This window comes from Phaethon lepturus, unplaced genomic scaffold (genome assembly GCF_000687285.1).
Source record: "Phaethon lepturus isolate BGI_N335 unplaced genomic scaffold, ASM68728v1 scaffold47006, whole genome shotgun sequence".
Classification (NCBI taxonomy): domain Eukaryota; kingdom Metazoa; phylum Chordata; class Aves; order Phaethontiformes; family Phaethontidae; genus Phaethon; species Phaethon lepturus.
In genome coordinates, this window is record NW_010546444.1 from 1 (window position 1) to 71,364 (window position 71,364).

The 71,364-nt window shown below is 43.4% G+C and overlaps 2 protein-coding genes across 2 annotated transcripts; one reads left to right on the forward strand and one right to left on the reverse strand.

Moving 5' to 3' along the window:
• The first annotated feature begins 864 nt into the window (after positions 1 to 864).
• Positions 865 to 32,786, forward strand: CLUH (clustered mitochondria (cluA/CLU1) homolog). The gene is made up of 26 exons (XM_010289297.1): positions 865 to 1,753; positions 7,519 to 7,715; positions 9,325 to 9,496; positions 9,657 to 9,800; positions 10,013 to 10,140; positions 10,778 to 10,932; positions 12,396 to 12,521; positions 14,235 to 14,382; positions 15,134 to 15,226; positions 15,764 to 16,458; positions 17,631 to 17,848; positions 18,523 to 18,627; positions 19,766 to 19,866; positions 21,930 to 22,082; positions 22,414 to 22,476; positions 23,175 to 23,419; positions 24,205 to 24,289; positions 24,984 to 25,137; positions 25,493 to 25,632; positions 25,746 to 25,826; positions 26,466 to 26,591; positions 27,109 to 27,230; positions 28,656 to 28,749; positions 29,515 to 29,649; positions 30,974 to 31,047; positions 32,201 to 32,786. The coding sequence occupies exons 1-26, from the start codon at positions 865 to 867 to the stop codon at positions 32,367 to 32,369; spliced, it is 4,812 nt and encodes a 1,603-aa protein (XP_010287599.1). The 3' UTR covers positions 32,370 to 32,786.
• Positions 32,787 to 40,074: 7,288 nt separating this feature from the next.
• PAFAH1B1 (platelet-activating factor acetylhydrolase 1b, regulatory subunit 1 (45kDa)) lies at positions 40,075 to 59,129 on the reverse strand. Its single transcript, XM_010289298.1, has 11 exons — positions 59,081 to 59,129; positions 56,924 to 57,135; positions 54,273 to 54,357; positions 51,046 to 51,120; positions 49,804 to 50,010; positions 47,745 to 47,913; positions 45,378 to 45,480; positions 44,334 to 44,562; positions 42,727 to 42,828; positions 41,932 to 42,088; positions 40,075 to 40,608 (listed from the first exon to the last, which is right to left on the reverse strand). The coding sequence occupies exons 2-11, from the start codon at positions 56,953 to 56,955 to the stop codon at positions 40,535 to 40,537; spliced, it is 1,233 nt and encodes a 410-aa protein (XP_010287600.1). The 5' UTR covers positions 56,956 to 57,135; positions 59,081 to 59,129; the 3' UTR covers positions 40,075 to 40,534.
• Between the last annotated feature and the right edge of the window lie 12,235 nt (positions 59,130 to 71,364).

Below are 71,364 nucleotides of genomic sequence, written 5' to 3' on the forward strand. Positions count from 1 at the left end.
TGTAATCCCTGCTTCAGTTGCTGGGATTTCTTAAATTAGTATGGAGAGAGGAGTGGTGTTAGGGGGCTGTGCGTGTGGTTTTGTGGTTTGTGTTTGATATAGCAGAGCAGGGTGAGAGGACAGAAAATTTGTCTGGAAACTGCTTACTGGTTCACTGCCTGGCTGTTTTGTGCCTGCCTGCTTAGTATGGATGGCTGTGCCCGGGCCCAGGCGTGCCATAGTAACTGCCGTCGCCTTGTCATTCAATGCATCTCGCTTGCTTACAGGTTTGGCAGTGCTGAAGTGCTCTAGCACTCGTCCCATGCTGCACTGGTGCAGCGCTCGCGGTCGGGCTATTTATAACCACCTCTGGGCCGGGGCGATCGGGCCGGCATCCCCCTGCGAGCACGCCTGAGGGACCCGTGGGATACACGTCTGGTTTTGTTCAGGCGTGGTGGAGAGAGGAGAACTTCAGCTGCTGGGAGCTACTTTTGGGCTTCGTGGATGTTGTGACGGTGCGAACGTGGTGGTTGGGGAGAGGGGTGAAGGTGTGCAGTGGGTGAAGGTCACTGGGTGGCACTTTGGGAGAACTGCTGCGAGCCCAGTGTCCGATTCCGGCGAGCACATGAGATGTGAGCTCGGGGCAAACTGTGCGGAATCAGCTGCCGGTCCTCTGCCTCCCGCCATCTGGGGCCAAGTAGGAGTTTTCTTTGGAGAAGGTGGCTGACTGCGTGACAAGGCGAGCGGGTCCGGGCTGCAGAGGCAGAGGGCTGCCACGTGGGAGTTTGCCTTGTGGGGACTTCAATATATGTGTGCAAACAAGAGATTTGCAAACAAAACTAACTTTTCTAATCCGGTGCTGTATGAGCCAGGCTGCTTGTGATCATGGGGAACAGCCTTTTTGCAAACTGCTGCAGGCATGTCACTGATCTAATCTTCCAGACGCGCAGCTTTAACTCGCCCGATGAGAGGTCACCCCTCTTACCAAAGCCTCCCACGAGCTGCACTCTCTGCCCGGAGGTGCCAGAAGCTGCCCAGTGTGCTGGGCCGTATCCAGACATCATCCCCAGCAAGGCGGTGACTGGAAGCCTGCAGAAATGCACCGGACACATCCAAGACCTATCTGAGGCCAAAGGTGAAGAAGGAACAGTGACGGTCTGTGATAAGAACTGTCTGAGACCTGGTGTTGGTGCTGCTGGCCCGCTCTGGAAGGCAGAGGCATCCCGTGTGGTGGCTGTCCTTCCAGCTGACCTTGGAGAAGGGCCGGCAGGGCTGGTCGATCATGCTCAGTCGCTTGAGGCCTGCCAGAGCTGCGTGAAACTTGAGGACAGCGGCTTAGCCCATAGATCCTGCCGCCGGGAGGAGCACGTGGCAGCAGCTGATGTGGGGGATGTGGCCCCTGGAGCACGTCCCGCCAGCCGGGGCCACGGTGAGGAACAAGCAGCCTTGCATTTAGACACAGCCTTAGTGGGTCTGGACAGCGTGCCAAAACACAGAGGTACGGCTCCCTCTCTGGGGAGCCCTGAGACACCTTCCCCTGCTCTGCCAGCAAGCGTGGGGAAAACCCCACCAGCCCAAAGGACAGTCGTGCTGCCTTTCCCCCTTGGTGAGATGTCATCTAAGGCTCCGGACGCAAGTACTGGTTTTGTAGTGACAGACCCCGCTGCCTGCCCTGGCGGCAGGTCAAGCTGTGATCCTGACTCTCGGGCACAGGCACTGCCCTCAAAGCATCAGCAGAAGAAGAGGAGGAAGAAGAAGAAGCTCACACTTCTAGGTGCTCAGCAGCATGGTGTTCTGTCGTGCTTCGTGTAGGCGAAACACTGTATGCCTGTAGTGGGAGTGGCTGGCTGTGTGTGCCCGTGGGATGGGGCAGGACAAAGGAGAGGGGAGGCGAGGTGACGTTTTAACTTCATGGCAGAAGGAAAAGGAGGAAGGTGGTGAGATACCCCGCCTGGGCTCTGTACCACAGAGGGACCTGTCTGTGCCTTGTCCGTGTTAGCAAAACAAACGTAAGGGGGTTTTGCTTATTTTTTCTTAATTCATAAGGCAAATCCTTCTCTTGTGACTGCAAACATGGACCTTGTAAAGGATGAGAGCAGATCTGCCAGGCCTGGCCTGCGGCAGTGCAGACAGGAGCGTGGGGCAGCGAGGGACCAGAGCAGCGTGTGCTTGGAGCATTTGGGTTTGGCTCCCTTCATCCGTGCATGGGTGAGAGGAGATGCCTAACCTGCAGGGATGGAGCAGCTCCATGGCTGCCCTGAGCGCAGGGATGGCATGTTTCTTCTCTTTTGCCCCATCCACCTTTCCAGCGCTGTGGGGACAGTGGGGCCCCAGCCAGTTGCTGCAGCATGAGAGGGGAGCAGCCGCTCGGCCGCATCCTGCTTTACTCCTCTCCTACTTCTCCACAAACTGGCATAGCACAGCTCTGATGTGGCACTAAATGGTAACTCGGCTGGAGTGGCTTTTGTCCTTGCCAGGACTTCTAGGATGTGAGAAACTGGGATTATTATTTTTTTTAAGCCTCAAGGTCAAATTTTGCCTCTCTGTCACTGTGGGGTTTTTTTTTTGTTCAGTCCCTGTGCAGTGGCTGAATTTCAGTCTCAAACGCTGTCTTTTGGTGCACCTGATGGCATGAGGGGATGTGTAGTGTGACTGACCCGAGCTGGTGGCTTGGTTTCTGGTTTAGTGCCTTGCTTGCTTTCTGCGTGCCCATCGGTGTGCCAGCGGCGGGTGTGGAGGCTGCAGGCACAGCTGGTTGGGTGACTGCAGAAACTGTCTTACGCTGCTCAGAATTCGAAATACCTTTGAGGAGGGAAGGGCAGAATTTGGGCCCTCAGACTAACACTGGAGCCAATAATAAGAAATGCACTCCTAAATTCAGTGACAGAAGAGGTAGGGTTTTAATTTTCAGTTTTGTGCCTCTAATAATCATCACTGTTACTAAATGTAGGGAAGGAAACTCCTCATCTACAGAGCAGTCCCTCCAGACCAGGCTAACTCACAGCAACATGATGTTGCCATCTTTTTGACCTGATGATCTAAGAAAAGGGTTAGTGACTGACTTTAGAAGGTTTGTTTGAATGTTAATTAGTTGTTAACTAACACTTCCCATGATCTATGCTGTCTATCGCTGTATGCAGCCAGCAATATTCAGGTTCAGGTATGCACCCTCTTTCACGCTGGGATCCTGACCGGTAGGTTCGCAAGGTGCTCAACTTCCTCTGCAGGCTCACTGTAAATAGGAAACAGGATTAAAACAGGGCCTGCTGCCTTGGCATGTGTACTCGTGCAGGTGTAAAGATGACACTTAACCCTTATACCGATCCTCTCTACCAGGTGTGAGCCGCAGCCAGGCGAGCGTGGGTCGATTCCCCCCGGTGAGGTGCTGCCTGTGCCGCCTTCTCTCCTCTTTGGTGTTTTGCTTTGCCCCTTCTTCTGACGCTTTAGTCTTGCGTGCGCTCGAGGTTTGTTCACACTGTGCTCCGAGGAGCAATGAGAACATCGTGTTACAGCTTGGCTGCCAGCCAGCCAGCACAAATCGGAGCTTAGCAGCCTCAGACGCGCCTGTGGGTACAAGCCAGAGGCCGAAAGGAGGAGGGTCCTTGCTGGGACGCTGCCATATCCATTGGAACAATAGGGGAGACTGGAGGTCACAGCCTTTGTTCGAGACCGCAAAACCGCGTCTTGAGGCCGACGTGTACTGGGAGGGATCTCCTGCTCCGTCTCCAGCAGCGTGAGGGGGGCGGTGAGCGGGAGGAGCAGCCGGGTAGTGCTCCCGGAGCAGGTGGGACCGCTTCCCTGTGACTCAGCCACCTTCCGCGAAACCGTCCGGGGTGCATCGCGCAGTGCTTTCTCCTGCGGGCGAGAGCTTGCAGCTAAATGCAGCTGCTGGCCCATTTGAGGCTTGAACTGAGAGTGAGTAACAAGAGAGAGGTCTCTGCAGGTGTCTTTCAGGTGTCCTTGTTCTTATGCCGTCTTGAATATGCTGAAATCAAGTGCCCCATGCTTTTGCCTCGCTCTCCCTGCTGGTGCTGCTGAGGCCACGGCACAGCCAGTCTGTGGCAGGTGGTAAGAACCGGTGGCCCACTTTAGGGCAGGCGGGTGAAGCTCTGCTTCCCCATGGGGAGAGCACACGTGGCGAGCCAGCACCCAGCAGGCAACATGTCCTCCAGGCAAGCTTGCCTGCCCTGCCATCGACTGGGGTTGAAACAAAGCGCACTGTTTTTGTCAAAACATACCCATTCTGTAAAAACCCCACTGGAGAGCCTTTGCTGGCCTTACATCAGAGGGTTAATCTGCTGAACAGCTGGTCTTTCTCAGTCCAGGCTTAACTTTTGTTTTTAAACTTAAGACAGTGCTGGCTGGAGCTGGATCATCTGGCATAAGGAGACATGAAGGTGTTGCCTCTACATGTCTCTTCTGTCGCAAAGTGCAGAACTGTACCAGCCCTGCCTTCACTCAAGTAGGGAAGGAGGGATGGAAAGTGCAAATATGCTGTATTTCTGCAGAGAAGAAGCAGTATTCTGATTTCTGGAACAATTGGTAGTTTGGGGATCTGATACCACTGAGTAGTGAAAAGCAGAAGCGTGGTCCTGGTTGGTAACTTTTCCTTGCTGCATGCAAGCTTTTCCTGTCTTGCTTTGCTTTGCAGCTGAAGGCGTTGACTGTACTCAAGACCAGTGTGTGCATGGGTTGCTCAGCTCTTGTGTGAAGCTTGTCTCCTCCTGGTTTGGTTAGTCCCTATGCACTGCTTTCCTCCTCCCCACTTCCAGCTCTGAGCCAGCCAGTTAATTTCTGCTTGCTATGGAAGCACTTTCTCTGCTGGGTCCTGCTTAGAAAAAAGACAAAATCACATTTAATCAGAGATGACAGTGTCCCTTTCAGGAATATCCTGCCAACTGTTGTGGCACAGAAGTACCTCCAGTGCCCACCTCACTACTGCTGATAAGTCGGTTCGTTGGAAAGCATCCTTGGTCAAGCCTTTAGCATGACTACCAGGCACAAGAGTGTGCCTGGAGCGTGGCATGGGGCAGACGGCAGGAGCATCAGGACAGGCAATGTGGCTGGGAATGAGAGCAGAGGCAGGAACTAGCATGTCCCATGGGCTGCTCCTTCCACGCCTCAGCTGCCAGCGAAAGTCAGCTGTTTGTAAGCAGCTCCTTGAGCTTGTCATCTGTGACACTGTCGGAAAAGATCCTTGGTCATGTATGGGTGGAGACTGGGGGTCTTGGGGCAGTGGGCAGCACCGCTGCGGCTGTGCCTGGATTTTGCCCTTGGCTGCTGCCACAGCGGTTGAAGATGGGCTGTTGGGTCTTCGGTCAGTGCTACTGCCTTCCTTTTAGCAAATTTTGCCTCCCCTGTCTGGCTGCTACAGCAGGAGCAAAAGTTCACTGATCCTGCCCTGCTTGGGTAGGCAGGGGCTGGACCAAGTCTGGCTTGGGAGCCTGGCAGGTCGACCTGTCTATGACACTAGTTAGCCCAAGGTATAGCATTTCTGCGGTACCTTTTCTGCTCTCCCTCCTCGTCCCCACGTGTACACAGACTGTCTGGGAGCGCGGCTGTGCTGGCTCCAGAGTGTGACGAGGGGCTTTTCCCAGCCCTCTGGGCATGGTGTGGTTTTTCTGAAACCACATCTCTTGGGGCACTCTTGTGTGGAGCTTTTCTTGCTCCTTTCTAGCATGACTGCAGCTTGCCAGAGCCAGGCCTCTTGTCTGGCTTGCCCATGGCTTCATCTGTCAAAGAAATGAACAGCTCGTGTTAGGGACATACACAAAGTGACAGGAAACATGAGCAGCAGCTGCCGAGATGCTGAAGGCAGCAGAGACTGCTTAAGGCAGCTCTGTTACCTGCTGCCTTTTGGAACGGCTGTGCTTTCCTTGTGTTTCTTGCTCTTTCACCATGTCCTAATTCAGCCTTGAGAGTCATCTCTGAGGCAGGTTTGCTGTTGGCAGTTGTAGTCTTGAGCAGGAGTGTGACCCCCCCAGGGACTGTTCAGCAAGGCTTGTCGCTGCAGCCTCTTGTGCTCCAGAGGTGCAAGGGGTTATAGTGTTTCCATCCCTGTTCTTATACCTGGTTGTCGTGGTTGAGTGACTTTCTGGGCTGCTGGAGCAGTTGAGGCCCATAGGTGAGAACTAGCCTTGACAGCTTTAGGTCTTCAAGCCACAGTGCCAGTCTGCATTTCAGAAATTATGGGGGTTGAGCTGCCATCTCCCCTGGAGCGCAGCTGGGCTGGGACTGATGCCTTGCTAGGAGATGAGGAGGAGGAGGAAGGAGATCTGCCAGGTGGAGCTGGCTGGAGGACTGCAGCTTGGTGCTCAGCAGCCTCAGGGCATTAACCTGGCTTTGAGCTGCCCTGACCCCGTGCAGCCTTTTGGAAAGGCTATTCCCACTGTCCAGGAAAGCCCCCAGCTCATTCTGTGCCACCTCAAGCGACTGCTGGGAGTGCCGAGCTAGAACTGCCGCATGTGACTTTGGGGGTCCAGTAGCTGGGTGTGCTGGCCGTGCGTGGCCGGGACAGCCATGCTGCGAATGTACCTTGCGGGGCGCGACGCCCGCTCCCTTCCAGCGCTCGCTGCACGGGGCAGGTGGGTCGGAGCGGTGCCCTGCTCCCAGGCTGGGGACAAGGGGGTCTCTTCCCTGCCTCAAAGGCTGTCATCAGCGGCGCTTTCCACTGTTCCAACTTACCCTGGCAGCACCTCGGTCCTCTTTAGTGTGGTCCCCAGCCTGGTTTGATGGGTGTTGGCTGCTCAAGGAGACTGGCAGCTTCCTAGATCTTGTCAGCTCTCTGACACTATCTGCCTTATTGGTAGAGAAAACAAACCATTGCTGGAGCAGTGAAGTAGGCGCAGAGAGCTCCCCGTCCCTGTGACGCATCTGTCTAAATGAGCACTTAAAATGTCGTCACCTTTTTCTCGAATAAAATTGCTTAGGCAAAGCCTCGCCCTGGCACCATGGGATCTCTGCAAAGTATTCTGGAAATGCAGAGGGTGGCCAGATGCAGGCAGGGGTGTGGGAGCTGTTTGTGTGCCTGTGGAGTAACCTGGCTGCCACGTGACGGGCAGCTTAGCAATGCGACTGCTTTCTTTTCCCCTCCCTTCTCTCCTGGCTGAACAGTAGCGTACCAGGAGGTATGTTAGGAGCTGTGTAACATGTTGGTGCAGAGGTTACAGCTGCCTCTGGGCCACAAAGCACCACACACCCATTTCTTTTAATTAAGAGGTTTCTTTAAGACTAAGCCGAATGTGTTGTACACTGACCCATCCTTCCTGCTTTCCTTCCCTCCCCTCTCTGCACACGTTTGTGGAAGATGCAAACCCCGCAGGCGAGTGAGAGCATGCTAATTATGCTGTGAGGGGAAGGGAGGGAAGGGCCTGGCACACCTATGTCTAGTAAACACCAAGTGCAGAATAAAACGCTTGCTGCCTTTTAACCCCTGGTTCACTTGGGTTGGCCAGAGGATGGTGGTGTCTGAACCAGCCTCCCCAGCCACTTGGAGAGGACCATCTATTTGCTTGTCTAAATCCCTCTCTTCTTGCCCAGAGCACCCGTCTGGCATGGCACTGATGAATGGCAGCGGCCCGCACGAGAGCCTCAAGGGTGAGAAGGATGCCAGGCAGAACGGCCACGAGGAGGCTGACCTGGGAGAAGATGGGAACGACCAGGAGGTCATTGTCATACAGGACACGGGATTTACCGTCAAGATCTGTGCACCAGGGATAGAGCCCTTTTCCCTGCAGGTAGCTCCCTTTGCCGGCTGGGGAGGGGAACGGAGGCGGCGCTGGAGGAGGAGGCGGGAAGCATTTGAGCCAGGGCGCACACAAGGCTGTCCCTTCAGCCAGCCAGAGAATGGGACAGGGGACTGTGCCCAGGAACGGCCCTGTTAGCCCCCTCGGTCTGGACGGTACCTTCAGGTTGCTCGCAGCTCACTGACTTGTGCATCCTCTGATGGGATTACATGGGGAAGGAGGCAGCAAAGCATGGAGGGTGCAGGAGAGAAGCTGCCTAACCAGTGGCTTATAGAGAAAAAGGAAGAGATGTGAGCAACAGGCTCTCTGGCACAGGCCTGCCTAGGCTTTGCAAGGATGGGGAGGGTGTTTTGCTCTGGATCCCAGGTGTGGAGCAAGGGGAAGGGGAATTAGCTGAGGTGTAGTTGCTCCTTGTCCATTCCTCCATTCGGACATGGAGCTGAGCAGGGGGGAAATGGCTTTCCCACTTTGGGCTGTTTTAAAGGAGACATGTAAATATGGTTTCTGGGTCTGACGCTCAGGAAAGGGAAATCTCTTGCTTGCCCAGTGGTTTTGGCATGGTGCTCCGTCAGGTTAACCTGGGTTTGGTACAGTGACAGGCACTAGCACAGCCCTGGGAGCTCAAGCACCAGCTTGAAGATCAAGGGAACGATGCAGTCTCCACTTCCCCTCTGCACAGAGAGCTCTGCATGTGTCATGTGGACAATAACATGTGCTGCCAGATCAGGACGGGCTTTGACATGCCTAGCTGATATTCCAATTTATCTTGATACTTCACTGAAAACCATTTGTATGAAGTATCTCTTAATTTTGGGGAGAAACATCTGGAGTCTAAACCCAGTGGGAAGTCTTATCTGCCAAAGACCAGCAGAGAGTGCAGTGAAATTACATCCCCTGTGGAACTAGCTGTATCTCAGTCTAGCTTTTTTCTCCTTTAAATCCCCTTAGCTGTTAGTTTTAATAGGCTAATAATAGCAGGCCATGTTGTTTACAACAGCTTGTGTAAACTACCCTGAGTTTTCCTAGCTTGAGAGCAGTGTCGGTGGTGCTGGAGCCAGCCAGAGCAGGGAGGTAACAGAGCAGCCCTGGTGCACAAGCCGAGGCAGCTTCTTGTGTCATGGGAGCCGTGCGCTTGCAGGCTTGCCCTGGAGGTGTGGCACTGGTGTGGACACGCCACACTGCACTGCAGGTACTGCGGCAGATCAAGTAGAGGAAATGGTCTGTTTTCCATGTGCTTCATTCAAAGCCTCACCACAAAGGTGTGCTGCAGATGGGTAAGGGAAGAGCCCCTGGTTTCCCCCTCCACCTTCTATTCCTTCACTGTGCTCTCTGCCACCTCTGTCTCATGCCAGGTGCTCGGCACAGCAACACGTCTGGGTGCCAGGGCCTGTGGGATGGAGCTGGGGTGGCCAACCCTGCCAGAGGTGGCAGTGCCCTCCCAGCAGGGAGAGAAGTGCCCTTCTCTGGAGGGAGAGCTAGAGTCTGCCTTTCCAAGCCTGGAGAGGCACAAGAGGTGTTTGATTTTGCAGCAGGGGGACAAAGTTTGTCAAGAACACGTGTGAGGATTGAGAATAACTGTCTGGGTTTTTCCCTTCTTAAGGTCTCTCCTCAAGAGATGGTGCAAGAGATCCACCAAGTTTTGATGGACCGCGAGGATACCTGCCATCGGACTTGCTTCTCTCTGCAGCTGGATGGCAATGTCCTTGATAACTTTGCTGAGCTGAAAACTATTGAAGGGCTGCAGGAGGGCTCGCTGCTGAAAGTGGTGGAAGGCAAGTTTCTTCAGACTTTGGGAGGGAATGAGTGAGGGTTTTTATAGGAAGTGGTTTTGGCCACCTGGCAGCCCTTTCCTGTGGTTCCTTTGAGACCTGTATGCCAAAGGAGTAAGCAACTGCGTGATTCCAGTTTCTTTCCTCCCTTTTTGCTCATCAGAGCCTTACACAGTGCGAGAAGCCAGGATACATGTGCGTCACATCCGGGACCTTCTGAAGAGTCTTGACCCATCAGATGCTTTCAATGGTGTGGACTGTAATTCGCTGTCTTTCCTGAGTGTCTTCACTGAAGGAGACCTGGGAGGTATGGGGCAAAAAGGCTTCTCTGGTGTGGTCAGTGTTTTTATTCCCCTGACCTCTTGTTTTGTTAAAACACATCATAAGGATCAGCTGTCCCACATCATTCAGGAGTGCAGAGAAACACTCGGAGCACTTTCTGCATTCTTCCTTGAATAATTATCGGAGGAGGGAATGCTACGTTTTTCAGCACTGACTTTCTTTCTCTGTCCATTCTAGACAGTGGAAAACGGAAGAAGAAAGGTACTGAAATGGAACAAATTGACTGCACCCCTCCTGAACATATCCTGCCAGGTAGCAAAGAGAGACCCCTGTGTGCCCTTCAGCCCCAGAACAGAGACTGGAAGGTAGAGTTCTCCCGTGTCATTAAAACGGCTATCGGCACGTTCCTTGCAGCAAACTGGTGTTCAGGGGTTGAAAGATGCACTGAAGCGGACTTTGGGATTTGCTCTGCCTGATGCTTAATGAGTGCCGGAATAGCACTGCTTAGTCAAAAGAATAAAGTCCAAGAGCTTGTGTGTCAAACACTGGACGCCGAGTCTGGACATCTGCAGAGTGTAAAATGGCCAGTCTTGGGGGGAGGAGTGATAGGGAAAGGAGAAATGCATTTCTCTGTAAGGTCCTGGAGACAGGATCTGCAGATCACTACAAATTACCCTTAGCTTTCCCATACCCTCCCACTTGGATTCAGGTTTAGAAGCTGCCATTTGAAAACCAGTACAGCAAGAAATCCATGCCTTGTGCAGCCCAAAGGCCCAGGGTGTCTGTTTTTACCTGTGTCTTACGGTGTGAAAGGCAGCAAACTGAGGCAAATTAGTGGACTGCAAACAGCTTGAGGAAGGCTATGCTCTTGAGACCAGTATTTTTGTAAGCTCTGTTTCTGGAACCAAGTGAGGGTGGCCGGTAAAAGGAATCTGGCGTGTACATTGGATGGCTCTGTAACTCAAGGGAGTTAATTCCTGCCGACAGGAGTTGCTTCAGTAGCCTTTGCAGTGCCTAAAGGTATTGACGATGAGTGGCTGGAACCCTCCACCTGGTAACCGGAAAATGCATGGAGACCTCATGTATTTATATGTCATCACAGTGGAGGATCGGCACGTCAGTATCACTGCATCCACTCGAGGATTTTACTTGAATCAGTGAGTAGCTAAGATTCCTCCTGTCCTGCCCTACAGCAGGGAGCTTGTGATAGCCAACTGGACAAGAACCCACAAAGAAACAATTGCTGTGGGTTTGGTTTTTTTGGTGGAAAATAGCCTATTTTAATTTGTTGCTCACATGGGTTTGTAGGAGTTGCTATACTGGATAGGGCTGTTGAGTTATGCCTGGTACCATTTCTCCACAGTGGATAAATGCCTGATGCTTTAGGGAAAGTTTAAACATTCCATAATGTCATCAGCTAATTAGAGCATTTTGGGTTGGGAGGGAATTCCTTCCTGACCATTGCAACTATCTCATTTTGCCCTAAAGCAAAAGCACAGCCTGTCAGAACTTCCTAAGCTGGGCCCAGATTTGACTAGATTTTTTTTTAAATTTTTTTTTTTAGATAGTGAGTAGGAGGGACTGTTAAAGTGGCTCTGCTGTGCCTGTCAGAGAGGTTGTATTGAGGGAGTTGCAGGGTCCATCCAGCCCAGTAGCTGTAACAGAGACCTGTTGAGTTGAGGGTGGACAGGAGAGAGCTTCAGAGCAACAAACCCTGCTGTACCTGAGCAACCATCAGCTCCAAAACATCTCTGGGTGGCCTTGATCCTGCAATCCAGCTAATTGCCTGGGCAACCATAACTGCATGTTTGCAATACAAGGTTATAATTCGCAGGAGAATTAAGCTGCCTGAAGAGAAGGAGAGCTTAGAAGATAAAATTCAAGCATGTTTTCACCTTCTGTCCTGTTATGAAGTGGAAGCGCTCTGTGTTAAACTGGCTCATGGAAGAAATAATAGTAGTCAATTGTAGTCCATTGTCTCCCCCCCAGATCTCTAAAAATAAGTGTTAACAGTAGTGAGTCTAAGAGTAGCCATCTGAGTGCAGGTCCCAGGAGACCAAGTGGCACAATGAACATCAAACAAGTGGCCTTTTTGAGTTTGGCAAAACGTGGTCTGGAGAGGGGAACCTGTCAGTGTAGTGCAGAGACTGCTCCTGGCAGGTCTGGTGCTCAGCCTTCCAGCCAGGAGACATGGTATCTTGAGAGGGCAGCAACTACTTGGTATAGTTGGTGTCATTATCACTGGGTTCTCTATTAAGCAAAGGCCCTTTTGTTGCATTTGGGAAGCTCTGTGAAATCAGTCCTTCCCAGCTATAAAAATATAATCCTCTCTTGAACCTGGTGGTGGCTGAAGAAGGTCTAAATTAAATTTGCTGTGCAATCCATCAGGGCCCAGGTACAGGGTTACTAACTGGATCTCATGTGGAGAGACTGGAGAGGGCCTTTGCAGCCCATCTGCCCGTGCACCACATGGTTTCTATTTTGCAAGCAAGGGCACGTTGTGCAGGCCTTTCATGCAGTGCATATATGGAAAGCTCTCGTTCATGTGCCATGTTCCTAGGGCATGGGAAGTCTCGGGTATGACAATGACTTGTGTCTTTGTTTCTTTTTTCTCTTGCAGGTCTACTGCATACAACTTCAATCCCAAACCTGCAAACCCCAGTTTTCTCAGTCATTCCTTGGTGGAACTACTTAACCAGATCAGCCCTACCTTCAAAAAAAACTTTTCTGCTCTGCAGAAGAAACGGTAGCAGCACTTTTTCCTCTCTAGTTGCGTTGGGTAGTCTGTTTAAGTTGCTTGGTGAGGCTCAGCTATGTGGCTGGTTCTGTGGGAACTGGATGCCACTACGACATAGGGAGGATTGCAATGCCTGCTTTCTCCGAGCTCACATAGTGATGGGGTGGTTGAGATGTGCGAGTCTGCAGCAAGGACCACCAAACACCTGACTAAATGTCATGGTGCCATCCTGATGTAACTGGCTTTCCATCGCTCAAAATGTGGAGCTGTCAGAGCTGGTGTGACCTTTCTGCTTTCAGCACAGTAGTTACAGAGGCTGATGGAAGCCCAAAGTCCTGATCCTTATCCACTGGATGGTTTCTCTTGGCTGTAGCTCCAAGATGACTCTTGCTCACAGCATATAGATTTACAGATTTCAGTTCTGCCTAAAGCAAAGGGTGGGGGGGATGACAACTTTCCATTGCCATGGGAGTATCGGGTACGGGGGCTTACCTGGAATTTGACATGCTCTGTCCCTGCTGAGAAACTGAACACATAGGGCTCTCTGTGCAGTGGGAGAGAAAGCCCAGAGATGGACTGCAGTGTTCATACAAGGGCAACCGTTGGTCCATTGACAATGTCCTGAGATGTGGGTCTCCTCACCGAGTCTGCCTGTTGACTATGTGCCTTGTGGGAGACCTGATGACTTCCTAGCTAGCCAGGCAGCAAAGAGTTAATGCAAAGCATGGCCACATGCTGCAGCAGTGACTGGGCTGGTAACCTGATTAGTAGGTACTTCTCCCCCAAATCCAAAAAAGAGACTGCAGCATAAAATATCAGGGAAAGTAACACAAGGGCTGTGCATAGGCCTGCAGTGGAGAGAGAATAATTATTTTAAACGTGTCTGTGCATGTTCATTTTCTCCAATTTCCTCTAGCTCCAATAATAATAAAAAACCAATAATGTATTGTTTTATTCTTCTGTCCTTGCTGTAGGGACCATTTATTCTGCTCCAGGACAGTGGGTCCTGTGCAAAAGCCTGTCATTCTTTAGAGTCTGCTTAATGAACTGCTCGCGCTCAGCAGGGTGCAAATTGACAGGCACATGGTGTGGCTTTCAGGAGCTCTGCTTCTGCTCTCATTAAGAAGATGAAAGTGACACTAGACAAGGGCTGGAAATTAGCTGTGGCCTCCAGCCACCACTGTGACTATCTGGCCATTTAAAAATGATTATACTGTATTGCTTTCTGGGCCAGAAGTAAATACAGATGAGACTCCAGCACCTGCTGAGAGCAGACAGATTACACAAGAGGCCATTCGGTGAAGCTTGCTTTTTCACTTCGTTAGTGATGTGTGCTATAGGCTGGTTTTGTAATGCAACCCTTATGGACGGGTGTGAAAGCTGAGGGCCCGTCTGAGAGGTGGCTAGCTGGAAGTGGGCATCCTCCATCTCCAAATGCAGAGGGTGCTGGGGGTCTCTGGAGATACAACTGAGCATAAAACTGTGGAAAGGGGGATGGGGAGAGCCCCGGTCATTCTCCAGACTGCTGTTGAGAGATGCCGCCCATGCCAGTCAGTCATCATGGGCTATAGTACTTGTTAAATGAAAGCCCACCGTGCTGCTTGTGAGGCCTGGTCTTGTTCTGTTTGTCAGAAGCTGATGTTGCAACAGAGGAGAAATTCTGTTAAAACAGAAAGAAATCTCCCTTTGGAAAATGTCTAATTGTTTTCGCTCCCAAACTAGGGTTCAGAGACACCCTTTTGAAAGGATAGCCACTCCTTTCCAAGTATACAGCTGGACGGCTCCACAAGCAGAACATGCCATGGACTGTGTCCGGGCAGAAGACGCTTACACTTCTAGACTGGGCTACGAAGAGCACATACCCGGACAGGTATTGGTCTTTCTTTGCCTGAGAACGCTGGCAAGAGTTTTGCTGCCAGCTGCGCTGGGAACCGGTTAACTTTTAACAAGTAAAACTCTGGTATTCGTGGAAGGTTTTTGCTCACCAAGGGAAAACTTGCAGGGGTCCTTGTTCTTGATAGTGCCCTTGACTATAGGGGCTGTGCTGCTCAGGGTGCAACTCTCTGAGTACATAAAGGTCTAAGAGGAGCAACTTCTGCTGGGGTATTTAGAAATCCCATGTCCCCACTCCAGCAAGCGCCACTGCACGGAAGGCAGAGTACTCCTCCATGCCAGCGAGGCCTGGAATGGCTCTGTGTCTCAGGGCAATCTACTCCAAATACTTCAGCTGCAGCTTTGTAGCATAAAATCTTGCAGGCCATGAGTGGCGCAGGGCTGTAAGGGCTGCCTGTGGGCAGCTGTCTGCCTGCGGTGTGACCACATTGCAGTGTGCTGGCTAATGAAACCTGCACGGTGCTCCCCCAGAGCTAGCAAGCTGCTACTTCAGTTAGACCGCATCAGCTGGGCTAATGTACGATGTACCCCAAACTGCTGTTGAATAAAGTCCGCTTACAAGGAGTGTTCATTCCTGCTGCTAATTCACTTCCTCTGAACTCCGAGGCAGCCTGAATTCTTGCCCCTTCCCTTCTCTCACAAAATGCCTCGTAAAGCAGAAATGCGTGGGACTTGCCAGCCCCTTCCTACACAATGCATTGCTTCCCACAAGGCTTTGACTCTTTCAGACCAGAGACTGGAACGAGGAGTTGCAGACCACGCGAGAGCTGCCGCGCAAGAACCTGCCTGAGAGGCTGCTGAGAGAACGAGCCATTTTCAAGGTAACTTTGGGATGCACAGGCAACTCCTCACACAGCCCCTTGTCTGCTGCCGATACTGCATCTGGACACTTCACCTGGGCTGCCCTTTAGAAACTGCAAGAGGAGGATCCCTGTGTGTAAGCTAAGGAGTCTTGTTCTCTCTCACGTATCTGCCTTCTGCTCCCAGCCCCACAGGGAAAAATTGTGCTCCCGTGTCTCCCTGCTGACCACGAGGCAGTCTCTTCTTAGTCCTCTGCTGTTGTCTGTTCCAGTTTCCTTCAAGTGGGTGAGAGAAGCAGGGGGAGGTGGGACACATACCTAAGCCCTCATCTGCAGAGAGCTAATGAGTTTGAGCCATGCTGATCCCTAATGTTCTGGCTCCTGGAGCTTGTAGCCAAGCCACTAGCTAGGCTCATAAACGCAAAAGCCAGCTGACCTGCCTGCTTGCTTGAAGGCTATCAGGAGGAGCGAAGGAGGAATTTGCAGGGAGCTTTGAGAGTAAGGTGCTGGGAGGGTGGGAGCCCTTCCTTACCCAGCTTTCTCTCTGCCTACCTCCAGGTTCACAGTGACTTCACTGCAGCAGCAACAAGAGGTGCTATGGCTGTCATTGATGGCAATGTCATGGCCATCAACCCCAGTGAAGAGACCAAGATGCAGATGTTCATCTGGAACAACATTTTCTTCAGCCTGGGCTTTGATGTCCGTGACCACTACAAGGACTTTGGTGGAGATGTTGCTGCTTACGTAGCTCCTACCAATGATCTCAATGGTGTGCGGACCTATAATGCTGTGGATGTAGAAGGGTTGTACACGCTGGGGACTGTAGTGGTGGATTACAGAGGTTACAGGGTGACAGCTCAGTCTATTATTCCTGGCATCTTGGAACGGGAGCAGGAACAGAGCGTCATCTATGGGTCAATAGACTTTGGCAAGACAGTTGTCTCGCACCCCAAGTACCTAGAGTTGCTGGAGAAGACCAGCAGGCCGCTTAAGATCCAGAAGCACAAAGTCCTCAATGACAAGAATGAGGAGGTGGAGCTGTGCTCCTCAGTGGAGTGCAAAGGCATTATTGGCAACGACGGGCGTCACTACATCCTGGACCTGCTCCGCACTTTCCCTCCGGATCTAAACTTCCTGCCTGTTGAAGGGGAGGAGATGCCAGAGGAATGTAAGAAAATGGGCTTCCCCAAACAGCACAGACACAAGCTTTGCTGTCTCCGGCAAGAGCTCGTTGATGCCTTTGTAGAACACAGGTGAGCTGAGCTTCCTGCCTTCCTGCACCTGCAACTGGTATCGGTCCAAGTCAGGACCATGCTGTGTTGTCCCAGGAACATCACAACAAAGCTCCCAGAAATGGACAGTTAATTTCCCCATTTCTTGGCTGTGCAGGTGCAATTATAGAAACTTTAATTAATGAGGTGAAAACTGTAGGGATTCTGACAGGATTATAAAGAGATGGTTTGGTTTTTAGTCTCCAGATCTGTTTTTGTTGTTTCCTGTCCAAACATTTAGAAGTTCTTCTTTCCCTGCAGATGATGTGTGATTCCCTGATGGCTAGGGAATGGGAAGGATTTATGCTCTTTTTTAAGGCTCTCCAGATGTCTTGAATGCTACCTTTTTTTTCCCTAGAGGCTGAAAAAAAATTGCCCATGGGAACTGCTGTAGGCACTTTCGTGGTGGGATGCGTTGGCATTTGGGCTCGTTCAGCACAGGCGAGGAAGTGGGAGCTCTGGGAGCAGGACAAGTCGAAGTCGTGTGGTGTGGCCACGTGGTGCTGGTGATCTTAATGCTCCTGCTTCCGATGTGAAGGGCTGCAGGTGCTCTGCTGTCGCAGATGGTCAGAGCCTGTGCTTCGCTTTCCGGGAAGACGAGCCCTCCAGTTGCTGACGGAGGAGCCCTGCCTGCTGAGCAACCAGTTCTGCAGCCACCGCCCTTCCCAGTTCTGCCATGTGCCTGCAGGCAGGCTTTGCTGCTCCCTGGGAGAGCTTCCAGACCAGCAGTCTGCAGGACCGTGGCCGTAGGGTGCTGCTGCTCCTCCTTGGCTAGCAGAGGCTGGGCCTCTCTGTGCTAAGGTCTCCTGGCAAAATTGCTGCTGGTTTGTGTTTGACTAGTCCAGCGCAGCAACCAGTGAGAGTCTTGCCGAGCTGTCTGCTGATGCTGCCTGTGAAAAGCAATTTGTAACCACTGGAAGGAGATTAGTTTCCCATTGTGATGGATAATGAAAACCCACTTTTTTTTTCTTCTTATGATAAACTAATGTGCACTGCTTTGATTTTTGGAAAGCTCCTGGGAAGAGGGTGTACGCCTTTCCACAGGGAAATTGTATGGTCTATAATGCTGACCTCATGAGGTTTTTCCTCACAGAGCAGTGGTGATCCTCTTGGATTCTCCTGCTGTGCTGAATTCCTCTTTTCCTTTCCTGTAGGTATCTCTTATTCATGAAGCTGGCTGCACTGCAGCTGATGCAGCAGAAAGCCAACAAGCAGGAGAGCTCAGGTGCACTGGAAAATGGTTCCTCTCCGGAGAATGGTACTGCAGACAGTGAGAAGTCTGAGTCAGAGGATGGTAAAATAGACGATAACGTGACTGGACTTGATCAGGTGAAAGAGCTTGCTGAGACCATTGCATCTGATGATGGAACAGGTATTTCATCCTCAGCACCAGAAGCAGCCCAGGCCTCCTGCCGTAGCTGGTGGGCTGTGTCACTGGTAGGAGCTTTGCCAGACTGGGGGTGGCCGGGGTGATTATTTGTTGTTAAACAGGGCAAGCACTGGCCTCTTCTATCAATATTGTCTTAGCTCTACGTAGAGCTGTTCACACACTAATGAATTACCACCCTGGGGGCCGGGTGGGTAGGTGGGCGGGTGTCTCTGAATGCAGCAAGCCCATCAGCTCTGCCATAGGAGTGAGAGCCTGGCCAGCACGCTGGCCTGTGGGGCTGGCGGCCGGGGCTGGGCTTCCAGAGGCTGTGTGTGGCTGGAGGGGAGCGGGCTGTCACCAGGCTGAGAAGTGAGCAGTGCACAGGCACCTTTGGGAAGGCCACGCTTGGACTTCTGAGTATCTGTGGTTGGGGGGGTGAAAAGGAGGGTGGTCCATGGGTTTTCGGGGTCATCTTACATGCTCTTGTTCAGACTTTGCATTTTGGAGCCATCTTCCTTTCCAAATATCTTACAACGGATTGTTTTTATAATGGATTTCTGCAGAATGTGCTGCCATTGTTGCTTTTAGTAACAAAACTTTTTTCTTAATACACTAGCTAGGCCTGTCACTTTCTGAAATCCACATTCATTTGTATTCTGTTTTTCTTCCTGCTCCAGTGGATCCCAAAAGCAGAGAAGTGATTCGAAATGCTTGCAAGGCTGTAGGCTCCATTAGTGACACGTCATTTGACATTCGGTTTAACCCAGATATTTTCTCACCAGGTATGTCTAGTGGTTTTAGTCCTCCTTCAGAGAATCATTGTGTCCAGCCAACTACAGACAAAAAATGGTGTTCTGTAGCCAGGAATATTGCTGGCTTTTGGCTAGCTGGGCATGGTGCAGGATTCTCCATGAAGCACAAAGATAAGGCAAAGAGAAGTGTAATTGATTGCAATGCTTGAATTACCGAATGCAGGCAGTAAGCTGTCTCCCACTGCTACGCTCAGGGGAGGTCTGCAGACTGCTGCCAAGAATCTTCCTGAGATTCTCCAGCATCCCAGCTGCTAGCCCACATGAAAAGGAGCAGAAGGAGGGAAAAATTAAATTTGATCCTAATGCAGTACTTTACACAAAAAACAACAGTTGTAGTTGAATGACTGATGTTGGATCCTCAGTGGATGGCAGGGTTTGTTTTAGTAACATTATGGTAAGCAGGTTATAGCGCCCATTCAAATTTATGCATCAGTCATAGGCATTGTGTATAGCTTTCCATGGCTGGAACTGGTATTTTTTTATTTGGAAATACAGAAGAAGCTCCCAGAGTGTTGATGGGGGTGAATGCCAAGGCTGTATGCATGCAAATTGTAGGGGAATGGCCATATAGTTGAATTTAACTTGGAATAAGTGTGTCAGAAGGAGCACGTGTTTTGAAATGTCCAAGCATCTTCTAAGTCTGGTAAAGATTAGTGCTTTGGCACAGACTTTGCAACTAGAGCTTAAAGCCTTATTTTAATTTTGGTGTGGAAAAGGAAAAGGTCAGAGTTCCTAGCACTTGCAGTATTTGCTGCCCTGTATGCTGAAACATTCACACTCCAGTCAAGCCAGTTGACTCTTTTGCACTGGAATTGTACATAGCACTTTGCAATAGGTAGAATGGACCAGATAAAGAGCAGAATTTAGGCTTTTAAAAGCTGCATTAAGAAAGAATGAGCGGGCAAGAGCAGCACAGCCACTAACCAAGCAGAGCAGCTAATCTTTCCATGAAAACACGTTGTAGAGTAGATGAGTTTTGAAGAAGCATCTTTAATTAGGGGAGACAGAATCACTATAACTTTTTACCTGCTCTTACTATATGCTTTCTGTATATGACTTGTTTCTTTGAGTTGATGTGTTTTATGTTTTTTCTCTTCTGCTCTCCTAGGTGTTCGTTTTCCTGAGACTAGCAAAGAGGAGGTACAGGATCAGAAGCAGTTGCTGAAGGATGCTGCTGCGTTCTTGCTGTCGTGCCAGATCCCAGGTTTGGTAAGGAACTGAGGACCAGTAGTAATCTCTCTGAAAGCTTGAATTAAGCCCTGGCCACTCTGAGCAAGCATTGACAGAGCAGTATACCACCTTTGCCTCCCAAGCAAACACTGTGTTCTCCTGCTGGCAGACAAGTTCTGGCACCAGTGGTGAGGTATGGTGAACAGCGCAAGCGCATGAAGGGTTTTCCATTTCCCGTCTTGGATCATGGCACAATTTTCCCACCTCACTCCAAAAAAAATTGTGGCACTAGTAATTAACAGCTATTGCCAAGAGTTTGGGACAATAATGACCACATAAGTCATCCTCCCTAGCCCTGGGCGTCCTGTACAATGTACTGTATTATCTGACCCTGATTGTGACTCAATCGGTGACTAATAATTTGGAGTTAACTGGGAAATTGTTCTTAGTAATGTCTGTTGTAAAAACTCCCTCTGTAAGTCTTACACATTTTGGATGCTTACACATGCACCTGGCTAGATAAGAAATACCAGCTTTTCCCTTCTCCAGACGCTCTCTAAAATGACTGCTAATGTGTATGTTACAGCTGGCACTGTAACTAGGAGCTGATGATCTCCACTCCAAGAGGTTCAGGAGTTGTTGGCCTTATGTAGGAGGGGATTATCCCTGCTGGAAAATTTCTTCTGAAATCTGAATCCACTAGTTTTGTAGTCAGCATAACCTTTAAGACCAGCTATTCAGTCTTTAAATAAAAAAGGAGGGGGAGTGAATCAGGAAAGGGCTTGGTGACTGTTGTTTTACAAGGTAGTTGATACACCAGTATATAAATCCAAAATGCTGCACAAGTGTGTGTGAGGGCAAGTTACAGGTCAGCTGCTGGTAAGCAGGCAGTCTTCCATACTCTGCGTATCAGGGCGTAACTGGTGTTACTCCATGATATGAATTAAGTGACTTCTTATCAGCACTGCAACACAACTTAAAATGCAAGGGCCATTTCCCCTTATCAGCTAAGTGTGTAACAACTCCATGTAGTCTTTTAATTGGTAATGTTTTTAGTTAGAGACTGTGAGGCCCTTAAAGAAAGGTTAGCCTGCTAGTTCCACAAGCATTAGTTAAATAAGCCATGCCAAAGGGAGATCGGTTCTCGTTACCTGATCCATAGAAGTCCTCCGAGTCCCTGCTCTGCTACTGAGTTCGAGTGGTCCTCAGCCTGCTTGAGAGGCTGCCTGCTCAGCACTTGGTTACAATCCTCTGTGCTGCTCTGCTGGGCCTTGGCCTCTGCTTGTTTTGCCCAGGGAATTGGGTGAAGCCTGAGCTGTTTTAGTGATAAGTGATCTCTCCGCACCTCAGTTGCCCAATGCTTATGGGAATGCATGGTGCTGCTCATGCTACACTGAGACATAAGAGTGAAAATGGTACAAGTGGCAAGGAGCTTGGACAAGCTGCTTTGGGCTGTCTGCTGCAAGTGCTCCCCGGCCCGTGTAGCATGGTGTCTCTGGTATGCCAGCACTCGTGCCCACCAAAAGAGCCTTGCTTGGGGTCACCGTTGGCCTTTGGGGCGGCCCTGAATCCCAGGTAACAGAGGTGTGTGCGACCGGCCATCAGAGAACAGCGGTCCTGTGCTCGTGCCCTCGCAGCGCTGGGCAGATTGCCGTCCCGTTAGCGCTGGAGAAGTAGCTCTCCCTCCTGCTGCTGGCACAAGGCCATTTCTGCTTGCAGTCCTGCACGGGGGCTCGAGGCTGTGGCCGCTCGGGGTTTCCTTTGTGCTGGATCCCAGAGCAGCAGTCCCACCCCAGAGGCAGGGCAGAGGAGGCACGAGCTCCTGAGGAGTCTCTCCAGGCTGAATCTGTCTGCTTTGCCGGCTGTGGAGCCTATGGCCCGAGGCAGGCAGCACCCAGCAGCCCTGGCTCTGGCTGATCAGTGCTCTGTACTTGCCCCTTCCTGCTGTGCTTGTAATTTAAATGTCCCCTGGAAACTGCCTTCTCTGTCAGGCAACACCTTTTTCCCTCCCCAGTCAGATAATTTAAAAAAAAATTTTTTTAAATTGCAATTCTTTCCTTTGGGTTTGCACTTGGTAACTGAAATTTCTATATATCCTGCAGGTCAAAGACTGCCTGGATCACACGGTGCTCCCGATGGATGGGGCTACCTTAGCAGAGGCCATGCACCAGAGAGGCATCAACATGCGTTATCTAGGCAAAGTGATAAACTTCATCTCCAAAACCCCTGGCCGTGCTCAGCTGGATCACATTTTTGTAAGCATCAGGCTTAACCTCAGACTGTCGGCTAAAACAGCCTCTGGCGTAACTTGCCCTATAGAGATTCCAACTTAGCCAGTTGTTTTCTCTGTGTAAAAATAAACAGCTTCAAAAATAGAGGAGGAGGGAGAAGGACCTGTAAGTGGTGGATGGGGACTTTTGCTCCCAAATTGTTAATGCCTTTTATAATGTTGGGGAGTTTGAGGGGTAAGGCCTGGAGAATGTGTCTTCTGCAGATCTTGATAAAAGCCCACTTGGAAAGCAAAGCGTATTTTTCATTGTTATTGCCGCCTGATTCTTAATCTCTGTTCTTTACTCCTTTGAGTAGAAAATAGGAATCAGTGAATTGATCACTCGGTCGGCTAAACACATCTTCAAGACTTACCTCCAGGTATGACCTGCAGTCTAACCTCTTGCCTTGTGTGTCCTCTCTAATGACTTTTTCCCCACAAACAGAGCTGTTTGAGCCTCCTCTCATTAGGCAGTTCATGGGGGTTGCCTAGCAACGGGAAGTACAATCTCATTAGCACTAAAATAAGTACAGGCCGGTGTGTAAGCGAAAACAAGCTCCCACTTGAAGATAGCTTTCCCAGAGAGTAATCGTTCATGCTTCTCTTCCCCAGATTCTCACTCATTATGTTGAAGGCTTTTAAAAGTGAAATCACAGATTGTTTTCCTTGTAACAGCTTTTTCTCTTAAATGGTGTTGCCTTTGCCCTTCTAAGAAGCTCTTTTAATCGCATGAGGACTAGTGCATCCTTATACCTGTCTGTACATAGCATAGCAATACACCTGGCTTTATTCCAGTGTCAAAATCTTCTTTACGCTCTCTAGTTTCTCTGTCCCAGGTAGCAGCCCAAAATGGAACTATGTATTTGTGTGTGTGTGGGGGGGTATATATGTCTCTCTTGTATCTACATAATTCTGTCTGTACTAGTTCCACTTGCAAATATTGCCTTCCTCTTCCTCTCCCTCTCTTGGAAGATTTTCCTGTTTCTGGTAGGACTGGATTTGTGTGAGGTTTAGGGTCAGAGTAGTGCCTGTGTGATGGCAGGTGTCTTGCATGACTGATTTCGGTGTCTTGCTGTAGGGTGTGGAGCTGTCGGGTTTATCAGCAGCCATCAGCCACTTCCTCAATTGCTTTCTAAGCTCCTTTCCAAACCCCATTGCCCATCTTCCAGCTGATGAGCTGGTCTCCAAGAAAAAGAATAAGAAAAGGAAAAACAGGAACCTTGGAAATGCTGATAACACTGCATGGGCCAGCATGACCCCTCAGGAGCTTTGGAAGAATATTTGTTCAGAAGCAAAGAACTACTTTGATTTTAGTCTTGAATGGTAAGCAGACCAAATTACCCTTGCTTGTGCCTGAACTCTCACCAGATGTCTGTAGCTCTTGCTGTTCTTTAGTAGGACCTGTCTTTTTGACTTGTTTTCTGTTGGAATATAAATTTATACTCTTGAGGGAGTTTTACAGGCTTATAATGAAAAGAAACCAGGCAAAGAGCAGCAGGGGCAAGTGTAACTGAAATTTGAAATGAGGTGAAACCTGTGAGGCAAAGACAGCTAGGGAAACCTCTCCTTACTGGTGCAGAGGGGAGCAGAAGGCAAGAAGCTGAAGGAGTGTAGTCAGAAGGTATTTGTCTATATACATGGTGATTTAGGCTGAAGGGAGTTTACGTTCCAAAAACAAGGACAGCTTCTCCTGTATTTGAAACGGAGATGGTGAATTAAGGCTACTGGGAGGTGCAGATAGTGAGTGTTAAACTGGAAGTAGAAGCAAAGTGGCCCAAGAGAAAAACCATGACTAGTTGGCGGAATCGGTGATCATCCCTTCATGTCAGGGACAGCTCACTCTTAGTTACTAAGAGATGAAGGCATTCAGGCTCTTGTCTAAACTCTGCAGTGAGCTTTGAAGAGAACACATAGGATTCCAGTAAAAAGTACTGTTGTGCCTCTCTGTAAGCTTTAATAGGCCATTTAGCAACCACTGTAATATTAGTCATTGGTTTCAGTTAGCACCTGGCTATACCAGGGACCTGTGCTTCAGATACACCACAGTGGAGGGATGTCCTTGAGCAGAAACTTACCTGAGAACTGAAGCTTGTGTGTGCTTTTTGCAGTGAAAATGCTGACCAAGCAGCTGAAGCATATAATCTACAGAAAATCACCCTTCTTCGTGAAATCTCCCTCAAAACTGGAGTCCAGGTAAGATCCATGTTTTCCCTCCCTTTCCCATCATGTTCTATACTGAGAAACAAGATGAGTAAGTGCAAACTGCTTTGCAGGGGACAGCCCTTCATGCAGACAACGTGAGCCCCTAAAGGTCTTTATGGTGTTAATGTTGGAATACAGGTTCCAGCCCTGGAGAGAGAAATTTCTAATCCAGTTCCCTTTTAGGGTGAACTTGCTGTACATCTCCCTTGGAAGATGAGCCAGCCTGAATACAATTCCTGTAGCTTGCTCTGTCTGACAAACCAAAGTCACATCTTAAGTTCATGCACACGCATATTCCCCATCCAAAGAGAAGCAGCTCTTTGGCTGACCAGAGCAGGACTTTGGGGTTGTCCTTGCTGGAAGAACCAGGGGATTTCCTTCCCCACAGCACTGCCTTCTCGCTCCTCTGTGGGGTGTGGGGGTTTGGCTGGATGGGGATCCCCTGCCAGGAGCTCCAGTACTGGCAGGGCTGTGCCTTGGCACTACGGTGTGATTTTGCCACACACACATGGTAGTGCACACCTACGTGTGACTTTTCGTCAAAACTCAGTCCCCAGGCAGCAATACAGGAGATGTTTGACTGTGAATCCAGGTGCAGAATTCAAGGCTCTTCTTCCCCTCTTTTCTTGCCAAGTAGCTATGAAAGTGATGACCAAGACCTTCGATCTTTTTTTGGTTCCTCCAGATACTGCTGAAAGAGTACAACTTTGACAACAGGCACAAGCCCACCTTCACAGAAGAGGATATTCTCAACATCTTCCCTGTAGTGAAGCACGTAAACCCCAAAGCTTCAGATGCTTTCCACTTCTTCCAGAGTGGGCAAGCAAAGGTTCAACAAGGTACAGACCCAACGTGCCTCTGCCTCTTGAGGCAACTGCTGATAAAAGGAAGGGCAGGGTATGTGTGGCATGGCCCGCTGCCCTCCATCAGTATACCCCCGCCCACCTCGTTTTGCTATAGAATCGTGGTCTCCATTCAGACCATCTGAAACACACACCTGCTATAAATTTACCAGTGATGAACAAAGATGGATGCAGGGCAGCAATCTCCTTCTCTGAGGTTTTAGTCCTTACACAAGTGAATGACTTATGGCTCTGTATCTCACTACTGTTTTCACTTCACAGGCAATGCGCTTCTCTAGTAGTATTAGGAGTTACTTAACCTACGTACATATATGAATATAACTTTTTTCAGGTTTCTTGAAGGAGGGTTGTGAGCTCATCAATGAAGCCTTAAACTTGTTCAACAATGTGTACGGTGCTATGCATGTAGAAATCTGTGCCTGCCTGAGGCTGCTAGCTCGTCTCAACTATATCATGGGAGACTATTCAGAGGTAAAGAAGGGCTCGGATAGGGTCTGTTTAGTCCTCTCGCTCCTTCCCCATGCTTGCTTGCTCATGTGCACGGCATCTGTGTGACTTGCTCTTGGGTCTTGTGTTCTGTTTAGGCCTTAAGTAATCAGCAGAAAGCGGTGCTAATGAGCGAGAGGGTCCTGGGTATTGAACATCCCAACACGATTCAAGAATACGTGAGTACAGGGTGCTGGGGCAGAAGCAGCACCTCGTGTGTCGCCCTGGAGTCTGTGAGCCTTAATTCATGTCTGCATCTAGAAACAGTTGGAGTTCTTCCTTCTGCAGCGTTCTTCCCAGAATCCTCCACTTCCATCATAAGTTTTGTATCTTATGATTTCATAAACCGAATACCTAAGTGTTTGCATTATAAGTGTCCTGCATGGTCAGTATTTGTCCTACTTAGTTTAGAATTTTGGGTTTTTTTCTGCTGAATGTTTGTTTATATCAATTAATTCTGCTGGCTTTTGCCCCAGGCTTATGTGAAGAATGAAGAAAGAGGAAAAATGCCCCCAAAAGCACAATCAGAATATTATGTACATGCAGGTCAATTTTGAAATATTCTTTGAGGTGCATAAGAGAAACTGAAATGAAACACTTCAGCTTCTGCAGTACTGTGTCTTGTGTGATGCCTCTGTGGAGCTGTAAATCAACCAGCAGAGTTGGACTTTTCTGAGTGGTTGAAATCCTTTTTAACCGTAAAGGAAGACCTTTTTATTTGTGTGCAGCTGATGAAAGGAGTAGAAAGGAGAGATTAGTTTGCTTTACAGAGTGAGAAGTAAAAAACCATTAATGCTGGGTTACTTCTTTTGTTATAGATGCACCTTGCTTTGTACTGCTTTGCAAACAGCCAACTCTCTACAGCATTGAACTTGCTGTACCGTGCACGCTACCTCATGCTACTGGTATTTGGGGAGGATCACCCAGAAATGGCACTCTTAGATGTAAGTAATATTTTAGAGTCTTTAAGTTTCTAGTCTCCAAGAAACCTCTTGGCCTTGAAAATGCTCATATTGCTGGCTATTTAAAATGAACATTTAGGCTCTGCTTTTTCCTCCCTGGGCTACTACCAGTTGGTGCCATTAGAAGAAGGGAAAAAAAAGAGTGTGATTCTTTAGCAAGGAAGGCCGGACTGCTGTGGCCGGAGCTGTGCACTGAGACACTGGAGATGGGGGTTCAAGCACCTGTAATACTTGGGCAAATTCCTTAATTTAGCCTGTTCTTGTTGCCCTTGCATAAAATGGAGATAGTTCCTTATCTGTCTGGCTTGTTTGGGCTGAGCTCCCAATGGTCTTCTGTCATGTGTTGCGTGCTATAGAGAGATCTGCTGGGTATTTGCGGCTAGTACGGCCTTTTCAACAGTGAAATGTTGAAATACCTGTGTGGTCCTGCTATTTACGAAGCAATAAATGTGTAGTTTGAATTTGCCTTTCTGAATGCTCACTTGACTTCTTTGTGCAGAACAACATCGGCTTGGTGCTCCACGGGGTTATGGAGTATGACCTGTCCCTCCGGTTCCTGGAGAACGCGCTGGCCATCAGCTCCAAGTATCACGGCTCCAAGTCTTTGAAAGTTGCACTAAGGTGAGGCAGGGTGGAGTGCCGGGCTGGGTCACCATACTTTTAAAGAGACTGAGTACATTCACCATGTGCTCATACGGGAGGGATCTGATCTGGCTGTGTCCAGCTGTATCCTGTTAAATTAGAGATTCAGTCTTGTCCTAGCTGTCAGACTCCTTGGGTCAGCTGGGCTGCATGGGTCAAGGTCATGGTGCAGCATCCAAGTTTGTTCTCTACAAAGACAGAGATCCCTTGTTCTTAATTGTGGGATCTGCTGTAATGCTGGTTGCCCCAAAAGTCTGTCAAGATGACCGTGGTCCTTGTGGACTCTCAGTAGAAAAACAGCGGCAAGTGAAGGCTGGAGAGCAAGGCTAATGTAATTATACTGGGAGACGGGTATGATATGAAACACTTGTATTTAATTGTTTCAGCCCTCAGGGAGCTATCTTTGAGAAGCCTGTAATTTGGTTTTGTCCTTTACCATAAAGCCTTTTATTTGAATAAAATACTGTCTTCCTTGTGTTTCCAAGGGAGCTATGAGTGGTCAGCATCTTTAGGATCTGCTCTAAACACCCACTGCTCTTCAGTGCTGTATGCATTGTCCTTGAATGCAAAACTGGCTCACTATCAACCAAGCAGTGGCCCACTCCTAATTACTACTACCACATTGCAACCCATCTGTTCTTTGTCAGGGTGCAAATAAATCTTACTAAGCACCCACAAGAGTCTGATTTGTTTTCTAGCAGTTGATGGATATGCATTCTGCAGAAAGCATCTTGCCTTCCCATAGTAGCATGGGGATGCTTGATGAGAATCATCCCTCCCACAGAGTAATACTGCCAAAACCAGAAATCGTTTTTCATTCCAGAAACACTAAGGAAGCAAAAGTCCAAGCCAAGTCAGCTCTCCAACTGGAGAGAGCCCAGGTGACTTGGGTCCCAGCTCTGCCACTATTTTGATGGTTGCTTCTGTGCAAGAAGATTTTTGACTTTTGGCTGTGAATAACCAAGTAATTCACGTTTGCTTTCTAAGAAACCGAAAGACCCTTTTTGAAGAGTAAGGGCTTGTGGCTGCTTCCTTCTTCTCCACAAACCTAGCGCTGAGATGCTCCTGTGGATGTGCTGCCTCCACTCAGCTCACTGCTGAGGCTTTCAGCTTCCCTGGGTGCAGGAGAAAAAAAAAGTAATCCCCAGTTCAGTCTTTACTTCTGTAGGTCGCTTCTCAGCATTTCAGCAAAAATCCAACCCAAATCAGTGTAGTATATTAATCCCCAAACAGGATGGGAGAAGTAACCACCAGGGTGCTGTATTCAGAGTCCAGCATCTGCCTCCTTTGACACTGGTATTAAGACTTCTAGCCTAAGCACTGTTATGTTGAAGTCATGCTCACTGTAGTGTAGAAATGTGTCTTCTTCATGAAGGTACCTCTAAACACTTTTCCTTCTTTCAGCCACCACTTGGTAGCCCGAGTGTACGAGAGCAAAGCAGAATTCCGGTCAGCTCTGCAGCACGAGAAGGAAGGCTACACCATCTACAAAAACCAGGTAACGAGCGTGCATGCTGCTAAGTGGTGTCCAATCACTTTTCTGCCAGAAGCGAGCAGTACCACTGCAAAACAGTGCCGGAACTCAGGGAGGCCTTTCTTACAAACAGCTCTGAGCAGACACCAGGGAATCGTCTTTCTAGGGACGGGGCAGAATCGCTGCCATAGGCAATAATTGACTGCTTTTACGCCAAAAGTCTTTGAATAGCCTTCCTGCAAGTTTGTTCTGGCTGTAACCCTCTTGCCGGACAGAAACTGCTGTTGGTGGCGTGGCCCCACGTTCTGGCAGGGCACGGAAAGAGCTGGTCTTTTCTTTCTACTTTTTGCACCACTTGTCTTTTAAATAGCAGATCCAAACTAGCTTGGTAGTTGAGCTGTTTTGCGGGCAATACCTTCTCCCACTCGCAGCCCTTGCTGATGCACAGTGAAACTTCTGCATCAGCCCCGGGTCTGTCTGAACACGCCTGCAGTTGTACACAGTGATTCAGCGCCATCTCACTGGCTGAAAGCACAGCCTGGTGGAGGGAACGCCGCTCACCCCGCAAACGTGCTCCTACTTGATGGAAATTTGTAAGGTTGATAATAAGGCTCCTAGAGGAATTTTTTGTTTTTTTTTTTTTTTTTAATGTCAAGGCAGGTGAAATCCAGTTCTGATGAGTTTCTATAAGGATGTTGAGCTAGCAGAGACTAGGAGTGCACCCTGGCTTGGGTCCTGTTCTGATTTGTCGTGTACCTTTTTTTTTTTTCTTTCCCCTCTTCTGATTAGCTTGGAGAACACCATGAAAAGACCAAAGAGAGCTCTGAGTACTTGAAATACCTGACTCAGCAAGCAGTCGCTCTTCAACGCACAATGAATGAGATTTACAAGAACGGCTCCAATGCGAACATCATGCCACTTAAGGTAACCTTATGCAATGAGAGCAATCGAGACTACTTGCCATGAAGGCAGAGATCTGTATTTGGCTGCTCCTGAAGGACATGTGAGCGTACGCATGCAGTCGTTGCCTGTGCAGGAGGTGCTAGTGGCTGTGGCAGTTGCAGACCCTTCACGGGCAGGAGGTCCTCGGAAAGGCAGAGGCTTAGACGGACATAGCACAGTGTAACTGATGCGGACTGAGCCTCGGTTCTGACTAGAGAGGTTCTGGGTTATGGGTATTTGTCTTAAAGGTTCTGGGTTCTGGCTCTTTCTCCTGAGCTGAGGCAGCTGAGCGCAGCTGACTGCGTTGCAGGGCACCCAGGGAGATCGGGAAGGACGCACTGGGCAGCTTGCAGTGTGGGAGCCTGGGACACCTACGCACAAACCTGCCCCTCTGCTGACTCACAGGCTGTAGGCAGGTTGCTCAATCCAAAAGTACTTCAGTTTCCTCATCCTAAAGAATGCTGTCATCTTTCACCAGGTGCTTTGTTCTCCTTCCAAGGATTTTGTGGTGTGGGGAGGCTGGGCAGCAGAGCAGAGCGTGGGGGGGGCTGCCTTGCCTTGCCTTACATGGAGCAGGAACGGATCAGCCCTCTTGGGCCAAACCCAGCTGCTCTTATCTGCCTGTGCACCTGGCAGATCGCACCAGCCTGTCTGTGGCCTATCTCGGGGAGTATGCACTAACTTGCGTGATGGGTGCCCTCCCTGACGTGCCGTACACCAGCAGCTGCCGGAGGATTGCGAGCCAGCAGGTTGGGAAAGAGGCTTCCAGCTGCAGAGACTCCCTCCCAGTAGAAAGGGCAGAGCAGGATAGTGCTCCGTGGGAGTGGTTGTCTTTGCTTCTCACTGCAAAGAACTGGGTACAGAAAGGAGAAGTTTATGGCGGAGTAATTTGAGCATAAGGACCTTGAATCAAGGAGATGGTCAAGTCCAGGAAACAGTGTCCAGCTAAGAGGCTCAGACCTGTAAAATGGTAATGAAGATTTTTACCCTTGCTACAAGACTTGAAGGAGGAAAAAAATCCACATTTTTGAACTGACATATACACTGCATTTAACTGAAGTCCTTGCAGAGTTCAGAAGGGAGGTTGCCCACAGTGACTAGGGGCCTTCAGATGCTGCTTTTCAACTCATGGGTATGAAGAGGTAGAAAGTATTAACTATGCCACCTTACAGCTATTAGAGTGTTGTATAAGGCCTAGCTTTTTCTCAGCTGTTGGTAAGTGGTATCTGGACTTGCTCAGGAGCTCTGAGTTGTTCTATCTGGGTTTTGGCTTTTAAAACTTTTTTTTTTCCCTCTTACTCTGTAGTTCACAGCTCCCAGTATGGCCAGTGTCCTGGAGCAGCTCAACATTATCAATGGAATTCTCTTCATTCCACTAAGGTAGAGTGATGTACCTTTAGAAATCAGGTAGTCTTTTTGTGTCATCTTTGTTCCTGAGACGCTTCCCTTTGCATCAAGAGTCACTGACCCAAAATGAAGCGTTTCCAGTGACCTTAGGTACCTCTTCAGGCAGCGCTAGGCAAATAATGGCAGAAATTGTCACCTCTGAAGGCACTCCTGAATGCTTGCGAAGGGATGCTCTGTGGGATCCCTGGGCAATCCTTAGTGGCATTGCAGGAAATGTCAGGGTCTCTTTCGGAACTGTAACCTTGAGCTTGTAGCAGCAGTCTGATCTCCTAAGCCCCAAACTGCTCGAAGTTAAAGGAAACCAGGCAAGCTTCCTGAAGCATTGATGCATCAGTGGGCAAGACCACTATTGTGTGACTTGCCCAGCGGTTCGGCAAGCAGCCAGGAGCTGGCACCTCCCCCCTGTCGCCTGTTCTCAGCCTGTCACCCCAGCAGCAAAGGGATTCTTTTGTTTAGCTGCATTTGCATAGTGGGAGTAGTTGAAGCACAGTCAGTGGTCTCTGCCCAGAAGACATGAAGGGAGCAGTGCTGGGCTGTGAAGAACAGCAGCAGCTCTTCCACAGACAAGGCTGCTTAGCAGAGTAGTTGTTTTAAGCACATCTTGGAGGTACTCCTTCCCCAACTCCACAGGATTTGTTTACAAAGAACTTGAGCTTAGATCATAATACTAGCCCTGATCATCATAATCTTTAAGACCACTATAAACAGCAGTACTCTTAATTACTATAAATTGTCTCATAGACTTATAGTTGAAAATTTGATTGGTGTGATGGTAGAAAAAAATGACCTGACCTGAGACCATATTCTTCTAATGCTTTAAATAATCACTGATGGTAAAAATTCACCAGAAGCAGCTGGAGGCTGCCTGGACATCGACAAGATGAACCTCACTGTCTCTGCCCCAAGTGGCCACTGATGGGTCACATCCTGGTGCCTCTTCGTTCAAAACCAAATGGCAAACTAAGGATCTAGCCTTGCTTGGGTGTTGCTCAGACATGGGACCTGGCAGGAGGAGGGCAAGTGCTAGGAACATTTCCTATTTTGTTGCACGCTACCTTGTCCCTGTACTTCACACTGTCCCTAAAGCTAGCCTAATGTTTGATACCCTTCCTGGTTTTCCCTTCAGCCAAAAAGACTTGGAGAACCTTAAAGCAGAGGTGCAGCGACGCCAGCAGCTCCAAGAAAGCATAAAAAGCGGTGAACAGCTGGAACCAGAGGACAAAGCTGTGGAGGAGAAAGAGGCTGAGCCAAGCATGCCTTCTGCTGAGATCCCTTTAACACAGAGCTCTGCTTAATGTGTACCTCGCTTAAAAAAAAAAGTTTAAACCACCCTTTTCTGAATCTGACCCAGGGTCTCGGACTCCCCTGGAGCAGCTCCTCCTTTTTTGACAATGTTATTGCACTGGTACAATTAATACACAATGCAAAGAACTAATCTGAGAAATGTAATCTGTCTGACTGAGCTTGTGTCTGCCACGCGAAGGGGAAGGTGGCCAGGATGCAGCAGCATATGAAAGACCCATCCTAGGTGAGCGCAGCCAGCGGCTGTCATGCCTGTGTGTGTATGTGTTGTGTGTGCGCATATCATCAGTTATTTCTACTTTGTACATATGAATTCCAAATGAACTGTCTTGAGGTATGTAACATTTCTCAGGTCATTTTTATGTTGACTAAGGACACTGCTTTGCTAAAACAGTACAAAAACAGCCCCATCCACTGCTCAGCGTTCTTGTAAAAATGTGGATTCCAAGCTAAAAGACTGATTCCCCGCCCCACCCCACCCCCGTTTCCCCACCAGTCACTGTCGCAATTTGTGCTAGGGAAAAAACTAAGCAGCCATATTTGTATTGCTCAGATGACTGAAGCCTGTAACGTGTTGTGTATTAAGTGGGGGAATGTACAGTGTTTTCTACATCAGGATATAGCCATTGGATTCCTTTAACCATTTTTTCTACTTTTGGTTGGCAGTTTGGCAATTCAATGGGGTTTTGTAACATTCACATTCTAATTTTCAAGGTAAAGATATAGATAGAGAGATATATATATGATACTCACAGTTCCACCTCTGCTCTGCTTGCAGCTGAGTAACTTAGGATACTGCATCCGAAGAGCGAGGGCTCGATGTTTAAAGCAGCGCACAAACTTCCATTGCAATGGAAACCCCAGTGCCTAGGAGAGATTGATAATGGCATCAAATGAGGTCTGAACTGAAGTGATTTAGCAGGAAATCGTGGCCCTATTAAAAGAGGGGGAGGAAGAGGGGAGGAAAAGTCAGAAACAGGGACTTGGTCACATTTGCAGTAGCAACTGTAGCCACAGAGCTGATGGACTTTAACCCCACGGGCAAGTTGAACCTGACTGGAATCACAAACTTCCCACAACCTGAAAGTACCAGGCTTTGGGGAGGGGGTTTAAAACAAAAACCAAACTTCCCCCAGCACTGAAGCCCCTGGCTAAGACCTTCTTAACTTTTTTGCACGCTGCTTTTGAGATTGTTGCCAGGGGAACTTCCATTGCTGGCAATGGACGTTACTGAAATGGCAGATGCCACTAAATGAATCCTCATGTCCTCTCCTACTCCCACGCCCCTCCTGTGGTGGTTGCCAGTGACAGCACGTGCTCCCCTGGCTGTGCTGGTCACCAAGCAGGTAAGATGTGGTCGCTGCAGGCCACAGTATGCCGACAGAGTTGAATGTCCTTTTTTCCAAACAGATCAAGCTGTAGAACAACTTCTGCTTGCTAGTCCACAGCTGCCCCGTGCTGACAAAGGAGTCCGGTCTCTCTCACGTGTTGTCTGTCATGGATAGTGCCCTGTGCTAATTCCCATTGCTGCTTTTACTGACCTTCTGGAGAAACAAGTGCTTTCACTGTGCTCTGTACCCTTGGTTTCCTGTACTACATTACAGGTATTTGTAACTCAGGGGGGGCAAGGAAAGCGGGGAGCAGCCTCTGAGTTGCCAGAAGCGACAAAGCAGGAGAAGTCTTTACTGCAAAAGAACTTGCTCCTATTAGAAAAATTCTGAAGTTCCTGGAAAGCAATCAATAAATGACTACAGTGCATCTTTCCTACAAGATTTTTCTTTCACTAGTGTCTTTCAGTCCATTAAAAGCTTTTTAAACTATTTTAGGTATTCCTTTTACTTATTGGTTTCTTTGCAGTAGGGTGTTGGATACCATTAAGCTGCACACCATCACTGGAGCGCCCACTTCTGTTCTTTGGAGCAGGAGGCAGTAGGAGAGAGCAGGTACAGATTAGCTGGAGGGTTTAAAACCTGTAACGTACCGATGCCCCGTGCAGCACTCCTCCACCTGCAGGACGCACTTTTCCCCTCCTGTAGCGATGGTCGAGGTCGCTGCGTGCACGCTGGGTGGTTTTACTGACCTGTGCCACGGGCAGAGCCAAAAGCTCTGGGACCGCTGTGGTCACGGGAACGTTTCAGTAAGCTGCATGTTCACAGGCTCGTGCAGGTTAATGCTGCCTCTGCTCTGCACAGCATTTTCCTCTAACAGAGTGTCCCCGTGGGCAAAGCAATCGGCTCCAAAAGATCAGTGACAAAACTTAACAGCAGAAGCACAAGGCTGCAGCCCGAACAGCAGGTGCTTCAGAATCACTTTTGCCTGGAGGGAGAGGAGCCACTTCTCCCCCTCGCTCAGGTGCTCTGTGGATTTTTATGAACACACAGAATGAAGGTGAAGGATGCAAATCCCAGCTGATAAGGCTACACAGCTTGAATGCTGTCATGGGTTGTTCAGTAACTGTGTTTAGCAACAGCAGTGCTGCAGTTCTCTTTACCTCAGGTACTTGGTTCCCCAGTTCTCCAAGAAAAATGAACGCAGAACTGACCCATGTTGCACCAGGGCAAGAGGAAGGTGGACATTCAGGCAACCAAAGGCAGCACGAGGCCAGCTTTGTGCTCGCTCACGCGCTTGTACACAGCCCACCTCCTCACGAGGTGGAATCGATTCAGGCCCAGCTCAGCCAGGGTTTAAGGCCCCACATGTAAGTGTCACGCAGAAGCACTGAGCCTCAGCTGCGTGTATGCCACCACCTGAGGAGAAAAACTAACTAACTGCAGCAAAATGGAATTATTTTGGAGGAAGATGAAAAACGTCAGCCACCCTGAAGGAGGCACATAAGAAATACGCTATTTTTATCCTCATTGCTTTCTTTCCAAAGAAGGATATCCAGCACTTAATGGCATCAGACATATCATGCACCATAAAAGCTACAACTTTCCTTCAAGAAAAAGGCACCAGTTAAACTTTTGCTGCATTTAGTGGTCTTACTGCTTGGGGAGAAGCCTACTCAACCGCATACATTACCTTCCCACCATCGACCGAAATTCCTGTATGTGTAATTTCATATTCAGCTCTGCTGAAAAATGTTTTAATACCCATCAGTGCTGTATCGAAACTGGAACCAACTGGTGGAAACGAGTCTCATACACTTACAAAGCTGCTTTCAGTAAAGCACTGGCTGCGTAATCCACAAGTCACCGGTTAAAGGGGAAAATGCAATTCTTCCCAGATTGCTCTTCACAACGTACATTTTGATATCCTGCGTCTCTCCCGTTTGGTAAGGTCCCTATGTTTGCACCTGTAGACCAGGCTTTCCTTTCCGACCCGCAGCCTAACACTGTCTCTGGAGCGAACGCTCGGGATGCCCCTTCACCTCAGCCAGGACGTCCGACCCGCCCATTCGCTCTGGCAGAGTGTGAAATCCGGGTTTTTTCTCAAATGAAAGTCAGTCTCCTCCAAAAGCCTGTCCCAGGTCCATTCCGGCTGCTACGCAACATGGAGCAAGATGCTTAGAGAGAACACAGCGGGTAGGAGCTTTTCATTTTCTCCCACATCATGGTCAAGGTCACATCCTTGCTCTTCCATCAATGAAGAGATGCACATTTCCATTTTAGTTCACTGACCCGTTTATAAGCAGCACTCAAGGCAATTAAGGCCAGATCACAGGAAAAAACCCCCCACAAAAACCGACAGCAGCTGAAAGACACCAATACGAAAACAAAGCTTCCAAGAACCATTCAGTGCCCCGGCTTTCCACACACGTGCCTCCGCCCGCCCAGGGCTTCGGCTGCCTTCGAAAGCAGAGGCCGATCACTCCCACGCTGCATCACTCGGAGGATTCACCGCAGAGCGCAACCGTCAGCACCAACAGCTCCCACGCTGCCAAGTAAAGAAACGGCGAGATGGTTCTTACTAGGTCTGCTGTAAGCAAGGTTCAAGATGAAGGCAAAAACCCCAACCGTAACAGAACGGAACCGGGACCACGCAGCGCCGGGACATGGCACAAACGGCAGCCGCTCCCACCCGGGCAGGACGCACCCACGCAGGGCAGGACGCCGCAGGCTGCTTTGGCACCGGGCGCTGGGATTGCTACCGACACCCGAAAGAACTTGCGCCCCAGACGCGCTGCTTCACCGAGCCTCCGTCAAGCAGCTTCCGCTTGTCATTCGCCTTCTGCACGGCATCAGAAACAGCGACCGTCCAGACCACACGTGAAACCAGCTTAAACACCACGCACAAAGCTTGTCGCAACAGCTCCCTTCACCCTGCTAACCAGTAAAACCTGTGACTATTCTGACTGCAACCAACTGCCTTAAAAATGCTTCATATTTCCTCAGTCAAGCACAATTAACATTAGATAAAAGAAAAAGCAGGTGTGGATCAAAACCTGAAGGGTGAAACACCAATAGCTTTTTTCAAAATAGTTTTAATTCTTGCATCCAAGGAAACAAAAACACATCTAGTTTTATATGCATTTAATAGTTTACCAATTGGTACAATAAGATTTTTTTAATATGCAGAAAACATGAATAAATTTTGTTTTACACAGTCTGAGAGCAACAAATCTTACTGTAAAACACAGAGCAGTATTATATACATTCCTTTACTGATTTTTTTTTTTTTTTTTAATTGTGTCAATAGCTTCAGTTAACTCCTACAGTCTGGGAGCTGTTTTCTCCAATTGCAACCTCTAACATAGTTCTTACGAAAAAATTTGACGTTTGCCTTCCTGTCAATGTCAGGATCAGTTTCTAAAACTTGAAGATTTTGCTAACTTATCTTCAGAAGGAACTCGGAGAAGCCTGAAGGATAGGCAGGACAGGAAAGCAGCTACTTACATGACACAGTGGAAAGATAAAAAGGCCAGTTAAATCCAGTTGTGACTTGTAAATCCAGCTCAACCTTCCCCGCTCCTAACATCTTTATCCCTACCATTTTATGCATGTACTCTTGCTAGAAGACTCTTGGTATTGACTTTTTTTAAATACACTGGACTTTATGTACATCTGGACAGCAAATAACTCATTCTAAGTGCATTTTTTCCTTCACTCAACTCAGGTTTTTTTAATATTCAAATCATTAAAAGGATTATCAAGCCACCACTGTCTACAAAAACAAAGTATAATCTTTTTCTTTTAAATAGCTTTCATGCGAGTCAAAAGCTATTTAAGAGTGATATTATCAGGCAGTTCACATAAAAACAGGAGGCAAACAGGAGAAGCAGGGTACTGACAGTATAAGTAGACTGGGCTTGGTGAGGCTATAGCCAAAGCTTTCAAAATACTACAGTGCTCCACAGCCCTTGGACAACTTGCTAGCAACTAGATTTTTTTTTTTTCTTTTTAATTAGTGCCCCGGGCACATCATTGGTCACACCATACACAAAAGCAGGACGGTTTTTCTTAATTTTCTAAAGTGCAAGATGCTATAAAACATCAACTTCCAGATTATGTCTAAACCACAATAAATGTTGCACTTTTCAGAATGCATCTAAGACTTCCTGGGCACGTTACATTAGTGTGGCACTGGAATGTCTGTCTGGTTTTAAGCCAAAAAGTCTGTATTGTCTATTTGGTAACATGGTCTATATGGAGTTATTTTTTAAGCCATGCCAATTTTAGTAAGGAAAGTGACAAAGCAGCAGTGAACCTCTTGAACCCTCCAATACCTTTATTTTGTAATCCAAACCAGTAACGTCATTATTGTACTTCTCACCACAGGAAAGGCACAGGATTAGCTGACAGAAAACAAACAATGGAAAAAGTTGAACACAGTGTAATGTCACGGAGTGACACTGCAGGAAACCCTCACGAACCCAACTCCTGTGTTGCGGCTTTCACGTTTTTGTCTAAACAGGGCTTTAGCTTTTGATCCATTCAGGACCATCCCTGAGATTATTCACTGCTTGTTAAAGGAGAAGGTTGCAAATTGCATTGAAGTACTTAGAGTGTTTCACACAAGCAATTAAATGCTGCTTACATGACTTTAGTTAGTTGTTTGTCCTTGTAAATAGTTGTATGCTAAAGGGAAAAAATGCAGTAGACAACTTCCACTTAATAGGTACCTTTAATTTCTCATTCAGGTTTATGAATTATGTACATGAGTGTGGTTTACTTAAAGTTTATAGGTCCTATCAGGAATTAAAACAGATGTTTTACTTTACAGTTGCAGATGCACTGAGGAATTTTAAGATGCACTACTTGTGTGTCTGGAATTCTCGAATAGGAAAAAAAGCAGCAAAGTTTTCCAGTCCAAGCAGCTAACAAACAAAAAATACTTTATTTGTGCATGCTTAACTGCAGAAACACACACTGAAAATTACATAAACCACTGGATTTAAGAGATAAGCCTGAATCTTAAACTGGCTCCAAAACACCCCCACATCAGAACTCCGTTTCCTCCACCCCTTCCCAGAGGCAAGTCTACGCCAGGATCCCATAGGAAATCCATCTCCTCCACACAGAAGAATGGATCCTTCCACGGGTGGCTGTAGGAAAGGAACCACCACACCCCTCACCATTGCTTAGTGTGCACACCCTCCAGCTGACCCTATGTTGGTCAAGGTTTCTCATTTTTAAAAGGGACAGTTTTAAAAGCCACGTATTAAACAAAATGAATAAAATAAAGCACAAATTCACCTGTTAAAACATCAGACTGGTACTTCATTATATTGTAAATTTTCAAGTGTTTTTTAAAAAGACCTGGTTAGTTTTATAAGTATTGTAATTCTTAGTTATCTACAATGGAATTTGTCACCAAAATGCTGATTAAAATATTAATTTATAATTATTCATTCACTTCAGATCAAAATAGGTAACTTTAGGGATATGCAAATTAAAAATTGTACACACCAAACAACATAAATACTAATAGCCGAGCTGGGCTAGCTTTGCCAGTAGGATTTGGTTTTTTATAAATGTTTACTTGATAGCATCATTCCCACAGATGGACTTTGTTTTGTTGATGGTGTTTTCTTTTTCTTTTAGAGGCCTGTATCAATCTGCCTGCATCTGCCATTATAATCTGATTCTTAGGGTATTTAGTGCTTTCTTTAAAGCATTTAAATACTGTATCCCAAGATATTTCTCAATATGCAAACCACAGTACGTTTTTATTCAAGCCACATTGTCTTGTCAAGGTAAGTATAACCTCATTTTCAAAAGGGTTTCCAAGGAGGCACTGAAGAAACCTTTGTATACCCCAACCTCCTGCAAGTGAGTAAGAGGGAAGTGTACTTTGATACTGTTGTGTAATAGGAATTGCACATCTCTAACAAACATTGAAAGCAAACAGCAAGTTGTACCATGGCAGTCATTTGGGAGATCAAGCTCTAGTGGAAATTAGATCACTAAATTCTAGTGGGATGGACAACTCCTCCTGGAAGTTTGTCTACCATAAAAAAAACAAACCCCAAAACCCCCCAAAAAACCCAAAAAAACATTTAAACTTAGTTTAACAGCACAGCTTAACCACTGAATGACCAAATAAAAAATAAATACATTTATCATATCAGCTGCTACTAAGATTTGTTGTCTTATTTTAGTTAGTTATATAAATATACCAACCCTTGCGTGATAGGAGGCCAAAACAAGTGTATTCTGTTGATTTGGCAAATGTTTCATGACAAATATTCCAAAGTTTAATTAATTTCCATTAATTACATATACGGTTCAGAAGATTCTGAATTGCAGCCTTATTATCTAGTATTCTTAGAGAAGATTTATTAAGCACACTTAAGTGATGTTACATAGATACACATTTCTGAAAGAGCCCTACAAAACTTTTCCCAAATGAGGTCACCAGTTCAGGCACCAACAGACAGCAGAAAGAAAAACAGGTATAATTATCCGACATAGAACGACACTGTCAACTATTCAGTTAAGTGCCCTATTTCAATTATCCAACTTCTGCCTTCTTAGGTCTGATGTGACCAATGCCAGCCCATGTTCTTAAACCTATGGTACTCTAGACAACGTATGTAAATTTACAGTATACAATTTGGATTCACCATGCATGAATACTTTGTGTGTAACATTTAATAAGCTCAATCTACATCCAGAATAATTTACATGAAAGGACAATATTTATTTAAACAGAGCTCAATGGGTAACCATGGTATCTGAGTGCATCCAGAGGAAAAAGGGGTCAAATGTGAATTCAATCAACGGCACTCCCACACTTTTACTGTTTGATCTACACTTCCAGTAACCACATACGGTGCCGTCTTGTGGAAATCTGCGAGGAAAGAAAAGCTTATGTTAAGAATGAACCCAAAACTTCAGTACTTTCCACTGTCACTAGATGTCATTACTTTTTCAAAAAAGAAAAAAAAAAGATACTGGCTCAAAGACTAAATTTCAAAGCTCATCATGTCTGTAGTTTTGAATGTAAATTCTCTCATGCTATAAATTTGTAAAGCGTGAAAATCTACTTTCAGTTCAGTTATAAAGGAGCTTTCATGGAAAAGAAATCCCAATGAAGTTGTAACAGAGAGGAGTCCAAAACATCTCAAACTGGCAAGACCCTTGAATACTACCAGAAGACAGAACTTCATATATTTACATAAGAGGTGTTCACAAATCACAAGTCAAGAAATCTGACTTTTTCTTTTTGCTATAGACAGTACAGGCCATGCACGAGTGTTTAAAAAAATGTAAAGTGTACTGTTTCTCAGGAGATCCCAAAAATATTTCATATGTACCGATCAATTTCGGACAGGGTCAGCAGACGGTACTGGGAAGTTTAACCAAGAGAAATCCGAAAGTCTCAGTGTGTAGAAAGGCAAAGCAAGCTGTAAACTGAAGCAGCCAATTCCAAGGTTAGCCAATCCATGCTAATGATTTAATGTTCCTCAATTCATAACTTTTCTTTGCCCCCTTCTGATCAGCTGTCTTCAACAACTTAAGAGTGAAGTCAGAAACCCTGCATTTTGATTAGACCTGCAAGCTTGATTAAGAAACCTTAATAGCCAATTCCAGGTCCACTGCTAACCTAACTTAAGCAGCTTAACTTAAGCAGCTATTAAACTGCCAGAGAAATAGAGAGGGGAAAAAAAAAACAATAGAGAAGACTCCAGAGTAAGGCTAACTTTGTTGAATAGGGAACATTTCATTTGTTTTGGTTTTGCCAGGGCAGGGGGGAACAAACATCTACCAAGATCTGGTAATACCAACCAGGACTGCAAAAGAATGCAAAGTATATTTTTTTCTGGCCATTTTGCTTTGCAAAACCCCCTCCTCTTTTTTTTTTTTTCCTTCCTTCTCCTGGGCAAGCATTTGCAATACAGCACTTCCCAAATCCCTACACACTCAGTGGTGAAAGGTTCCAGAACACCCTGGCAGTTAACATCTTTATCTGATATGCAACACTGGCAACAGAAATGGAAAAAATCCAGCACACAAAATTTGTATCTGTCCATATTTGATTAACATACACGTAGCACAGAACTTCACTAGAACCCAAAATGTGAATGTCTAGCTTGACGCTCAACTTCAGCTGGTGAAAAGTGTGTATTCCTGGCTCTATACTTTGCAGTAAGCACCGCAGAACAATACATACCCAAAGAGGTAACAAAGTGTTCGTGCGCATTGAGGGTTTTCATGCATCGTTTGTTCTTGAAGTCCCAGACACGTAGAGTCTTGTCATCAGCACAGCTCAAAATAAATTTTCCCCCAGAATGGAACAGAACGCCACGTACCCAGTTATCATGGCCCACCTTGTGCACAAGGAGAAACCAGTGAGCAAGTGCATGTTTTAAGGATAAGCATTCTGCAATTTTTGCTGTGGCAAACTGAGTGACTCCTTGCCCTCCCTGTTCCTGCAAGTATTAGCACTTAGCTTTCTAAAACCTGTTAGAACTCAAAGTTTATCTTCAGCTTCTATTATTACATCTATATCAGCACTACCAACAATGTGAGTTCCTGTCCTTGAAGGCAAACAAACAGAAGTCCTCATGTGATCTGCGCTGATTCTGCTCCCCAGCCCCAGCATCAGTCCAGCCTGAATACAGGCTGGAAAACAGCAGTCCATAAAGACCCGCACACTGAAAGAACACGCCATTTTACAGAAGACAAAATTCAGATGATTATCAACATTTCTGTAGACAAACCAAGCTCATCACAAAAACTATACCACAGTACTCCTGCATTTATACTATGTATTTTGAGATTCTTAGTATTTCTTAGCAACAAGATCTGAAATATAGAAGCTGCTAAAACTGTGTGTTTCCAGTGTTTGGCTTATTTCAATAACTCTGGCTTCTCTTGAAAACATAAACATGTAAGGTAATTCGTTCCATTAAAGCTGGTTTTACCTCTGCTGCTATGACCATCAGAAAAACACCAGTGAACTTACAAGTGTCATAAGGCACATGCCAGTGCTAATGTCCCACATCTTAATGGTCTTGTCTCTGGATCCAGACAGCAGAAAAGGCCCAGGCTTGCCACTCTTCTTAGTCTACAGAAAATTATGTTTTAAGTTATGGCATATATGGGGAGGGAGGGAAGAGGGGGGGAAGGGGAGGGTGGAAGCAGATCCCTTCTGAGTGCGATTTCTTAGCAAAACTAGACCGTGTATCTTACAGCTAATAAACACACAATGCCAAAGACGAGTGTCACAGGCATTTTGTTACTAATACTAGGAGAAATAAACAAAAAAAATTAAAAGGAATTAAACAATCTGTTAAAAGAAATGGTTGGATGTCCTGCTGATGCACCAAGCCAAATAATACTTTGAATCCACACTTGCCCGCTGCAAGACATCCTCTTTTAACAGTAGACACAGTGCAAGTAGAGTCAGACATCTCAGGGAAAAAGAATATGAAGTTCAGACATACCTTTGTGTTCTCATCCTTCATAAAAAGTAATGAAGGAAGTTTAAGAATTTTTGAAAAGTTCCTACTCTGAACTTATTTCTATTTGTAATCATGCAAAGTATGAAAGAAAGACTTAGTTCTCAGAACTAGAAATGTTTCAACTGTGAAATTAATGTTAACTTGCTTCTTGTTCAAAGCCAAGTACTACAATGTGATGTATATAGTTGATCAGACCAGCAGAGGGCAGGGGAGACACCACTTCAGATAACTACCACTGCATGAGCAAGTGAACATTTGGACTCTAGTTTTAATTACTCTAATTAAAAGATTATAAGGATCTTTTAAGGATGCTACTAAAATTTGACTGAAATAATCTGTAAAATCCATCACTAGACAAGTCCCTGTCTTCAGTATATCTACTTTCCCCCTTGGGAATTTGTTTCCTTTTTAAGGAAGAGGGCAAGGCAGAAATGCTTGGGGCTTTTTTAACTAGAAATTTGAGTTAGTTTCTAGTTCATTTCTTCTATACCTTGTTATCCTTAAAAGGAAATTTTGCTGACCTTTAGTAAGCCTTTCTTGACAATTTAGTAACTGAACCAGAGAAGAGGTATCTGCGATCACACAAATGGGGATTTATTTTTGTTAAAGAATGTTTTCTCCTATCATCAACTTTGTACACGAGGACATGGCAGTCAAAGCTTAATTCCAGCACGATACACCCAAGGTGTCTTCATTTCTGCATTCCTGACTCACTACTTCCCCCCACACCTTTCAACTGCTGAGCATCCTTATAATCTTTGTGTTATGCCAGATAAGCTACCTTCCACATTTCTTTGCTGAAATATGTGGAAGTGGTCCCACTCTCAACCTTCTCAGAAATAGAGCATCTCTCCAAAGTTCACTTTCTTTAGTACAAAGGTAGGATCCTACTGTTAAAAAACACAAAAGGATGAATCCTATGAAGCCAAGATAGGGGATTAACAGTACACCAAGTATATTCAGCAAAATGTACTCATACACCTGCTGTACCTGCCAAGTACTTTGAGAACAAAGCTTAGTTGTTTTAAATACTATCCACTAAATTCTATATAAAGCATATTCAAAAATCTTACTGTATGTGCTTATTTAATAGCATTGGAAATGTTACCTCTGATCCCGTAGCTTCTGATATGGTGGAGTACGAGCTCTCGGGAGCCCAGGAAATGCATTCTACCACGTGCTCATGTTCTCGGAGCTCAGCTTTGCATTCCTTTGTCGCTACCACCCAAACACGCACTGTCTGGTCATTAGAACAACTGGCAATTAAGGTGCCATCCTGGTTAGGCCGCACCATGCGCACCCATTCTCTGTGACCCGTGAAAGTCTTCACACAGTAACTAAAGAGAGAAATACAGCATAACTCAATTAACATTGCAATAAAACCATTACACATGCCTTTGAAATTTAAGGACTCTTGACCTACTCATAGAAGTTAAGATAAAATATTTCAGCATGCACATGTCCATCCTGGATGATGATGTACAAGGCAATAAAACAGTTCATGGAAAGGAAGTTGACATGAGAAAAGTGACAGCTAAGAACTGGCAAATCCTTGTTAAGGTAGAAAGCAGGAAGCTTGTGGGGGAAAAAAAAAATGAAGTTGGCGTGACAGCTTGCATTAAGTAGGTATTTTAAGAACAAGTAGAGATTTACAGGTCATTCAGATAGCCTCCACCTACAACTCTTTGCAAATGGATGGATTAAAAAGACAACTGGTAAATTAAACAGTAAGACAAAACAACAAACAAAAACAAAAAACCCCATCCACCCAAAAAAACCCGAAAACAGAAGCAGAAGAGACACCTTGATTTGTGTCATGAAAGGTAAAAAGATTTCTCCTCCCTTTTCTCATGCTCTCCTTAAACTTGTGGTATACCACTGAATTTGTATTCCTACCTGGTCCTGAGTTATGGTGTTTTACCCTCGTAGCTCCCAGAAAGACAGAGTCAGTTTTAATTTGTCATTACTAAAACCTAAAATCCTGTGCTTAATGATTTAAGGCAAAATCCTTAAGTGAACTACTCTAAAGGGCACAATATCATACCTCAATTCAGATAATGTCTGTTGACATTCAAGACTTGTGTGGACCATTTTCTATATGGTTTATGCTTGTTTTGTTTAGGTGCTGATGTTTAGTCAGAAGTTCACTTACCCTGTTTGGACTTCCCACATTTTGATAGTTTTATCCCTTGAAGCAGAAACTATATGATCTCCATTGGGCATGATGGCTACTGAAGAAACATTATGATCATGACCTAAAAACAAAAATCAAACCTTTATTAAATGGCAGTGTAACAGTTTTTACAGAGCACACAGGACTTGCTATTCATTTCTCTTGAGCAAGTAGGTAGAGCAACAACACACGTTTTATGGAATAATCTTTACATGTAAACTTGACATTTTATGAAATAATAATTTATATTTTTAGAAACCACACAGTCCAGAAATTAAGCATCCTTTAAAATTGTTGCAAGAATTTCTTTAAGATAATTTAAAATCAGACACTCACCACTGCAAGCAACACTTCTACAGTTACAAAAGCTGAGAGTTTAGAAGAGAGAGCTGCTGCAATGATTATCTTTAAAATTATCAGTTAGGTCTGATTACAGTATGCTGATGCACTATGCAGATGTTTAAAAGGAAAACAGGTCTTTGCTGAGACGCATGCCAAACCTCACTGCAGAAGCTTCATGCTAAAAGACTGAATGTTTCCAGACATCTGATATTAGGTTTGAATAAAACACTGTACTGCATTGATTCAAGAAACAATTAATGTATGACAGCAACTTCTACTACTGTTTACATCTGAGAGGAAGACGATCAATGCTGAGTCAGAAAAAAGCATCCTGATCATTTGCTTAACGCAAACTCCTTATGACCTCATGTATGTGGTTTCAGCTCTTGCCTTCACTCATCCCACAAGCAATGGAACATACCATATGAAGGGAGATAACACACTCATTTCCAATATTACAAAATATTAGAACTTAAACTTCCCAAACTGGCTACCATTAGAATTAATGGTCTTGACATTTTAGTATTATCCAGAACAAGCTGTTGGTTAGGTTTTTTCTGAAACCAGGACACAAGTCCAGGGTACAAACTTGACTATAACGGCCTGTATATAATTCACACACTTGTATCACTTTAAGCTCTGCAATTGTCCCTACTTAAATTGTCGGGATTAGAAATTAATCTTCTGAGATCAGTAGTTTAGAGTATATGTAATTTGTCAACAGATTAGAGGCATTAAACAGCTTCCTTTTTTCATCCGGAGATCTGATGTTCTCCTTTCCAAAAAGTTATAGGCAGTAAGTTCACTAATAAGTTGATTTTTTTTCTTTTATTGGTAGCTACATTGCATCTTGCGAGCCATGTACCTAGGATATATATACACACACAACTTCACAATTTTAATTTCCATTTTTTCCACTGAGAACTAGGAGCACCTGATGAACTCCTAAAAAGCAACCACACCAGTGATCAAGTATCTGAAGCTTCAGCAAATACTTATTTCAGTGCAAGTACGGTACTTTACAACTCCTCACGGAAATGATAATTTCTTTTTGATTGAAATTGGATTGAAGGGATGTTAACTGGCAACATGTGTGAAGCTAATTCACTCACAGTCACGTTAAAACATCCAGTTCATAAAAATACTCATACTGCACGTGTTCATACAGAAATCTTTAAGACCAAAAAACCCCCTGTAGCACTACTTTATTTTCTTGCTGCATACCATGTTCCACTGCAACATCTGTTCTTCCTCTACAGTAGCATTCTGTGGTGTTCAAAAAGCTGTACGGGCAAAAGTCACCTTTCTGTTTTCTTTGGTATACATGTGTGTGTGGGGGTTTATTTTTGTGTCTCAAACATTCTCTATTCCTACTCACCACTTCTACAACAAGATATTAAAAGCAAGACAAGCAGCGGTATAAAAATGCCTTTACTTCAAGACTATAAAATAAATAGTTGCTGTCAATATTAGAATCTTACAGTTGTGGTTGTTTTACTTTTTCTCCCATTTTTTCCCTATGGCTTTTGAGTCCAATGCAAAGGACATGTTCATTTGAAATCAGACAAACATGAAAGGAGAAGGCTGCACAGTATATACAGAACACCTTTCGCACCAATTGCTTCCTTCCTGAGTCGGTACATCGGGGAAATGGAGGCGTGAAGACAGTAATTTTTTACTGATTTGAAGGCACAGTTTTCTTGTCTAGTAAGCATTTAATTTTTAGTGCTAAACCCCTCTAACTGCCATTTCATTTCAATATCATTATGGGATGCTTCCCACAGCATTATGCATAGCAGATTTGAGATGCTGTTTCATTCCACAGACACTAAACATATACCTTATTTACAGAGCACTCAAACCATCAAAATATCCTCCCTTTTTCTTTTGGGCAATACTCTGGTTTATAATCCCTTTCCACATCAGCAATTTTCCTGGATTTAACAAAAAAAAAAATTTCTCTTCACTGTACAGACTGCTAAACCAATTCCCTCTATTCCTTACCATGCATAGTTCTGATGCACTCAAAGCCCTGGAAATCCCATAGCTTAATGGTCATATCAGCAGAACAGGAGGCCAATAGTTTGCCAGTGTGGTCAAAGGAAATATCTTGCACAGAGTCTGTATGCCCCTTAAGGGTTCGTTCAAAGTCTCCTGTCTCATAATCCCACACCTGACAAGTGAACAGAAAATCCGTTAACAGCAACCTATTACTCTTTGTATTCTCCAGCCTTACATTTGCACTCTACAGGCCAGTCTGGCACCTTATTCAATAATTAATTGAGCAAGAGACAAAGACAGGCAGCCCTAAAAAGCCTAAGAGCATTGAAAAACAAGCATTATTTTTATATGATTGTTACTTATAAATGGAATTCATGCATCTTGAAAACTGTTTTTCAGCTAACTTAAAGCATTATAAACACAGCAGGAAAACAAGTTCCATTTTATCTGTAATAAATAGATAATTTACCTTATTTGGGTACCTAAGGGTACCCAATACCCTTAAAAATAAAGATCAATTTAGAAAACATTGGACAGAACAAATCCACTTTGTACAGTTTGTTTTTCTCCATCCCTTTCTATGCTAGTTCCCCAACTCCGGCAATACAGCCCATTTTGAGTTGGTGGGGAAAGGATCATCTTTAGCAATCCCCCCTCACCCTTTCCCAAGCTTTACTGTGACTCCAGAATTTACTTGCTACTTCAGAAGCAAATAGCAAATATTCTGCACGCTGAAGAGCAATATTCAGAATGCATTGGTTTACGAATGATAATCCAAACCACTCTGAAGAGTTTGATATGCACATGTTAGTAGGTTAGAGAATTTGTCAGAGATTAAACAAACGTTTGCAGTTAATAACTGCAAGATATCATGAAGTTCCCATTATCACCTCCTAATTAAGTCAGTCTTCTATCATCTAACTGCAAACAAAAGCCTTTAAAACACAAGCTCCTACAGATATTGTCTCTCTCGAGCACAAAATCAGACATTTTAAATTATTAAAAAAAAAAAAATCACAAAAACCCACAACGACCCAACAACAATAAAATCTATCATCCCAATAGATTGCCATCATTGGGGATGGAATAGTCAGAAATTAAGCTATACAGCTTCACTTCAAGAATAAGGAAATTCATCCAGTGTATCCATAAGAGGGAGCAAAACCAAAGATAATTAGGCTCCTCTAACATCTAACACACACAGAGCTGTCACTGTTTCAGCTGGCCTTGTCTGCTTGAATGAAAAAAAACACCAGTTCTCTATGTTCAAGTCTGCTGCAGAAGCAAGAACAGGTTAAAGCTTTTAATGAACAAGATCTGGCTGACACATTTTAATCTTCTCCAACAGGTAGCCACTATTAGAACAACTTACATTTTTAAGAACATTAACACACTACTCAACTTTTTTTCAGAACAGCAATTTTCCAAATCGTTTTCAAAGCAGTGTAGAAGATAGCAATGAGAAATAACCTTTATTGCAATAATTCCCTTGTGACATTCAAACAACAAAATGCACAATCATGTCTTTATTGGATGCTACAATCAGAAACTTACTTGCCTACTATAACAAATCTCTCCATGCCACTGTACATTGCAATAAAGGCCTATGAAGACCATTTAAAGTTACTGAACATCATGGGGACTTCATGGGACTTGCTTGTCCCATTTACAATAAATGGGAAGACCTAATTTTCAGTTAAGAATACAGCTGCATAACCACTTTAACCCAGCTTTAAAAATAATCACTTCAGATGACTTGAGGCAATTATCTTCCTCCACCAATCCTTTATCTGCTCCTGCAGTCTCTAAATCCACATTAGCTTAAGTACTTTTCCCTCAAGTCAAAGCATAGTAAAATACACCTGAAGATATTAACTGGACCATCACAAAAATAAAATTTGTAGATTACACAGGACATCATACTTGAAAGAACTGTCCCTACTGAAGCTAAAGCAGAACCTGAAACAATCTTCCATCAGTACAATGCACATTCAGCTTGAAGATGTCACATACTACACATCCTCTGACTTGCTCAGTTTAATTTTCTGCAGCAAACACGTACCTTTATTGTGGCATCCTCTGAAGCAGAGACCATAACACTGAAAACCGGATGGAAAATTACTCGAGTGACAGGACTCCTATGTCCACTCAACGCATACTTCTCTGGAGGACGAGGAATCCACTCTTTAGGGTCTCGCTTCTGACCAAGAGGTCCACCTGATGTAAATTCTTCCTTAGCTTCATTCAGCTTCGATTCTAATTCCATTACCTAAGTTCATGAATTTTAAAGAAACCATTCATTTCTAGTTTTATACCAAGATCTAATTCACCTTCACTCATTAATAATCCAAATACCAACTGGATCCCAAACTCACAGTAAAGCAAAGATTGCATAGATCCAGACTGATTACCAACATTCAGTAGTGTTGGTATTTCTAAAAATCAAGCATAAATTAATCATTTATGATTTATTCTTTAATAATTTAATCATCAATCACTTACTCTTCTCCAATTTACCAAATATTTTGCCAGGGAAAAACCATTCTACAAAATCACGTTCACGCAAATACTGTACAAATATGTTTGAGCCACCATTTTGACAAACTATTGAAGGAGGCTCCATTAACAAAAAGGAATGCTACTACTGCAATAATTTTTTTATCCCTGAGATGACATGCACGTTAACTAACAGCAGAGAAACTGAAGGTGTAATAAAACCCTAGATATATTAAGATTTACAACAGTTAGGTCTTTATTGTTAGCACACTGTGATTTTTTTTTTTTTAAAGCTTTTAATACACTCTACATCCACTGAAGTATTACTAAGAAGAGTTCTGTACTGTCCACTTGCAATAGAATCCCTTGCTCTAATGCACTGGAGTTAACGGTTTCTGCCCTTTAATGTAATAGCCAAAGACAATTGGTGGCACAGGGTTTTTTTACCTTCTTTCTAAGCCAGTTAAGCCTTCTGGAGACAGCTATTGAATCTTGCCACGAACAAACTGCCTTTAGGCATCTCTTTCCTTTCCCGCTTCAGAAATTGCACATGCCATCCATAAACTGAAGTCAAGTAATTTTTACACAGAAACAGAGATGTCTCTGCTAGCATGGAGACAGACAAAACATTTTCTACAACATGGAATTAGCTATTTTCCCTACTCAAGTCCTCAAAATTCATCTGAGGCATCATTTTCTAAACCCTGCATTTATCTGACAAGGGAAATATGTAACATTCTATTCAGTGATGAATCTTCGCTTTCAGTTGTAACTTTTATGCAAGTAAATCCATCAGATCTCTACTTACCTTCTTTTGCAATCTTATAACAGATGTCCATTTTTTTTCCAGAAGTCCAGCATACTTCTTATCTAACTCTTCATTCTGAGAAGCATTTAAATAAATTAGTAAATTCTAGTTCTAAAACCTGTAGAAGTCTTTCTTTAAAGGCAACATCTCATTTTAATAAAAATCTCATGACCACAGAAAGAGGAATTCAAGCAAAAAACTATGATCAGTTTTACCAGTTAAACAGAACAACCACACTTCAAATTTTAATAACTACAATTTATATGCACAGAAAAAGAGGAAAACATTTATCTTCATTACTTGAAAGCTTTTGAAGTGCTCTGCATAACTGAGAATGTTGTGTCATATTTTGTTACAGGATTTCTCCCATCCCTCTGCCCAACTCTTATAAAAAAAAAACCATACAAAACCAGATAGTAGACATTGACTGTGAGGACCAAGATACATAGAACTGGTAATTAGTTTCTCAAAGATAGCCTCCTTTTTCATAGCCACCAACTAGAGCATTAGGAACTAACGAGAGCTCACAGTTACTTGTTAGCACAATGCACTTTCTCTCTCATGGAAGCACACACTGTTTGAAAGCAGCAGCCAGCTGTCAAGAGTAGGATTACATATACTCCATCTCACTTGAAAACTAGTTAAACCCAAACTAACTGATTTAAAAACAAACAAACAAACAAACAAACCTTGATTATAGCTAACCTCAAATTACCACCATAATACTGCATTAATTTGTGCTACCTTCTCAAAAACAAAGACTCTTGTTTTTGCAAGAGTCCAACACTCCCTGCACCTTTACTCCAGCAACTGAAACAGAAAGCAGACTACTACACCTGGCCTACTGAACACCACTTCAGATACTAGAGGAATCAACACGGATTTTGCAACTCTAATGAAACTTTAATGAAGAATAGTTTTCTACCACTAAATATGTTTCTCCTTTGGGGTCTAAGGAACAGCTGAGGAGCAACAGTGAACAGCTGATGTTACTGTAAAAGCCAGAGGTTTACTCCTTTTTTTTTCCTCCCACCTATTAACACAAGAAAGAGGAAGAAAAGCCACACAGAAAAACAAACATCAGAGACACAGAAGACTAATTAAATGCTGCACGCTTTCTTTCCATGTACAAAATGACAATCTCGTACTGCAATAATTCTAAATTAGATGGAGAACAACAAAGGCATGGGGGAAATAACAATGCCATGGCTTACTCCATAAAAGCTCTGAGGATTGACTACCTCAGTCAGAGACCAGATGTTAACCTAATACTTCGGAGGCATTTGTAAAAGCTGGAGTTATCAGCAGGATTTGTAGACCTACACTTGAATCCTTCCCGTTACTGAAATAATTTCTGCCTTTAACCTTTTTTTTTTTTTTTGTCATTTTAGTATAGCCTCATCCAATTCAGATTTTCTTGCAAGAAAGTCATGTGGAAATTCTAGCAACTGCATTTTCTATTTCCCTCAGGACCATTTAGCCTATTTAGATCGCCTTTTTAACCTTTGGGAAGAGAAGACTTAATTAGGTTGATAGATAAGGCAGATAAGGGAATGGTATTAAGATTTTCAATTACAAGTATGGTATTCCAATTTGTCATTTCTACTTATTTATTAGATACCAGAAGCAGATTGGAGAAATTAAGTCAAACTTCAACCAAGCATTTTGGAAAAAGAACAATGCCAGATTTGTAATAGAGAAAAGGCAAGGATTTATCAAAAGTCAGCACACAGAAGTTTACTACTCAATCCAGGTATCTCCAGAGAAAACTAAGATGAAATGCACATCTCCTATGCTAGTAAGTGGCAAGTTTAAAAATTATACCAAGAATTATCTGTTACAAAGGCAAATCAACAGAATTAAGTTGCAAGAAATGACTGGTCTAAGTCACTAGCATCCGTACAGTTTAACAAAATAGAGTTGCTTACCAGAGCTGATCAACTTATATTAACTATTTAGGCTTGCCCTCCTACTGTATGGTTAATCAATTGGTACGCACAGTTCCAGACAACGATTTATCTACCGACCCAATTCCAATCACAAAACAGACTTCCACCATTTGCTCTGCATTATAAAGATGATGACAAAAGCAACCCTGTTTTGTCTTCCTATTTCTTAAAAACTACTATGTGAAGTCAGCCTCCAAAGCTGCACAGTCTTACATCATTTCAAATCTAGTTACAAGAGAATAGTCTTCAGTTTTCTAATTTTGCATTGCAGAATGTTTGTGCTTTTATGCAGAATTCTGAGGTAAGAATAAGCACAGTCAAGGAAATGAGTTGGGGGGTGGGGTGGGATGGACACAACAGCAGGAAACAGAGATTACATGTGTTAAAATTAAACACATTCTTCTGAATATTAAGCACAGAATAGTTCAGGTTGGAAAGAACCTCTTGAGACCATTAAGTCCAAAACGCCCTGCTCAAAGCAACGTCATCTTGGAGCAGACTGCCCAGGACTGCATCCAGTGAGGTTCTGAATATCTCTAGGAACAGAGACTCCACAACCTCTCTGGGCATCCTATTCCAGTGTTCAGTCACTCACAGTAAGTTCTATATTATATTCAGACGGAATTTCCTGTGTTTCAATTTCTACCCACTGGCTCTTGTCCTGTCATCAGCACTGAGAAGAGTCTAGCTCTGTCGTCTTCAAACCCTCCCATCAGATATTTATAAACATCTACAAGATCCCCCTAAGCCTCCTCTTCTCCAGGCTAAACAGCGCCAGCTCTCTCAGCCTCTCCCCATATGAGAGATGCTCTAGTCCTCTATGAGTTTCTACAGTGAGTCCCATGAAGGGCTTTTTTTTTTTATACCATCTTCTGTCACCTTTCTTATACATTCACATTGCCTTTTGTTAGCTTTGTTTCCTAGCACCTCTCATCTTGAAGTATCTAGGCCCTCTCAGGACTTGGACCCTTAAAAGGCCATTACAGGAAAAACTAGACTATAGTAGTAGCTAGACAAAAAATGAGGAGATTAAAAATATGCCTGAATCATTAGCTGAAGAGAAAGGTAAGAGTTTTGCTCAGAAAGCGCCAAGTAATGCAATGATTATTTTTAATTTTACAGCAAGGCAATAAGCTGTATGAGTTTATCACCTCCACTGCTGAAACTGCATGAGCTAATAGGTAGATAATAGATATACATGTTCAGAATGGATGCAATTGCCATAAAATTATGAACTCTTTACTTAAAATATAGATGATGAATCTTGTTCGAACTCACCACATCTAACTCAGCTTCCTTTTTAAAAACCGAATATGCCTCTTCATAGCCATTAGATCGAAGGTAATCTGCTATTGCTCGATTTCTAAAAAACAAAGAACAGTATCTTCAGCCACAATTATGAATAAAAGCATAGAGGAATTGGTTCAGACTTTTTTTTATTTAAAAAAACCACACTCAACATCTAAGTCTTCAATGCAGTACAACACCTAGGATTATTAGATTCGTTAGAAGCTCAAGCAAATTCTATAAATACATTTGGCAAACATATTTTGCTTCAAGGTGTCAATAGCAGGATACACTTTTTATTTTAGGTTTGGTGAAGAGGTTTTGTGTTTTTTTTTTTTCCTTTTAAGTTATCAAACATTGGAGTTGCATGAATACATTCATCAACCTGTATCATACATAAAACCCACAGCAGATGCAAAAGCAACAACCACATCTACATATTGAAGTAGGAAAGTTTTCTGAAGGAAAACTATTTTATAGATAGAACAGTTTAGGGGACAAAAGTTTATTCAGTTAAACTTGAATTAAATGCTCAGTTTAAGAGAACAAGTTTTAGCGTTGTTTTTCAGAATCATACAATAACTTTTAGTTAAGATTACAGGAAAGGATATACTGCCTGTGACCAAAATGTACAGTGCTTCAAATTTTACATTATTCTTCAAAATATTCCACACTTCAACACAAGACAATTACCAAATCAATTTGTCTTTAACCTCTCTCTCAAGATACCATGCATTTGGTTTTGGACCTACTCATAAAGTTTCAATATTATTCTAAGACTTTAACAGGCAGTCAGCACCTTTTGTTTAAGAGAACAAGACTAAGGAAACACTGCATTTTCAAAATTTACTTCAAATGGATAAATATTTTCAAGTTACACATCAAAGAAAGTTTGTTTAAGAGAAGTAAGCTCGATGTCCTAAACAGACTTAAGGGTAAAATTACTCTCAGTTTCTTTATCAGCCTCCAGAAGGAGCTTGGTTTTGTTTTCTTATCATCACTTACTTTCTTGGGAAGGGATATGTGTGTGTATACATACATATACAGGGGGAGGGCAGAAGATACACACATACTACAATATTTAAACAAACTGATACACAGATACTTTTTAAAAACAAAAATCAGGTCACCTACACAAAGCATTCAAGAGAAAATTAATACCCTTTGGTAGCTGAAGATAGAAGCAATAATGACTTTTTGTTCTGAAAATAATTTGTTCTTCACATGAAAATTCTTCCTGTGTCTCATCACATTATTCTTTCCTATCTTTTACACATACTCCATCTCTCCTCAGATGTTCAACTCTAAGTATAACTCTGCATTCAAGCAGGAATTTCAAATTTTTCCCCATAAGCAACATATGCTAAAACAAAGTATTGCCTCCTCATCAGACTTTAAAGGAAATCCTAAGTCTCTGGTCATTTCCCATTTCCATTCATAACAATTCATTACCTCCATCTCTCCATTAACACATGTACTCTTTGAAGTTTTTGCCAGAAAAAAAACTTCAGAGAATTGCTAAAAAAAAAAAAAATAATTGTAATCCTGAATGTGTTTAACACCCAGAGCTTCTCCAAATCTAATGAACAAACAGTTGTAAAACTCAAAATTTGAAGATAGCTTCTACTCTCCTTTAAGAGGTAGAACAACTGTATTTAAGTATAGGAAACAAAAACATAAAACACATGCTATATTGAATCATTACCGGAAAACTGAAGAAGCTGTGGTAAAAAAAATTATAGAGAGCTTACCATGGACAAGAGAGACACCAAATGCTAAATGATACTTGGTCCGTATTTTTTAAAAGGAATAAAAAACCAAAACCAAACCACAAACTCTACGTAAGTTTATGAAACTGGGTATGATGCAAGATATTGCCATCCTGACTGCTACCCACCACTCTGTCATGATTTATTACAGGAGAGAAATCAAATTAAGGCATGGAATTTGACAGCCTATTCCTAGCCTGAAAATCTGGAAAGAATTCCATACCAGAAATTGAATTAAGGTGGGGAGTTTTGGTGGTTTGTGGGGGTTTGTTTGTTTGTTTGTTTTGGGGGTGGGTGGGTTGTTTGTTTGTGGTTTTTTTGGTGGGGTGGGTTGTTTTGTTTTTTTGTTTGCTTGGTTTTTGCCATTTTTTTTTCTTTAAATATACCCTCCATTTCAAATACAATTTAAGGAATCAAAGGAAGATTGTAATCTTGCACATGAATGTTGCACAGAATGTTGCACATTCTGATCAGATCCTTATCTACATTTGGGAATAAAATAACAAAAAAGTGTCAGAATTTACTCAAGATAAAAGCAGGACTCACAAATCAGTTTGGAGCATATATTGCAATGTGCTTGCTGCTTACTGTAATCATTTCATAACTTTGTGACTGAAGTCAAAACAAAATTAGAGGATAATAAATCATGGCAAAATTAAGAATCCATTTTTTAATGCCATTAATAACTTTGAAATTATATTTTCACTATTTCACAATTCTATTATCAAATACCAGCTGTTGTATCAAAAATAAGAATACAGAGATCTAAATCATAATACATGGTACTTGATCAGCATGTGAGCAGAGCCACTTTTGGAAACAAAAGTTAACATTTAAAGTTTAATGAAAACGCGACACAAACTTAAACCTTACAGTTCATCTCGTTGCCTTTGTGACAGCACCATTGTGGCTACGATGTCAGATTAACGTGATTCAGCAGTGGTTGCCTCCTCAAGATCTGAAGTCTTAGGAACCCTGGATCTACAATTCAGTCTGCCACAGAGTGGCTTAAATCAGAAGTATTTTTCCAGATGTGAAATCCAGTATGAAATCCAGAGGCATTCAACACAGAAGATTCAATCCATCTAGAAGGAAGAAAAAGAGACGCCATTAATTTCCTTTAAGTAAGCATTCTGTCACCCTGGCCTGACATGAAGATTTGCACCACCACTCTGGACAGAACAAACTGACTAAAACTGTAAATGCAATTTTATTTCGCTAATCTGGATTATGGCCTTATAGCACATCTCCAACCTGGACAGAGCAGCAGCAGCCTGGAGACTTGTACATTTGCTTTATTCCCCCTCTTCTCACCATTACTCCTTCAAGAAACAGGGAGCTGAAGGAGACACCTTCAGTCGCAGCCCAGTTCTACTCTGTAGGCAGTTACATGTTTTCTTGTGATGAAAAGAACTTAGGCCCACTGTAAACAGCCTACTTTTTGCAGTCAGTACTCTTATCAAAAAGCTACCCCCCCAAAATCCTCCATCCTTATGCTAGATTTTTATTACCTTCTGTAGGTTTATCTCTACATCAAACTAAACCCAGCAAAGTTCATTCAGTTAATTTTGAACACACACTAGAGATCAGCTAATGCTCTCCTGTATCTTTGAAGCTTAGAGGGAGAGTTTAAGGAAAGAAAAGAACATTTCAGAAAGGGTCTATGGAAGATGCTAATGGCACACTTCAGGCCATAACCAATGGCACCAAGGAACACTCAGTTTGTCACTGTAGCTCATTTGTGGCATTATTACTAGGCAGTTCTCTAGGATTTACTCAAACAGCATCTTTAAAATGTACAGCTATAATTCAGCACACGAACTTCGCAGGTAGATTATTACATAATTACATTAGACAAATCACTTTTTCTCTTCCAGTAACACTATCTGAAGAAGTTCCAAAGAACCATGCTCTAAAAGACAATACTTGCATTCTTTTCAGTCATGTGTTAACACAGTTTACCTATAGTTAATCTTTTATCTCACATTTATTTGGGGTACAGCAAATTTTAAAACAGATCTTCAATCTTATCAGAGCAGCACAATTACCATGGCGCAGAGTTGCCACAAGCCCTTTAGTTAAGCTGGGTTCATCTGACAACGCAAGCTAATTCAGAATACAGTTGAAATTTTACATACTCAAGAGTATTCAAGCCAGTCAGAATTGTACCTTTCACAAATGCCTTATTCCCCCTCACTATTTAATATCATCTTATGCAGTAACATGAACTTCAGTGCACAATCTACTTCAACTGGACAGTTTTAATCTTAATTGAGGTGACATCACCAAAATAATTTTAGCAGCGTTGCCTTTTGATTTCTGCACTGCGGGTACTCTTTTGTAAGGAACATGATTATGAAAAATGCAGAGGTTAGCATTTCTTGCATACCTGACAAGAGTCTGTATATAACAGAATTTACTCAAGCTGTTCAACAAATTTGACAAACTGGCCTTTAGCAATGAGATAAACTGACTGTGACCAGTGCACAAAGACTGAGGAAATAATAGTTGGGTTTGTAAGCTTTGTACCAACTACTTCAGGAAACGAAGTGTTCCCACTGCCTCTCCTCTTTTGTTTCTCCACTAGGCATAAAGGTACGGAAGGTTCACTATAAAAGTTGGTTAACAATTTTGGTCAGGAGTCCATTTTAAACAAAAGCCTTATATGAAAAAATTAAAGAAAATACTAAACTTGTATCATTAATGTCCACTTATCCATCACAGGGGATCAGGAGCTTGTTTCTAAACCTATCTAGGCTCTGCTGTCTGCTTCAAAATAAGCTTAAGCTGCAAGTTGCTTGTATTTCACTCTGCTGGTGGATTTTCCAGGTCAAATGCTGTACACCATAATACTGCACTGCAAGCCGTTTAGGACAGGAGCACTCTAAACAGCCATGACATTATTTAATTAGTTTGAACTCTTCCCTAATAGCTATTTCAGAAACAATTCAGTTGAGAACTGATAGCACAGGCTGTATCCTTGCAGAGAATAGAAGCAAACATTTCCCTTATTCTTGTCCCATACCTTGCTTCCTGACAGGTAAAGAGGCAACTGGTTTTCAACAGATGTATCTTGTTCACTACACAGTAGGAGTATCACATACAAATGAAGGGAAATTTAGTTAATATAAAGAAAATGATCTATTGAAATGATCAGAAGAAGTGCCCTCTAGAGGGCGATGCTGCTATAAATTTAAGTACTGAAAGAGAGGCTTATAATGGCTGAATCTCTGCACTTCAGTATGAACATAGCAACGCATTCAGCAGCGATAAACATTGTGGAAAAGAACAAAACAAGGCACTTTATAAACAGAAGCACTGTTTTAAGCACTGAATAGCTGAACACAAAACTATAAACTTCTAAAATCTGCTTGCAGTACTACCATGGTAAAAATCATGGTATTAAAACCAGAAGGTGGCTTTTGTATTAAGAATTACCACTAAGCAGTGAATGCCTTGTAAATCCAGCATTGGTGCAACAACTCCAGTAAAAATCATGCTCCCAACATTTTTTGAATTTTGTTATTGCATGTAGGAGATGCAACTATAGCACTTGCTTAAAAATAACAGCAACTGTGTTTATAAGGCAATCCTTAAACATGTCAACTAGTTACAATGACTTTTTTCCCCCTCAAATGTAAAGTAACTCCAAACTTCTCCCATTTCCGCAAGACTTCGCAACACCTGGCCTGCTCCATCACTGTAGCTCTGAACTGTTAATCAGAAACAGATCTTAGTACTAGATAAATTTCAACAGCTAGAGGGCAAAGCAGCTCTTTCTGCTATTAGCAAATTACAGCTGATCCACAGTAAGTTAGCAATCAGCTGATCTACAGTATCTCGCTTCTCTAAAAAGTGTCTGTTCCAAGCATCCTTCTCAGTATTCATGGCTTTTTAACTGCAAAGACACCTGAATATGAGGCAAAGTATTTTTAGGGCAGCTTCCTTCATATACACCTTTTAACAAAATACAAAACAAGACAAAATGAACAAAAACAAACAAACAGGAAACAAAAATGAAAACCCATGAAGAGAGAAAACACCCCCACCCAAGCAAAAATGTCCAAACCCAAAAAGCCAAAAGGACCCAACTTTAGTTATTCACCTGTGACACTTTTAGAAATAAAAGAGAACGGATGAATATTGTCCATGCGTATCGCCTTTTCTTCAGCTAGAGAAGGCTTTCTGATGTACAAAACTCAGTGGAGCAAGACTAACCAGTCCTCCTCCATTGCCTGTCAAGTCACCACCACTGCATTACACACACCCGCAAACCACCTCAGTAATGACAGAGAGCAAGTGTTCAGAGAACCCTTGGGAAAAAAAAAAACAACACCTGTTCATTACACCTTGCCTGAAACTGGTCATTTTTGTATCAGCAGCTTACTGTGAATAAGGTGGTGTCAAGACAGCTAGATCTTTTTTTGAAAGAAAAGATGTCTATATGAAAGTTTAATTTGTTCTGTGTAAAGTACAGAAAAGAAACTGAATCTAAATAGAGACATCCATGGAGTAACAGGTATAAATACAACATAAACCAAGATGTGCCTTTTATTAATAGCCCCGCTTACACTGCAGAAGTTTTAATTTCTAACTGAAGACCGATTTGATTCCATGTCAATGGTCTGCATATATAAAAGCACTGAGTGGCAAACCTCTGCATATGTACAATCTTGCAACGAAAGTGGGCTACAAGTGTTCTCAGCAAGATCAGTTGTCCTTATGAGCATTTTAAAATTGGGAGCTAGATCTGGCTGAACACATAACACTGCAACAGGTACGACACATCAAATGTTTGCCTCTTACTCCTGGCAGTACAGGATCTGCTCAGGTTTCTAGAACGTACAGGTGCCTGGTGGGAGAAGAAACAGACATCATCTACTGCAGTTTAGGTAGGCTGCTTCTTTATGAAGCAACACAAACCATTGGAAAACCATAGGCAACATCCTCCTCAGCTCTATTAACAGCATAGCCTCAACAGACAACTCCATCTCAATTCAACTGCTAGCTTCTGCACTTAGCTAAAAATCAGCTTTTATACTTAGGACTGGCAGAAATGTCTGCACAATAAGGATAAGAGATCTAATTCAATCCTTAAGTGTTGTAGGACTGGAGTATCACACTAAAGTGTAATCTTTTATAAATAAATAAATAAATAGACAGCCAAGAATAATCACAGGCCAGAATTTTTTCCCTAAAAAAGTTTCTAAAACATACAGAACTATTGGAAACAGCACAGTTTAGGTTCTTCTGACTTTCTCACTAAAAAAAAAAAGCGGAAGACACTCTGTCTCCCTGTCCAAGAATTGCTTCTCATCTTCCTAAACTGGGATTCAGAGATTCCTTAGCTTCACCACATACAGCCTTTTGCTGGAGCCAGCTGCACTCACCACAAGACTCACCCACACTGCACTGAGGACACGTTTACTCCTACTGAAATTGCTTTGAGGCTCGGAGATTCTCCCTGACATGCATTTAAAGATGGTCCCACCCTGATGGTGACTAAATACATACCTTTTGCAACTGGTTAGTGTCAAGGCACCCAGATGAATCTAACTTCACACTTGAAGCTGACATCAGAGATCTGATATTGCATAGGAACCACCCTCTTCCTGAGGGTGACTAAGGCATCCTAACAATTCAAAAAGTCAGTTTTTTCTTACCAACTTTAAACAGTAGGTCCTTATACCGATCTCTATCAGTGTGGTTCAAGTGTTTCCTAGATTACTGGAAAACTTTGTGATAACATGAGACCTGCTAACCATTCATAAGATGCACAAACAGCAAAATGAAACAGGTTCAACTATATTTGTTAGCTCCTTGAGACAGCTCTATAGAGGTATTCAAAGTACAATAGCAAAACTGATACAGTCAAAGCAATAAGGTAGGGAGGAAAAAAGAAAAAAAAAAAAATCACTTCCAAGCAAGACATTCAGAATTTCCCTCAGTTCGTGATACATCATGCCATTAAATGATAAGCCTTAGCTCATAAGTATTTCTATGATGGTGTTCATACTTGCTTCAGGAGACATTTAAATATTATTTTCCATAAACATTCTCCAAATATAACTAAGAAACAGATTACGGAATCAAATTAACCCTTCTACTTTTTAGTCTCATACCTGCTTATTTACCTAAACTAGCATCAAGCATGAGCAAAGTTACTGGAATTAAAATTCCTAAAGCTGCCCATTCCGTACACATAAAAAAAAAAATATATATATAAAAAAGATTTAGTTTGTAAATTCCTTCAGAGTTCATTACGTTCTTGCTTATCAGAGTACACTGGATGCTAAACAATACTAAAATTTGGTTTGAATACATAGGTCTGGTAAACACACTATGCCCTGAATCTGACATTTAGCTTTTATCTATTTCAAGCTGATCATCTACTTCATAAACCTACAACGAAACTAAACAGAAGTTTTCAAACATGCTCGAAGGCAAAAGTTTTTAAAATCAAAACCAGCCTGCTTTCTTAGTTTTAATTACTAAAATAGTGTTTCTGGACTTAAATCCTTGACTTATTCATCACTGCTGTTAATTACTGCATAGACACCCATAGATACCACAGCTCATCCAAGTATTTTAGAGCAAGATGAAAGTTTGTTATTTTTTCTATTTCAGCTAAGCCTTTGTTTTACTATTGTTATGACTTCGTTCAGCAATTGTAATAACTCATTGCTACAGCTTTAATCAGAAGGTTTTATCTGTATGTGGCAGGGTATCATTCAATTCTTTCGAAGTAACACATATATTGTACCATGACAAAATTGAAGCCATAAATATGGAGGTCAAATAAACCATTAGCTACTAGTTGTTAACTCATGATATAAATTATAACTTCAGTAAGATGCTACATTGGTCCCTGCAAGGTGTTAGTTCAGTCAGGATTTTAGCATCCCAGAAAGACTGAGGGCTTTCATCCTTTAAATTGCCTTATGGGAATCACACCACGGGAAGGAACTGCACTCGGTGCTTACCAGCTGCCAACTCACAAGAACCAAGCTTATTAACTTCTCCACTAATGGCTGGAGACATACGTCCATTCCAGACGTACACTTGCTTTCCTAGACTCAGTTGAGCATGCCTCTGGACACAATCTAACATGCAGGCCTTCAGATCAGTGCTCTCCTTTCACTCTGATTACGCTACCCAGCAAAACCGTCTGTATCAGTGCCTTGTTGACTAGCAGTGCTCTGCTACCATAGCAATAACGTTTAAGAAAATCTACACAAACATCAAGTAGTGTCATACAGACAGAGAGCAGAAAGCTATTCCAAGTTCATCATGAACCAGTATTCTTTGCAGACGTTCGTAGGTTCTAACCAGATTTTTAAAGTCACCTCAATAAAGCTGCAAAGAGTAATGTAGAGAAAGCTGTACTACACTATAAGGCCTTCACAAGCTCCAGAAGTTCAGTTTTACAGGCTTCTCTCATGGCCCAAGTTACTCTGATTACTTAAGCCAGGACTCCTATCAACAAGAAAATCCTCATCGGCAGCACGATGAAAGCTGGTCTCACCCGCTGGAACTCAAGGCTCAAAATCTTTATCATTTTGGTAATTTAAGTCCTCAAGCCCACTAAACATTTGCTTACTAGCTACTGCAAAAAACAGTCAATCAGTCTTAATGCATTCTTAAGCACTTTTCCTATTTTCCGTAATTCCCACAGGCACATTCATCCCTCCTGTATTTTATGTTTTCTCTCCTAACTTCTGAATTTTTAGGAGTTAAACCAAGAAAATCAGTTTCAACATCATTCTTTGGTTCACAGCAGCAGCAGCAACAAATAAATAGATCCGCACAATCTCAAGTTCACCCTGCTGCTGTCGAGCAACCTAACAACCACTGCTAACCAATCTGTTATTGCAGATCTTGGAATACATGTTCATAGCTCCTCCAGGAACTTACAAATAAATTAATTAAATTTCTGCAGTTTTAATGACCGTTGCTTAGGTTTTATAAACAGTCTTCCCCACAAAAACACAAGCTAGATACAGTAAACACGTAACTGTAGCTCATTATATATGAAATTGGAAGAGATAGGTGGCATAAATTACAGAGCAAATGTATCAGCAGATACAGAACAGACCAACACCGTTCAACTCTGAAAGCTTATAAGCTGTGCACTGCTGTGCTTTAATAATCGCAACTACAAGACTGTATTTTCTAAGTAGTATTATGACAAAATTATGTTATTTAATAATATTCTACAAGAATGTTTCTCTGAAGGAGACAAAAATCTGAGATCATGTTCTCAGACTGTCAGGTTAGGCATGCCTAATACTAAGTACTTGGGTGTTAAAAAGGCATATAAGCCATTACGAAGACAAGGAACACAAAATTGGGTTCCCATTATGAAATCAAATACGAAGTTTTACATTGCTCACATTTAGCTTCAAATTTAAATCTTAATTTGCAATCATTTAACATTCCAACAACCTGTGTAAAACTCAGAATAGTCTTGAGTGTCCAGCTAAGCTACATGCTACCAACTTTCAGACAGTTTGTCTAACATTCTACTGTTCTTAAAAGATGGTTTACCTGGAAGAAAACTCCCTATGTTTTCCTCTGAGTTTAATGTATCTGAAATCCTAGTTCAGTTAGCTTCCTCTCTTCAGGTAATTTTTCAATCCCAGTGAAAGGTAAGTCACTCATGAAGTGGTAGCAGAGACCAGAGCCACTAAAAGACTAATTGATTTGATACAATCAGACTTAAATTCCGCTTCTTTAAAGTCGAGACCGTCTATTTATGCATTAATAAAGTAGAAACTCTTGTCACATTGTTGCCTGGCTGGCATGCTACATGGCTGGCACACTAGATCCTTACAGTTTTTAAACACTGTATCTTGTTTCATAACATATTAACAAGAGGACTTGAAGTAGTTATTTGTGAGTATTTGCAGGCAATTAGCATTACAGTCCTTTATGGGAGAAGTAGATTAAATGAATTGTTCTTATACCTCTAGATTATACTCCTCAATTCCAGCAAGTATATAAGAACACTTCCTTTTAATGTAGACTAATTTTTAACAATTTGATTTTGTTTTAAACCCAGTAAGCAAAAAGCTGCTTTATCAAACTCAAGCCACAAAACAGGACAACTCTTCCCACAAATGTACTCTAGAAACAGATTCCATAGAAGGTGCCATTTAAATATGAATCTACTTAAAAAGTTAAATAATATCCATATTTTCTGGACATAACTACTATGACCTGAAAAGGTTTCTTAGACATCTGTCTCCATCTGTTGATAGGAAAGAAAAATGGTAACAAGTAAAATAAAACATCCAGTTCCTTTTTTCAGCCTTCATCTCATACCCAGTTACAGCAGAAAAGCACATATACACTATAATCACAAGAGAACAGCTACGCAGTTCTTCTTACAGTGTGGCAAACACACCTTACCCTAGAAATGTTAGAATTCATCACCTGCTAAGCCAGCAGGGATGAGTCAAAGAATACAAGCAAGCTACACACTTGTGAGCTGGGCTAATCTTTTTTCCACTTTTCAGCCTACATCAGTAAAGCTAGCTGAAAGATTATGAAAAAGTAAGCTCCAGCAACTCTTATTTTAGAAAAACAAAGCAAAAAAACAAATTTGAATTACAACTCTCAGACTTAATTCACATTTAGTAAGCCTGTTATTCTGCAATTAAGTCTTAAAATGCCTGTAGGTCTTAAACAGAAATGCTTTGCCAAGTATATCAATATAGTATTACACATAATACAGCATTTTGTGCAGTGTTTGTTCACATTTGCAATAAGTTACCAAAAATGTATTTGCTTTGATAAACTCAACTGAAATAGAAAATATTTTAACACATAAAATTGGAAAGTCCTATGCTTTTTTTCTTATCCATTTCACCTACTTCACAGGTTAATTGAACTGACTTTGCTAAAAACACGATACTGTAGTTCTGCTGGTTTTGGCTGGGATAAAGTTAATTTTCTTCATAGTAGCTGCTATGGGGCTATGTTTTGGATTTGTGCTGAAAACAGTGTTGATAACTGGGATGTTTTCATTATTGCTGAGCAATGCTTACACACAGTCAAGGCCTTTTCTGCTTCTCACCCCACCCCACCAGCGAGGAGGCTGGGTGGGCACGGGCAGCTGGGAGGGGACGCAGCCAGGACAGCTGACCCCAACTGCCCCAAGGGATATCCTGTACCACGCAGCGTCATGTTCAGCATCTAAAAAGCTGGGGGAAGCAGAAGAAAGGGGGGGGACGTTCAGAGTGATGGCGTTTGTCTTCCCAAGTCACCGTTAGGTATGACGGAGCCCTGCTTTCCTGGAGATGGCTGAACCCCTGCCTGACCATGGGAAGGGGCGAATGGATTCCTTGTTCTGTTTGCTTGCGTGCACAGCTTTTGCTTTACCTATAAAACTGTCTTTATCTCAACCCATGAGTTTCCTCACTTTTAGTCTTCCGATTCTCTCCCCCATCCCACTGGAAGGGAGTGAGCAAGTGGCTGCATGGGGCTTAGATGACAGTTGGGGTTAAACCACAATAGTTTACTTCTGAAAATAATTCAACAATAAATCCATGGGGAACTAGAATGTAATCCATAGCGGATGAGAGAGAGTGCCTATGTTCCAAAGACTTGGAATGCAGGTTGTAGTTACACCTAAAATATAAAGCTAAGAAATATCATCAAGATGCTATAAATCAGGAGCAAGTTAACTACTCCACATTGCATGTTCCCCAAATAAATGCACCTCTGTCCTAATTAGAGATGTGCATTTTGAAATAAGCTACATGCCCATCTACTTTTCCATTCCAAGTTATAATCACTACTTAACAGATCACCAACAGTCGCTACATACCTTTAGGACTGTAAAACAACAAAAGACATTTCTGGTCTTGTTACCTTCCCAGGCACCAACACTATGTGACTTTTCAATACATTTGGACCAAATATGCTAGGAAAATATTTTTGGGGAAAAGAAGCCTTTAAATTAATTCAGTCTTGACATTTATCCTCCCTCTTATCACTTCAGTTTTGCAATTCTGATAGAAGCATGACACAATTAACTCTCAGGAGAAACATCTCAAGCACATAGTCACTACATATCATTTTAGTGCCTTTAAGCTTCTTCCAGGTCAGAGCTCAACTATTTAGTCTACATGTAGACTTTGGTAGAAAACAAGTGAAAACATCCTTCTTCCAGCCTGCCTGTTCAGTTCTGTGTGAAAATGCATGTAAATTTAACTACCAATAAATGAAGAACCTGGAAAAAAGTAGGCTGCAGTAGAAAAGAAACCTTTAAAATGCGTGAAAGAGTTTTGGACATAGGACATTTAATGCTGTTTTTCAGTATGTTGTGATAGTGATATGACAGCAAGGAATTATTTCACAAAATTAGTTTTAAATTGCTTCACTGGAATTCTGAATGACTTTCTGGTCAGATGTGGGTTAGTGAAACTGGGGGGTAAAGGTGGTGTAGAGGAATAGGACAAAGGGAGAAGGAGGAGGAAGGTTAGTTGTTACAGTGGGCTAAAGTATTACAAGCTGCTACTCTAAACTTGTTCAAAGAAATACTCAATGCACATCATGGTTTATCTGGATGACTTCAGCAAAAGATATTTTTCAAAATCATTTTTGCTACATCAAACAATACATACACATTTTATGATAGCAATTCTAGAACACTGTATTTAAGCCACTTTCTGTTGGCCACCAGGAGAAGAGTACATGTAGTCAGAATAGTTTCTTACAGTTGGTCAGCTGTCATGCACTGGATGGGAGCTTTGTTCCTTTCTGTTCTTCCCCCCCATCCTTTTCTGGCTTGAACAATTAAGCAGTAGACTTGAAACTGTCAAGCAGGTCACAGGACTATATCCAAAGTCAAATATTTAAATTCTTAAACTGCCAGTTATATTTGAAATGTGATATTAACAAAAATGATTGTGAATTGATTACATTTATGCATGAAAAAATTTGGAAAGAAACTTGAAGGAACATGTTAAAGCTTTAGAAACAGAAGGTCAAAACCACAAAGAAATCCAAACAAAAATTCAGACAGAACTTTCACTATTCAAATCATGAGAACACTGTTTGTCCGTTAGCCATTTTCAAAGGTTGTTGACCAAAAATGGCTTCACTTGACAAGTAAAGAGAAAAAAAAAACCCAAACAAAAACCCCATCATAATGATTGTCATACATACATTTTACCCTATTACAGGGAACAGAGTTTAATCTTTCTTGACACCGGTACCAAAAGTAATGAAATTGGAGTTCTTGTAGAAGGTGCCTCATCTTTCTTATGACCCATCTTCACCTACTACACTACTGCCTCTAAAGCAGATCTTAAGTTGTGGGAATCAGTGCCTGAGAAATACCTGCCTTCCTCTTCTCAGCTTTACCAGCACTCCTTCTCAGAATCACTACATCTCCCATCTATTCGCACACGCAGTAACTCTCGTGCTGAAGAGAGTAACTGCTCTCCCTGGAGGAAGGTCCCTCACCTAAGCCAAGAGAGCAGAAGACAAACACAGAATTACTTCTTTTACTGCTGAAATGGAAAACACCTTCCCACGTGGAAGCAATGTCAGAGAGCACAAAACAGGGACAAGAAAGACCAGGCACGATGCAGCAGCCCACAATACTCACAACCATCTCAGTTCTCATTTTGTTAATGTAGAAATTTGTGATTGTCATATGCTGTGGTATTGGAAATTATCTATCATTAGTACTCATCCCAGCCTTACTAGTGTTTCAAAAACATGAAAAAGATAAATTCCAAGTTTGTTGGAATAGTGTTCGCTATTCACAAGATTTTATTACAAAAATGGTATGCATGATGTTAGAACTTTAACCCCATTCTCACTGTCTGTTACGGATAAATAGGGTCAGAGCTCCTCTGTTAAGTTTCCCCCAATCTAGTTTGTGCTTGCTTACAAATCCAGCTGAGTGAGAACCGAAAACCTTCTACCATTACTGATTTAATACACACCGTCTGTTTCAAAATACATATGCACACTCACATTAATGACATCATCCTCTTAATAGATTGTAAAGACACTAGCATTTAAACAAACAATTCTGTTTATCTGATCTTTTTCTTCAACCCCAAAAACAGGCGAATCAAGCACAAGACAAACTACCAACATTGTTTCTCTATGTAAGAAAGTAATTTATTTACAGGTAAACAGGCTAGATGTTGCTAATTGATTTTCCTCTAGTCTTAAAGAAGGATAAACTTAACACCTTTGCTTTAGAATTAAGCTACCTCCATGCAGAAAAACAAGGCAGAGGCAATCTTCGGCGGGGGGAGACTTGTCTAATGAAACCAAAAGAATTAAAGATTTCTGAAGCACAATAGGAACAATTATATACCTTCCCTCTTGTATCATTGTTAATCTCAATCATGAAGGCCACTGTGCTATCTCAGATGTAAACTAGTACAGGATCATCCCATAAAGCCTGTTACCTTTAGCCCTACCTCAAACGAGGTATGCCAGCTGACTCACCAACAAGCAGTGGAGAACAAGAGGTGCTTCAGAAAAGCGTATCTACGAACTCTCTCAGCGGGGACCTATTAACAACAGATCTGAGAAAATTACAGGACAGACATTTGCTGCAGCACCACCTATAAACCTCAACCTTGATGGATTGTCCTGTAACTGGAAATAGCTTTTCAAGAATGCAGCAACCTGTTACTGGTTAAAAATACCAGGTAAGTCTTCCAGAATCAATGGAATCACAAATACATCTTTGTGGTTATCACATTTATTTAATACTAATCCTTATCCAAAAGTCCATAAGCAGCCAAGTCAAACTATTGGGGTGTCCCAGAAAAAGCATCAATAACGAAAAAATGGCTAAAGTACTTCTAAATGTATAACAAGTACTTTGAATTCATAACGTTGATTTTTCTATAGTTATGCTTGCATCAGTACACCTGATAATGCTTAGTATGACAATGTTGTGCACACATGACTTGGTTTGCAAGAGGACTGTATGTTTATAGTACTGATGAAATGGATCACAGCATACACTTATTTTGTAAGTAACATTTTTCTTTGAAATTTCCTTAACAGTACATGCCAGCATGAAGTGATATAATAGGCGGCTTCCATGACAGTGAGCTAGGCGCAAGATAGCCTAAGTCACATGTATCTAATGCCCTAAAGAGAGCGCATGAGCTTAAAAAACAAAGAAAAAAAGAAAAAAATAATGAGCTTGTAAACATGCTGAACAAGACAAGCATTGCCTCATTCAGGTCCTGCCTCAATGAGTATTAAGAAGAAAAGGCCCTTCTTTAAAAAAATAAGGTAAGATAGAAGTTAGATATATACATTTGTTGGGGCTAACCTGCAGTACCTAGGAAGTTCACCAGGTTAAAACTAGAACTAAATTATTCATCAGATAAAAATCACGGCTCTTTCAAACGTTTCTAATGTAATACTCATCAGTAGGGATCAAAACATGGTAGGAATGAGGAAAAGCATTGCTCTAAAGTAACTGTAATACAAGAAAAACAGACATTTAACTCAACCTAAGCTAAGGGCACCACAATGAAGCTGATATAATACAGCTACAGCTCAAATCACACCACTGTGTTTTCAGTAATGCCACAAGCCTTCCATGCAGGAGATGACATGTGCGCACTCCTGCTAACTTGGACAGCATTTATAGTAAGAATTACGAAGGAATAACTTTAGGTACTTGAAAACTTGTTTTAAACAGGTCAGGATTATGTCACTGTAAATGCCTATTTAAAAAAAAAATTAAATTGAGGTGTAACCTACTCTGTGAGGCAGATCAAAAGACAAAGCAACATCATCCATTAATAAACAACTATGCTCGCAACACCCAAAAGCCACATTAGGAGCCCCATTCCCCTTGTGTCGGGTAATAAAGTAGCTCCCAAGAAAGCCATTCAACCCAGGCAAGGCTTAATCAACTGAATACATTTTTTAGTAGCCAGGTTGTTCCACCAATGACATTTAAGCTCTCATAAAAAGGAGAAAGGGGAGACCAGTTGTAACTTCATTAACAGGTCTGCAATGTATAGACGGTACATAACTTAATACTTCTCTATAATAAACCTCACAGAAGAAACCCAGAACCATTTTGATTAACACACATGGCTCTGATACTTGGGAAATATCTTCAATTGCCATCACTAATTACATGTTATAGGCTGGAAACTCCCCCACACCCTACATGAAATCGGAAATTATTATTTATTAATAATAATTACTGACTTTTATTGTCCTCTTGATTTCCTAAATTTAGGCCTACACAGTTCTTTCAGGCTGAGAAGTATTCAGTGTTCACTTCATGGACGTTTCAGCAGCCC

Coding starts and splice junctions, on each gene's coding strand:
- PAFAH1B1 (XM_010289298.1), bottom strand. CDS start 56,955: ATGGTGCTGTCACAAAGGCAACGAGATGAACT. Junction 42,829..44,333: donor CAGAAGCTACGGGATCAGAG/GTAACATTTCCA, acceptor AATTTTCTGTAG/ACTAAGAAGAGTGGCAAGCC. Junction 40,609..41,931: donor ACACTTTGTTACCTCTTTGG/GTATGTATTGTT, acceptor CTTTCCTCGCAG/ATTTCCACAAGACGGCACCG.
- CLUH (XM_010289297.1), top strand. CDS start 865: ATGGGGAACAGCCTTTTTGCAAACTGCTGCAGGCATGTCACTGATCTA. Junction 18,628..19,765: donor CCCAGATATTTTCTCACCAG/GTATGTCTAGTG, acceptor CTGCTCTCCTAG/GTGTTCGTTTTCCTGAGACT. Junction 31,048..32,200: donor ATTCTCTTCATTCCACTAAG/GTAGAGTGATGT, acceptor TTTTCCCTTCAG/CCAAAAAGACTTGGAGAACC.